The sequence below is a fragment of the Acartia tonsa genome, chromosome 10 (assembly GCF_053477335.1).
Source record: "Acartia tonsa isolate MP-2025a chromosome 10, ASM5347733v1, whole genome shotgun sequence".
NCBI classification, from domain to species: Eukaryota; Metazoa; Arthropoda; class Copepoda; order Calanoida; family Acartiidae; genus Acartia; species Acartia tonsa.
The window spans coordinates 40464605-40536693 of record NC_137269.1 but is presented as its reverse complement, the minus strand read 5'-3'; the positions used below and the strand labels follow the sequence as shown (position 1 = coordinate 40536693).

Sequence of the window (72089 nt, the reverse complement as noted above, 5' to 3'; positions counted from 1 at the left end):
GACTGACAGAACAAAAAAGCTTTGCTATTGCTGGAAGTGTGTAAACGATATAAAAATGGGATCTTCTGCCGTTCACGGTAAAATATTGCTGGTAACGCAATTTTCCAAAAATCTATAAATTTTAAAGGCTGCTAGCTGCCAAACGGCTGAACGTACAGATCATACCCACACACCATTTTAAGCGGCATTAGAAGGCCTACAAATAATCTAGAATAGCTAAGATCCAATGATGCACAGGGAAAGCTTCACTAAAGAAAAAACGCGTAAAATAGGTCTTTTTCGCGCATTTCTCTGCACTGCGAGATAAGTATGCATTATTGATTTATTGCTATTCCAGATTATTTGTAGGCCTTCTTATGCCGCTTAAAACAGGGTGCGGACATGGTCTGTACGTTCAGCCGTTTGGCAGCTATCAATCTTTAAAATTCATAGATTTTTGGAAAATTGCGTTGCCAGCAATATTTGACCGTGAACCGCAGTAGATCCTAAAAATGTAAAGATATATAGAGTGTAAAGATTGTAAAATGTTTTTATTAAAGTGTAAAATGTACACAAAAGTGTATAAAAATGTTTAAGTTTTAAAGGTGTATTGAGTGACAGTGTATACACGTGTATAAAGTGTATTAAATAAATAAAAAGTGTAAAAAGTAAGGGAAAAAATAGAAAAAGTGTATAAAGTGCTAAAAGTGTCCAAAAAGTCCAAAAGCCACAGACATTACTACAAAGGGTCCAATATTACTAAAAGGGTATAAAAGTATATAAATAGGTGTATAAAAGTGTATTCAGTGTATAAAAGTATATAGCTTGTACAAAAGAGTATAGCGTGTATACAAGTGTATAAAGTGTATAAAAGTTTCAGCATGCGTATGAAAGTATATAGAGGATATGTGTATACAAGTATAATTAAGTCATAAAAGTGTATAAAGTAAGTGTACAATGTTATAAAAGTGTATAGAGTGCAAAAAAGTATATAAATAAAGTTTACCTATGTCCTAGAGCCGCTACCATTACCACAAAGGGTCCAATATTACTACCAATATCTAAACATAAATAAAAATTAGTCTTTACAATTAATTAGTCATATATTATTGATAGCCGCTGAACCGAATTGGTTCTTTTTTTTACGTTGAAGCTTCTTATAGGGTACCTCTCCAGCCTCCCAAGAGATATTGCAAACAGAAAAAATGCTCCCCCACCCCCACCCCTTCTGTCAATTGCCCCTAGAGGCCTCTAGTGTAGCTGCCATATTACTGTATAAAAGTAATAGAATCTCTGTGTGTGTGTCTGTTTGTACCAATACATCTCTGCAACCTCTGAACCGATATGGTTCTCCTTTACAGTGTAGATTTTCATAGGTCCTGGGAAGGATCATAACTATTTAGGGGAGGGTACCACCACCCTCCCAGAAGAATATTTTAACTTTGTTTTGCACACAAACTGTTGTTAAACATCTTGTTATTGCAGCCCTACTCAAGGACATATTTGTTAGTAACAGTAACAAGCCCTTTTTACTCCACAGGGGGAGCATAGGCCGCTGATAATTTGTCAGTGTTTCTGTAACAATGTGGCTTTTTTATGGATGTGGGATAGGGTTGTCATCCCTAAGCCCTATGATTGCGGTGTAAAGCGTTCATTAGCCCATCAGACAACCAACCCTTTGATTGCACGACCTTTGTTTGAGAAGTCCTAACTGTGCATGGTAGTGAGTTGCGCCTGTTTTGGGCCAAGGCATTTCCCCTACTCTAACTATTTATGTCGCGCACCTGACATAGCAGCAAAAGGAACAATTTTTAACGTCTTTAGTTTTGACGCGGTGTCGGACCGAGATTCGAACCTTCCCGACGACGAGCGGATGTGCAACGTGTTGAGCCACGGTCGCGGGTTATTTGTTAGTACTTTTACCTAAATAAACAGATTTTGGATAATTTTGAAGGGCTCCTAGTATTGATAGGCCATTCTCTTCTTCCCATTTTCCTAAAACAAGGATGACAACATCCAAAAAGAGTGAAACTCTTAAACGGTAGGACAAACGAACATAAACACTTGAAGAGTGTCAGAACTGAAAAATCAGAATATATAGATTTATAAACATCGAAACAAAAATATTAGTAAATTTGTTGAAAACTGCTTAAATACAAGATATATACTGTTGAAGAACATGCTTTCATTTTTAGGACTTGATTATAGAGTAGCTTCGCAAAAGCTATCCGTTCCAGACGGACAAACCGACCCAAATTATAAGAAGAGGACATACATACACGGACACTTATATATTTGCTTCGCTAATAAAAATACAGAAAATTATGTATAATAAATCGAGAGAAAAAAATATAAATCGCAATCCTAAACAAGACATTATGATTTGAGCTATTTTGATTTTAAATTCAACAAAGGCAAATCTTAATTTATTTAGAGGTAATTGTACCGCCTTTTAATTACAAAATATGATAAATAGATTTACCTGATGAAAGTAAGTTAACAGATAAAACCTAAAATTAAAATTTTTAATTTTATCAAACTTAAATGTTTTTTTTATGTATCTATAATACAAAGTAGAATGATATCTGTTTGTCCGTCCGTCTGTCCCTTAAGATATCGGTAACCACTGAACCGATCGGATTTTACTCATCAGGGATTATACCTACTGGTCCTGCGGTGGTTTTAGGCTATTGTCTTGGGAGGTGGGACACAAAAACCAAAAAATCCCTCCCCCCAATTTTTTTCTCTCGAATTTTTACGAAATTTGCTAATTTTGCGAATTCGCTATTTATTCGCGAAAATTTGTGATACATTCGTATTATTTTCCGCTGGGTAGGTAATAGGAGATGTAAATATACCTCTAGGGGCAAAGCCCTAGAGGCTATGGGCGAAGTAAAATAAAGTAGTAAGGATTTTTTGTCTAAAGTTTAAGATCTTATCAATTACTGAACCGATTTGGTCTTGTGTATTAGAAAAGCTTCACATAAGTCATGTAATGGTTTTATTCATTTTATTTTTATAATTAAATCTTGGATGGTATCAAAATCAAGCCATTTTTCTAGCCCCTCTTTTTCCCTTCCATAAAAAAGCACCTAGAATCTAGAGGAATATCTCTAGTAATTTAGGGGGGGGGGGGGAGGCTGATTGTCTAAATCACCAATATTTTAAAAAGTATCTTAGATTACAGCCCTCCATTCCTCCCCCAAAAAGCTTGGAAATCCTCGTGAATTTGTCTGTTTTAACTTTGTTGTAGGTAAAGTTATGGGTATATGTTATTGTATATTGCATGTGATTCCATATGATCGTAAAATCAATATATAATTACTTAGATGTTACACCAGATTTTCATATACTCAAATAATGATACTCTCAGCTGGCTAAAATAACTCTACTCCACCCTACCCCTTTATCAAACCCCCTCTACTGGATGAACAAACTGACCAATAAATGATTCCATATTAGTAACGACATTTTTCCCCTGTCATAATATCCAGACGTATATCCTATATCAATTTTATAGACAAATCTAGATCTAGCGTTAAATGTGTAATTGTCCATTTTACTACCCTTAACATTGATCTATTGATCATACAAAACTTATATTTAGTTACCTCGTGTTTTCTTTTGGCACAGGTCACCCAATCAAGCACTTTATTCTCTTCAACTTGCACTTTGGACCTTACAGTTTCAGATTTACATTAGCTGATACTATTATCCAGAAAAATACATGGGGAGATATTTATAAAATGAGCAAGAAGTTACTTGTAATCTCATCTACAGACACAAAAATCTCTCAGAATGATGTGAAATTCAAATTTTCCATTTTCCTAAAGTGCTTTGTTGTACATTTTAATAGACACACATTCTTTAAAAACAAATTGTAAAATCCCATATATACACAATGTGTGTACTGTATGAAATCAGACCATCAATTTGCCTGTCATATATTTTCCAGTATGGCTTATAAACCGATTAATATCCGTTGGATTAGAACCGGTTTTTTGGTCATACGGAAAAATCTTATATAGCATCATATTAAAATAAAACTCTTATCATTAAAACCAGTTTTGTTGCCCGGGACTTTTGGCCCCTCAGGATTAACAAAACTGGTTTTAAGCTTATAATTTTTTTTATTTTTCTATCCGCAGAAAGCTGTCTATAATACGATACTATAACTATTAATTATTTACCTTGCACAGCCACCAAATTCTATCAAAGGAAACTCTTTCTCTTCTAAATAACGTCAAATTATTTGTTATATTGCACATCTACTCAATAAAAAGGGTGTGTTCGTGAGTCCAAAAGATATAGAATATGCATGGCGAAAAATTGACCTACGAGGTTTTTAACATGGAACTCATTTTTTAGTTAGTTCGTTCATCTAGCATGGGGGGGGGGTGGGCTGCAGTAGTAAAGTCGGTAGATGTTTTACTTTCTTAATTATGACAATCTGGTGTAACATTCAAGTAATAATATTTCAAAGTTTGACATTGAACGGACGATTCGACTATGCCTAAATAGATAAACTATCCGCTATTTACGGATGTAGGGACCTACGGACCGACCGAAACTGAATAAAATGTTTTAAAAACCACAAATACCTGTCACTATTTTAATTTTTGATGTTGTTCTATTAGAAGTTAAAACATGAAGAATACTGAAATCTAAAAGAAAAAAGAATGACAGCATACATAGAAGCAAAGGTCTGAAACGAAGTACAAACGCTTAAAAAGTGTCATAACTGAATAAGCAAAATGTAAATGTGAAAGTATGAACAAAATTTGGATGCTGTGAGTATTGGTTTAAAAAATATGACGTAACAAAAAAAATTAGCCAATGAGAGGCCGTTATTGACCAATGGCGGCATGCGTAGTGGACTCTCATTGGCTAATTTTTTTTGTTACGTCATATTTTTTAAACCAATACTCACAGCATCCAAAATTTGTTGCAAAACTGCGTAAATACAGGATAATATTTAGGGATATACTTCCATTCTTAGGACTTTATTATAGAGGTGCTTTGGTCAGTAGAATAGAGAAATTAAATTCTGGAAGTTTTTTATATGTTTGATCGTATATATAGCCATAACTCTGTGAAAAATGCTTACAAAACCTTTTTCGACCTTAGATACTAAAGCAGCTTAGATAAAATAATAATAAATATATCTATACTACACAGTAATAGGACGTCTGTCCATAAAAATCTCGAAAAGAGATGATACAATAATTCCAAAATTTTCACAGGAGTTTAATTTTAGTCCAGAGCAGGTTTTAGACTATTTGGGAAAGAGAATGAAGTCAAACTCCTAAAAGACATACCCCCTCCCCCCAAAAAATCTTTGTTAAAACAAAAACAAAAAAATATAGAAAAACTTACTTAAAAACAAAATGACAATTACAAAGAAAATTGCCTCTGACAGTTTATAGCGGGAATTTAAATTATACATTTTTTATTATTTTCTTCTTATTATATTATTGATTTCTGAAAAATGTTAAGAACATGATTTTATATATTTATATTCATATAATGCTAGTGGCTACGCCCCAAGGGAAACTTATGGAAAGAATTGAGACGAATGAGAAGCTTCACTGAAAGGAGAACCATATCGGTTCAGCGGTTAGAGATATCCTGCAAAAACGCACAAAAAACTTATTTCTTTTACTTTTTACTAGCGGCTACGCCCCCTAGAATCCTCTAGGGGCACTTAAGGTAGGAGGGGGGAAAAGTCGACCTCATCCATTTTAAATTTGAGGGTGAGGAGACCCTCCCTAAAAATAGTTTAAAACCTTCCCAGGGCCAAAAAGAAGCTTTACTGTAAAGGAGAACAATATCGGTTCAGTGGTTAGCAAGATCCTTCGGGACAGACAAAAAACGCATACTACTTTATATATTGGATTGGATATAAGGAGAAAAAGTTTTTTGTTCTTTCTGTATAATGTCAATAATTTTATTAATATTTAAAAAAATTATAGTTGTTTAATTTGACTATTGGAACATTGACTATATCTGAATTTTGCACATTAAAAACCAGTTAAAAGCTTTCTATTTCTTAGGCCCGTCATTATGTAAAGTTTGTGAATTAAGAAAAGCGCAATTTTTCATTCCTAAGACTTGCAAATATTTTACACAAAATTGCCAAATTTCAACTAGTTAATGGTTTAAGATCACTTAAAACTGAAAAACATGCTAGTTCTCAGATAATACACGTCAAACTATACAATATCTATACAAAACATTTAATATTTTAAAACAACTTTCTCTTTATAAAGAGTTTTTTGGTCAGCATTACAATGCTGCACAGTGCACTTTAAACTACCATTTTAAAAATCGGGTGATTAAATCGGTATATATTCTTACTTGGATCCTACACCAGATTTTCATGTTCTCTGATAAAGTGAAACTTGTAGCTGGCTAAAATAACGATCCCGTCCATCCGCCACTTTTGCGCCACCCCCTCCCTTCCTACTGTATGAATGAACTGACCAATAGATGAGTTCCAAGTTGGAAACCTAACAATTTTTAAAAATATCCACGTATTTTCTACACTCTTTGTGGTTTCCTTTATGTTGCATCTGGACAACTAACGACGGATTTTTTACTCTTGTTTGATATTAGGTTAGCAGAAATTAGATGTGCCCGACAGGTATAGGGCCCCGCGGTTTTTGGACCCCCCGTAGGGACTAGAAACAAGTCTTTTTATATAGGTTTGGGTGAAAGAATATAAAAAATCGTGTATGTTTAAAAATTTATATCCTATATGTAATTTTACTTAAAATACTAAAGATATGTAGTGAGATTTCTGAAAAACAAGGATGACAACATCCATACAAGCAAAGCTCAAATACAGGATACTGTTTCAGGACATACTTACATTTTTTGGACTTGATTATTAAATACTTCACTTATAATATTAAACCGTGTTGTCCTAGGAATCATGGACAACCAACTTATTGCACGATTGTTGTCTGGGGATCCACACTGTTTTTTGGCATTCCATAAAAAAAAAAAATTGGAGGAAGTGTTTCCCCCAACCTCTTTCAATTAAATTTTTTGAGGTGGGTGTGTGGGTATGCTTTATTTTCCTGAAGAGCAGAGCCTAATCGGTTCAGCAGTAACCGAGATCTTAAGCTTCAGACGGACAGACATCGTTCTACTTTGTAATACATAAAAAGCAAAACGTATTTAAATGGTTCAATTTGTTGCATATTTTCCTATAAATTCTATTTTGATATTGTTTTATTCACTGTGGTCATGACTTGCAAAATTTTGTTATGGTTGGAGTGGGAAGAAAAGTTTCACATGCGAACTTTAACATGGGCTAACTGATCTTCCAGTTTTGTGCCGTATATATTTTGTACAAATATTTTTTTTAAATGTAAAATAAAGAAAGAAAAAAGCAGGGGTAAATTTTATATAGGGATGTGGGGTAATATGTAAAAAATTTTGGAGGTGCCGTAATCTCCCCTTTACTTTACCCTTCTTTAGACGTCCTTATTTATCAAAGTAAAAGAGCCTAAAACCATTTCGGGATATATAGGAAGCTTCATTGTAAAGGAGAACTGTATCAGTTCAACATGATCCTTTGATATAGAAAATTTGATATTTTATATGATACTAGCGGTTTCGCCCCTAGCCTCTAGGGGCTGCTCATCAAGAGGTAATTAAAAAAAAATTTAGTACCTCTGGTGCTGCCACCACCCCATTTGAAATCAACTGCCAAAAAAGAAAAAAAAATTGGAGGGGGGAATTTTTTTTTTTTTGGGGGGGGGGGTTCGGGTGTCCCATGCCCCAAGAAAAAAAGCCTAAAACCAAAACAGGACCAGTAGGTATATTCCCTGAAGATTAGAATCGGTTCAGTGGTTACCGAGATCGTAAGGGACAGACGGACAGACATCGTTCTACTTTGTAATATATATTATATATACTAGCGGTTTTGCACCTACCTCTAGAGGTAATTAAAACAAAAACTATGTGCCTCTGGTGCACCAGCTGCAACCACCACAAAAAATTGAGGGGGATTTTTTTGTTTTTATGGGGGGGTTGGGGGTGTCCCACTGCCCAAGAAAATAGCTTAAAACTACAACAGGACCAGTATATATATTTCCTGAAGAGTAGAATCTAATCGGTTCAATTGTTACCAAGATCTTAAGAGACTGACAGACATCAAGCTACTTTGTATTATAGATAAACACAAGTTATTTATTGATAGAAGACAATTGTTTCAGTACTAAATACACCCCCAACCCCCCCCCCCAAAAAAAAAAATCCCCCCCCCCCATTTTTTCTATATTTTTCGTAGGAGATATCCTTGGTCCTTCTTATTTTTTTATTTTTTTTTTACGAATTTTACCTTAACTTTTTTTTATCATCTCTTGGGGCAAATCCCCTAGAGGCTAGGGGCGAAGCCGCTAGTAGTATATATAATAGGATAAAATAGCCTAAAAACCATCTCAAGGCATAAAATCATATCATATCATATAGAATCATGTTCAGCGGATAGCATGATCCTTCGCTACAGACAAAAAAGATTACGGATGATAATAGACAATATGTGGTATCCGCCGAGGATAAATGGCAGACACCGGAGTTCAATTAGATTACGGCAGTGTGACAGACGTGGACACCTCACTATAGAGAAGCTACGCTTCTCTGGCATTCAATAGATAATAATCAACATCTATTTCAGTTGTCACTTTATTGAAGGTTTAAAGGATACTAAAGCTATATACAACAAACAATAACTACATAGATAGGAATAAATAATCATAACATAAAAGCATTATAATACATATACAGTGGTCAGTTTGGGCAATAATGATCCCCCATCCCTGAAAAGGGTGGGGGAGAATTAAGAATACAGTTAACCATAATAAACATGACAGATTCAATCATTAATTTTAAGCATAGGGAGGGGGTCGTCAGACCCCTTCCCCAGGACTCGGGGGAGGGCCATTGACCCTCCACCGAACCCCAGATCAGGGGTGCCATAGGCATGGCTCACGGTTGCCGAATACCACAACTCTCCCCTCGGAAGGCTGGGAGAGGGTTTCCCTACCAGACTTCCGACAGTGGTTGAGGCCTTCGGTCCGCTCCTTAGGGCTAAAATATATACAAACGATAATGATTCAATGGAATCCTAGTGGTGAGTGTTTTCTCAGGGTTGATGGGCTCCCAATGTGGGATAGAAGGCAGAGGCTGGCTTGGGTTGGACACGTTGGTCAGCGCCAGCAGGTGTCAGGTTGGCTGGTGGCACAGGTATTGCTGGAACGGTCAGCAGTGGGGCCTGCTGGTTGTTGTTGGCAGCGGCTGGGGCGCTGGCTGCCAGGTTGATCGTCTGGGCAGCGGCCTGTCCTCCTGAGGGGCCGCGGGGTCTGCCAGAGTGCGGTCCTGGCCTACCTGGGCGGTCATGCCCGCTATCAGCCGATTGCATAGACACCATCTCCTCGGCTGCTTCCCTGCCAATGGGAATGGCATCCCAGTCTACTGAAAAGTCCCGGGACTTGGCATGGGTGAGCCTGGCTCTAGCCATAGCTTTCCTATACAAAGTTGGATGGTACAGGAACACTTGTGACATCGCATTCAGGGCTGCTCGGACGCCTCCTTGTGCTGCTGCCAGAGAAATGATGGTTAGGTCCCCCAGCAGTTTGAGGATCAACAACAGCAAGCACAGTATGGCTGCGCCATCTCCCCACTCGTGGATAGCTTGCCTAAATCCAGCCCAGACATCCAGGGCGGCCTCTCCTTCCTCCGCCAGTCGGTCAATGTTGTAGGACACTATCCCATGGTCTCCTGTGGCCGAACAGCTGCCTTGCTGAACGCAGGAGCCATAGGATAGGCCGGTCAGCATGGCGCTCTTGTATGCTGGGAACGCCAGCAGTTGTTGCCAGTCGTTCAACTCAGCCTGCGAATACAAGCCCCCTGAACTGAAGTCATCTAAGGGCTCTGTCAACAATTGCTTAGGCGTATCCAGCGGGGGTGGCCTCTTCTTAGGAGCGGGGGTTAGCTCTATCCAGCCTTCCTCCGCGTGCACAGTCAGGGGGTAGGTGGAGGAGCAGGGAATCTTGGTGGCGTGTTCACTATATACTCGTGTCACAGCGTCTACAAATCCTGTGGGTTCTACTGGCACTTTGTCCCAACACTCCTTGTGTTCACGGACAACGTACTTATGGCGTTGGCAGGTCAGCTGCAGCAGGATGTCTCCCCTCAGTACTGAGAACGTGCTCCCCTGGACACGCACCGGGTGGGCCGGGTCTAGTTGCTGGAGCTTCCAGCAGTTGGCCGCTACTTCTTCTGCTGCTGTGCTTTTCATGCGCGTTTCCAGGGTAAACCCAATATAACCTGCATGTATTTGGGCTTGTAGGGGGACGTCAACATCCCTGGCCGACACTCTGGGCAGCGCAGCCGCGGCTGGGTCAGCTGCCACGAACAACGCTGGATGGTTGGTGGCATGGGCCTCGAAGTCGCAGTTCACAATCGAGGTGGGGTTGGTCATGTTGATGAAAAACTGGGCCTGATGGTCAACCAGGTATGCATCCATCACTAGGCTGGGCTGGAGGCTGAGGATCAGCCTCAAGGGGCAATCTCTCCCCAGGTGATCCCACACGTAGGTTGCTTCCCCAGTGATGCAGGACAGCTCAGAATGGGGACACTCCAGGGTCAGGTGGTCAGATTGGGACTCCACCCGTCCATCCTCTACCACGTAGGTCTCTTCCTTGACCAGCAGCCGTCGCTCCTGGAGCACTAATTCATTGCGGTACAGCTGGCCCTCGAAGTGGACGTCCTCCCCTTCACAACCCACCCCCTCGGGGCTGTTGACGAGGGCGCCCACCATGTCGATGGTGAAGAACAGGGGATGGTTCAGCTGGAACGTCAGTGGCTGGGTCTTGCCTGGCAGCGTGTAGACTCGGTTCCTGGCCAGGTCTCGGCACGCTTCTGGGTCTATCTTGGTTGGCCTCATGAGGGTGGGGACCGAGGTCACCTTGAGGTGACCCCATACCCCACACCTGAATGTCCACTGGGACACGGTGAGCTGGCAACTGTACCCGGTTGTTTCCCTCACCTTGACTTGCTGCAGGACGTGCACTTCATGGCCCAGGGGCACCTCCTGGTGTAGGGGTTCCGTGTTACACATCTTTTCTTTATTGTAGGATGTGACATGGGTGGGGTTGGCACAGTCCCATCCCACCAGGACGTAGCTGGTTGTAGGCCACACGGCTGCCAGCAGGAGGCCCCACAGGACCATCCACCAATGGGAGAGGCTTCCAGGCAACCATCTACCTCGCACCCGCGGCTGGGGATCTTCAGCTCTGGTCACGGCTGCTTCTTGTGGCTGGACACGGCTGGGCTGCTCCTGGCTAGATACAAGTTTCCATTGAGCGTTATCTTTGTGCGGCCGGGGCACCCCGATACCCTCCCCAATGACAGACTGGCAGGCGACTGGCACTTGCCTGGGTGTCGGCTCCCCTAGCCCCAAGTGCTCCCTTCCCTTGTCCAAGGCATGCCCAGTGGCATGGGGCTGAAGTGCATGTGGCACAGGCTCGCCCTTACTCACTTCCCTCCCCTGCCCTAGGAACTCAGGTGCATGTGGCACAGGCAAGTCCTTATTTTCCCAAATTTCAGTCTCCCCAGCCTCTGGTGCAGGGGGCACAGGCAAGGCTGGGGTTTTACAATGGCTTGGATACAACACATTTAACAAATTCAACTTATCCTGGTGTTGAGCAGCTGGGTTCCTGCGGCTGGCAGGGGGCTCTGGATGGCATGTAGCTGGGCTCTCCCTGCAGGCTGGTGGCGCTGGCTGACTGGGGGTGACGGGTGTCACCCCTTCCTCTGGGGTTGCTGGCTCGTTCCAGGACTCAGGTCTCTCGGTGGCGGCGACGGTTGTCGCCCCAGACATCAGGTTGGAGGCTGGCTCGTTCCAGGATCCAGGTATCTCGGTGGCGGCGACGGTTGTCGCCCCAGGCACCAGGTGGGAGGCTGGCTCGTTCCAGGATCCAGGTATCTCGGTGGCGGCGACGGTTGTCGCCCCAGGCACCAGGTGGGAGGCGCTGGATAGCACCCCCCCGTCATCCCAGGTGGCGACGCCGGGTGGCGTCCCATACATCGATGCTGAGGCGCTGGCTAGCGCCTCTTGCCTCTCTCATTCAGCGGCCGCCAGGGCCTCCCCGTACACCGTCTCAGGGACGCTGGGTAGCGCCCCTCCACTCTTGCTGGGTAGGCTCAGTCGGGCAGGTTCCATCATGTTGAGGCTAAAAGGCTGGGGCCTCAGAATCTCTGGCTCGGCTATGTTGTTGGATTGTATCAGCTCTGGCCCCAGGTGGTTGAGACTGAAGCCTAGGCCAACCCGGTTGGGTTCAGCCGCGCCGCCCAGTACGTTGATCCTGGCTGGGACAGTCCCAAACTGCGGCATCCCATCGGCTCGGTCCGCAGCTTTGGGGGCGGCTGCTTGCTGCTGTGGTGCTGGGGGCGCGCTCCCTTCCATGTGGGCCACTCTGCTGGGCTTCCCTGGAGGGGCACCCTTATCGGCGGTGCGCCTGCGGCTGGCTACCTGGGCCCAGTCAGCTCTACAATCGGCCGCCGTGTGACCGTCATAGTGGCAACGCTCACACTTGGCAGAACGGTCACGGCGTGGCTGGGTGCGTCTCTCCTCTAGGCTAACTTCCACAGGCGTTGGGCAGTCTCGAGCTCGGTGGCCTCTCCCCTGGCAGCGGAAGCAGCGGCCTGGAACCTTGTCATCTGGAGCGACCTTCCCCATCTGGTGGAGACCCGGAGCCAAGGCGCCAATCTCCATTGGCTCCGACTCATCATACTGGGGCAACTGGATGCTGGCAGATCCAGTCAGCCCGTCGGTAGAGTCCACTAGGCACACACCTTCCTTCAGTTGCTTAGTGATCATGGTGACGGTAAACATGGCCTTACGAGTGTACTCAGGTACACTCGTAATTTCATGTCCCATCATGATGCGTTTTACATTGGCGTTACGAATTCCACGATTTAATTCGTCCACCAACAACTCAAGATCCTCATGGCTGTAGGCGTCCCGATACAGGGCACATTTAGTGGATATGTACGCCTGTATCGGTTCTGTCGAGTGTTGCTTGTAATCCCTAAACGCTTGTTTAAGCGTTTGGGATTCAAAAGCAGGACGAAATAGCATTTCACACTCGGCCTTGACCTGCTCGTAGGTCAAGGCTTGGCCTGCCTCGCCAAACAGATGGGACGCCATTTCCGCCGCTTGCCCTACCAGTGACAGTAGGAGGGCGTTGCGGCGGTTGAGGGAATCATGAGGTGGCACGCGGTAAGCCGCCCATGACATCTCAAGTCTGCGGATATGTGACGACCAGGATTGCTTGGGCGGCCCTCTATACTCCGGCAGATTGCTCAGCATCAGCTTGCGGTACTCGGCTGGGGCCGGCTGAGGGTCATCCTGGAGCCATCCTGGGGCTTGTTCACCTCCTGGAGCTTGCGGCTGGTCCATCGGGTCAACGGTTCAACGGCGGGACACAAAGTTATACAGTACTAAAAATGAATGGTTTGTCACTTGAGGCTTCCTAGCCTAACAGCCAACACTGTTTGTATCACTAGGTTGGTAGTTTAGTTACAAATGTATAACTTAGCTGTACTTTGTCACTAGTTGGGTTCTGAGGTTGTAGAATAGGTAGATGTTGAGGGTCTGAACTGCTGTCAGGAACTGATTGGGTTTTCCTTTATCACACTAGAGCTAGAAGGAGGGAAGCTTGTAATTCTTTATTTGCTAAAAATACCCCTGTTGGATGCTATGGAGTAGCTCCGCTCCGGTGTGTGTGTGTGTGTGCGTGAAATCTCCTGTCCTTGCAACGCGCGTACGCACCGTCAATTCCGCGCACACGGGGAAAACGCGCACTTTCCCTCAACTCGCTCTCTCATTGGTCCGCTTTGTCCGTTGAATTTATGATATTTCCGCACTCTGTTGCGCTACCCGTGAATGGCGCTCTGGGTGCCCGGTCGCTAGCCCCACACTACAGACGGACTTAGTCTAGTGTGGGTAGGAAGGGGGAAGCGCGTGAGGGGACGGGGGTAACTCCGTCCGTTCCCCCTGTAAGGGAGGGGGGGTAACTGTGTGCTGGTGTAATAGTGCCTTTTCTTCTTAATCCTAGGCTTATCTATTATATCACCCTGATTGTATTTGCCTTCAAGGGAGGGGGGCTCCTCCCTTTCCTCTGGAATAAGGGGTGTATTGTTGTTGTGCTGGAGGTTTGAGGTGATTAAATTGTGTATCAGGGTCTTTATTATATTACATCTAGCTTCTATTTTTGTCCTTATCACAATTACATAACAGATTTGTTTACTAACCCTGTTCTATTTTTAGCTGTTATCACAATACACAATAATCCAAGCCTGTTCTATTTTTAGTTTTATCACAACACAACAATTTGTTTGCCAAGCTTTGCTCATAAATCTATTGTTTAGCCATCACACCAGGGTGGTAATCCCTGCAAATGTGATATAATATCTGTTTTTCTAGATGGGCGGCTGCGTTGTAGCCTCTCAGGATACTTGGAGTTGACGTAGTTTTCTCTGTTTTGGTGCACTACACTCGTATGTTGGCTCGCAGCTCGCAGCTATGTGGCATGTTTCAGCCTATCGGCGGCAGGGAATGTCCCGTCCTGCTAGCGCCGCTGATCCAAATCCGGCTGATGGCGGCAGGGAATGTCCCGTCCTGCTAGCGCCACTGGTTCGGATCCTGCTATCTCTTGCAGTAAAGTTGGCCTATTTTCAGCCGTTTACACTTATTTGGCTTGTTTCAGCCGGTCCGCAGGCCTGTTTCAGCCCTTTGAGCGCTCAATTCTCCGTTAGATGTCGGCGCTTCTCGCGGTTCTTCGTCAGGTTTCGCTGTCTCGCTTCCACAACTGCCGGATGCAGAGTTAGACTTTGCTGTCCAGGGTGGGTAATTCAGGTTGCTTGTGTCAGTTTTGCCAGTTTCACTGCTGGGAGTACCTTGGCCTCAGATGCGCGTCTGCTCTACACTTGTGGTTTGCCGTAATCTCACACAGCTGTCACCAAAAGTTGTGGTATCCGCCGAGGATAAATGGCAGACACCGGAGTTCAATTAGATTACGGCAGTGTGACAGACGTGGACACCTCACTATAGAGAAGCTACGCTTCTCTGGCATTCAATAGATAATAATCAACATCTATTTCAGTTGTCACTTTATTGAAGGTTTAAAGGATACTAAAGCTATATACAACAAACAATAACTACATGGATAGGAATAAATAATCATAACATAAAAGCATTATAATACATATACAGTGGTCAGTTTGGGCAATAATGATCCCCCATCCCTGAAAAGGGTGGGGGAGAATTAAGAATACAGTTAACCATAATAAACATGACAGATTCAATCATTAATTTTAAGCATAGGGAGGGGGTCGTCAGACCCCTTCCCCAGGACTCGGGGGAGGGCCATTGACCCTCCACCGAACCCCAGATCAGGGGTGCCATAGGCATGGCTCACGGTTGCCGAATACCACAAATACAATCAGTTTTTTTTATATTAGCCTACGGGGCCGGTCTGTCATTTTGATTTGTTGTTTGTAGCCCTAACAGATCTATAGTATAGATGTATATACAGACAACTACCTCCCTTCATTTTTCAAAGACCTATTTCGTCTGCTTCTAAATTATTTTCTGCTACTTGCCTGTGATAATATAAGCGACACCTTTGGTTGATTTTCAATGACCTAATAGAAAGGTTGCACAAGGTGGTTGCGATGGGGAGATACAGTTATCTAACACCTTTCTCCCTTTTTCTAGTGTTTTACTCTAATGTAGCCCCGATTCTCTTAAGTTAGGATTCAGATGCACACAGACTGGAAGTGATTTGTAAGCTTCGCGAACAGCTCAATGTATATTCTATGTTACATTTCGAGCGGACCTGCAATTCTCTTGTAGAGTAGATTCACGAAAAAGATCACGAACAACACAGATAAAGAGGGGACAATGGGCTGTTTATTACACTTGTCCCCAAAGTTTTATTGTTCGTTAGCTGAACAACTTTGAGGATAAATTATGATTTGTCGATTGATTAAGTTGAGTGTTCAAACGATTCAACCACTAATTTTCATCTATAGAAGGGGCAACTTTGTGTATCAATGGAGATGTAAATAAATTTTTCGGTTATTGTCTTATCCCTTTAGATCCCTGCGAACTTGTGAACCGTGAATGTACGCAAGTCTAAAAAGTACAAGGGCAAATAAACATTAAGATATTGCGTAGAAAAATACTTGGATCTGAGTAATATCTTTTTGTTTTATACACATTTTAGTGAATCAACCCTTAAAGGGAGTGAGAACGTAAAAATTTCTCATCTGATTATCAAATCTTAACATTTACTAAGCACATTTCACTACACTGATCAACCAAAAATGTCCTATTCACAAAAATATCCAGAAATAATGCCTTGATTTTATGGTATTTTGAGAGGGAAAATGGAAAAACCAGGGAAAATCTGAACGTTTTTGTTTCTTATAATGTTTGTAGGGATATTTAACTTGTCATATATAGTTGAAACAATTTACTTACTGTTAAGGATTTATTTTATGCTATAAAATTGCCAATTCGTTTTTTTATAACGTAGTAATTAAGTAATAAAGACATATTTTAAATTCGTATTATTGACAAAAAAAATACCTCACTGTCTACAAAGGGTTGAATCTCATAGGTTATATAAAATAATAATATCCTTTTTTAATGTGTTGAACAATAAATAACCCACTTTGGAGAATTAGTTTACACTTTTATCAGACTGTTTCAGAGATGGGCCATTAAGTTAATTGGATACTAATAAAAAACCTGTTTCTGGCTTTGTTATTGTATTTGGTTTTCAATAAAAAAATATTGCTTATTTTATCAATTTCTAAGTAACTATACATTGGATTAAAGCAAGGATTATGTTAAAAGTCAGCTTAACTGTTAGGAAAAATCTAGAACTATGTGAAAAAGTTTAATTTTAGCTATAATGGGAGAAAAAAGCAATTTAATGCACATTTTATATAATACGGAAAATTTCTTCCTTTCCCCGTACCTTATAAAAATCGTTGGAAAAAGCCGTTTTTTAAGCAAACAAGAGCGCGTTTTGCTCTATCTGTGAGATATTATGAATGAGATAATGTTAAGATTTGATATTAAGATGAGAAAAATTTACGTTCACAGTCCCTTTAATTCAATTATGTAGAACTCCAAAAGAAGTCTGAAATATAATACAATTGGGTCCTACCCCAAACGTCGGAGTGGAAAAAGGCAGGAGTCCCAAGCGTCGGAATGGACATTACTTAAGTAAAACCTAGGAGTGTCCGCTATTTTATACCCGTCTACAAAATAATGACTATGGCCGCAGCGCACGGCCCCCTGGCCTATAACCTAACCTAACAATAACGGGACCGAAGGGGGAGGTATAAAAAATTTTGGGACTCCTGTGTTTGTCCACTCCGACGTTTGTCCCAAAAATCCTGCGTTTGTCTTCTCCGACGTTTGGGACTCCTGCTTTTGGCGTGGAACCCAATTTCGGATTATGATTTAGACTATCATCGAAATCGATATATTATTGCTTGGATGTTGCACCAGATTTTCATGCAATATGATAAAGCGATGCTCGCAGCTGGCTAAAATAACAATAACTCCAATCCACCCTACTTACCCATCCTAATGAATAAACGAACTTACGAATAAACTAGGTCCATATTAGCAAGCTAAATTGACAACAAATATTCCCTGTCAAATATCCACGAATATCTTATATCCATTTATATTTCAAATACACAATCAAAGGTAAATATTTATTCTTTATTGCTACAAAAAAAAAACTACTTGATGTAATAATAGTTAATAAACATGGTTAATCTATATACAATAACATTTTTTAATAATTACATAACAAATAATTTTTATATTTACATACATAGTATAGGTTAAAAATAATTCTAATTGAAAATATTAATAAAATTAACAAAAAGGCGTAAATTGTTAAATAAGCACATCTTTTTCAAAATTCATTCCCAAAATTTTAAATTTTAAGTTTTATTATAAAACAAAATAAAATTTTTAATAAAATAAATTTTTTTTGTCAGTAGGTAGGTATGGCTTCGAAACCAATCATTATCCGCTGGATTAGAACTGGTTCTAAGACATTCTGAAAAATTGTGTCTAGCATAGTATTACAGATAATTTTCCACGAATATTAAAATAAAATTAATACTAGTTTTGTAAAATTGGTTTTTATCTTTCAATTCTAATATCCGCGGAAAGCTACCTTTAATACGATGCGATAAATAACTTGTATAACCCTTTTAATTTTGCATACATATATAAGGAAGACTAATAAATTTTCAATTACAAATTTACAAAAAAAATACTTTACAATTTATTGTAAATAAAACCTAGCAGAACGAAAACATTAAAAGTTTTAAGACTCAAATAAAAGACTTTTTAACAAAAACTGTAGAAGTAAAATTACATAAATGAGTAGTAAATTTTATAAAATTTTCTTTTTTTTTGTCTTGAAAGATAATAATGGTAATCTAAAAGAGATTCTTAAATTTGTTGGTAATTTTATAAAATTGTCAAGGAAAAAAAATAATGCAAAAAATACATGTAACTATTCAAAGTAAACTAAACTAAAATAAAATGCCTAGGTTTTAGGTATGGTAGTTTATCAAAATAAAAATTGCGTCAGTGTTTTGATAAAAATAAAAATATAACTTTGAAAATTTTTGACTGTCTAAAAAACATCAATTTAAAACTTGTTGTACATCTGAAACATGAAATATAAAAATTTTCTTTTTTTGGCTTCTGTATTGAGATAGATGAATTTATTATTTTCATTTGTTAATTTTTCTTTACTGTTTCAACTATTGATTCGACACTGTATATTTGTTCTTTGTATAGTAAGACTTGGATTATGATGAATTATTATAACTTATGGTATTGTAGGTTTTACTCTTTTGTACCTAAAACATTGAACAAGATTAGTCTTGAAAATAACTTGTGCATTTCAAATGATAAATATTTTTTTATTTTCTACACAGCAAAAAAATGTTAAATTAGCTTAGCTTATAGCCTTTAGGGGATTTGCCCCAAGAGGTATAATTACATCTTTTATTACCTGGAGATCCCCAACTCCACCACTATTTTAAATAATTAAAAAAAAATGGCGTGGGGAGTTTTTGTTTTTGGGGGGGTTGGGGGTGTCCCCCCCCCCCAAGATAATAGCCTAAAACCACCACAGGACCAGTAGGTATATTCCCTGAAGAGTAGGACCAAAAAATAACAATTTCAATGCCATAAACATTTTCCTTTTTTCTCCCGTCATCTACTCACATATCATTGGTTTGTAACCCAAAACCCAGTTATTTAGAATTTGTTGCTTTCATACAAAGTGCATGTTGAACACTGATACCAACCCCCCCCGTATCTTTCAAATCAGAGAAAATAAAGGGATTATTTTTCTTTTTCTTTTATGTCAATACCCAGTTAACGATATATCCTAACCTGACCCAAAGTATTAAACAGACATAACCACATCCTCTTATTTTCTTATATTTTTAAAACAAGGGGGTGGGTGGGTGTATTAATGCCTAACACAGCAATTTGTGTGTAAGCGCCTGGAAACTCATTACCTGAACGGTTAATAATATATCATTTGCTGGCTTGTATTACTTTGCATCATACCAGTTCGGCGCTCCCCATTGGTAACCTAAAGTAATATTATTATCATTTATTCTGTTTATCATATTCATACATTCCCAATGATGATAAAAGAAATTACCACTACTTTAGATTAAAATCATTGGTAGAAATGTTTTGACACTACTTTTTTTAAACAAACCAATCGAAATAAAAAAGACCAGCGTTTTGGGCCAACGAATTAGATCACGTGTTTATAAAACTTTGGGAACTGGTGTAATTTACAGTTCATGGACCATTTGATTTAAAAAGAATAAGAAATTAGAAATTTATCACCGAATACAGATTGAGAATGTGATTAATTCTACGATTTGTATTTACGTTTACGTGGGCAATTCTGTTAACCATACTATTTTTATGCTATTTTGATAATATGCAGTTATGAAGATTTGATAATAAGATACATAAGGAGTTCATAAATAAACGCTATTTTTAAAAACCGATTTGAATCCAGTGAAAATATTTACCTGACACTCTGGCCACATTGCTGGTTGTAGCACTGACTTGTCCGTCCGCATGCTGACCAGCGGCAGCCGCTACCAGCGTCTGTACGCTGCTGCTGGCCGCTGCAGAGGCAGCCGTTAGCACGGCCTGGTTCTGACTGGCGGATACGGTAGGCACAGAGATGGTTTGTCCACCAACAATCTACAACGATACAGAATAAATTCATTTTTTAAATTGGTTTTTAACAGCTACCGTATTATAACTTGCGAAGCCCTAGCATCTAGGTAAGGAAGGTCAGTAAAATAGCTTAAATCCATTCCGAGACTAGAATTTTAAAAAAATAATAAAGTATAGAACTGAATTAGTTCAGTGGTTACCGATAACTAAACCTTACGAACAAACATGAAAACCTTACTTCGTTATATAACAGAATATACTGAAGTAACAGGCATAGGCGTCCAAGGGGGGGGGGGGGGTAATGGGCCATTTGGCACCCCCAAAATTTTTTGAACAATACCCCCCCCCCCAAAAAAAATTACCCCTACCTTGGGGGTGCCGTAGGCACCCCCAACGATTTTTTGGGGGGGGGTAATTACCCCCCCCCCCAAAATAAATATTCTTAAAAAAAAATTTTTTGGGGGGGTATTTACCCCCCCCCAAATTGAATGTTCTTAAAAAAAATTTTTACTGAAAATTTTTTTTTTGGGGGGGGAGGGAGTAATCCCCGCCCCCCCCCCAAAAAAAAAGTCATAGTGTGACTCGAGCCTTGAGGTGTAATATATTTTATGTTCCTCGTTTGGTCTCCTAATAGTTAATGAAAAGTATATCCTAATGTTTCAATTAAATCAGATCTTGAAGACCATGATAACAAAAAATTTAATAGTTTGATCATGTTTTATTTGCTTGGGCCTTTATAAGGGCTAAAACCATCCCGGGGATCTATGATGTAATTGTAAAGCACTGAAGATTCCATAAAATAGATACCTAACTAAATTAAATATTTCATTAAATAATGAAAAAGAATTTCTATAGGCGATTTCTTTTGGGAGGATGTCAGGGTGTCTCAAAACTAGTTATAAAACTTACCAGGACTTATAAGACGCTTCACTTTAAAGTATAATCATATTGGTTCATTGGTTAGTGAGTTAATTATTGTATTTTTATGTTCTAAAGAATGAGATACTACTATATATTTGAATAGTAGTGGCGCCCTTAGCATCTAAGAACTCGTGTTTTCTAAAGGGTAAAAAGGGAGGAGAAAAATAGCCTAAAACCACTCAAAGGATTGACCTATAATAGTGTGGAACCATCATGGGATCTATGTGAAGCTTTCCTAAAAAGGAGAACTCAGTATTAAAAGTAATGAAATCTGAAGCTATAGTCAAATAAACCTTACTTACTACTTTATGTTATAGGATAGTACTTATTAACTTAATAGATTAGGTAGGTGCTTTTTTTACATAATTAAATTACCCCCCCAAAAAATTTTACCCCCGGGGTAAATTAGTTTGGGGGGGGTAATTACCCCCCCAACAGATTTGGGGGGAGTATTTACCCCCCCAACAGACTTTAGGGGGGGTAATTACCCCCCCCCCAATCAAATTTTACCCCCGGGGTAAACATTTTTTTTGGGGGGGAAAAAAAAATTTCGGCGCGCTTCGCGCGCCATTTTACCCCCCCAAACACGAATTACCCCCCCCCCTAAAATTTTTTACCCCCCCCCCAAAAAAAAAGCTTGGACGCCCCTGGTAACAGGATGTCTGTCTGGATAAATAAATATCCTTATACCTGGTATGTTGGAAGAGCTCCAGGAGTATGAATAGAGTAGGTAGTGAATCCTCCGGGCATATTTGCCACAGGAATCTGGCCTCGGAACGAGGAGGTTAAAATGCCAGTAAGCGCAGCCTAAACAATGAATAACATTATATTTTCTAGTGATGGCAATCCGTCGAATTTTTGGGCCGGATTCGGATTCCGGATTCTTAAAAGAATCCGTCAAAAAAAGTGGCGGATTCCTTGCGGATTCCGGATTCTTATTATTGGCGGATTCCGGATTCGGATTACGGATTCTAGCAGGATTTTTAAAGGCTTTTAAATTTTTTTTTTTAAATTTAAGTGCTACATATGTCCTAAAAATTAATGTTCTTGGTGTTCTCTATATTTCACTTCCGAGAATCGAACCAGATTTTTAAAAATTTTATATGTAATGATGATAATCTTTGCCTTCAAAAAGCGAGAGTTGAAAGAAAAAACTCAAGACGCTAATTTTAGCATACCAATTAAGAATCCGGAATCCGCTATTAAAAAACGGATTCCGGATCCGGATTCCAAACTTGGCCCAAAAAATGGGCGGATTCCGGATCCCGGATTGCCAACCCTAATATTTTCGTCCATTATCTTTAGTCCATCTATCGTCCATTCATCAATATAACTCTGGACCAATTTGTACATATATTTATCAATCTATATCTACTTGTCAATCAGCGCAGTGTCCCTCAAAGTGCCTAGTCGAGCACAGAAACTGCCCCCCCCCTCTATTATTTTGAAACAAATCAATAATAAAGAGAAGGGGTGGTGTAATTTCTTATGTTTTTTTTTACTTTAATAGGTTAGGGTTAGCTATATTAAGTACAGGGTTGCCATGTCGGTTAAGGACCCCCCCCCCCCCCCTAAAGGATTACACATAAAAAAGTAACACGTCTTTATTTGAATATTTTAAAAGAATGGGGGTTTTGTGCTCGCTAAGAACTTTGAGTGAAAGAACAAAATTTTTTTTTACCTGATCATATTCTTGTTGGTTGACAAACATTTTAGCCTTGTCCTTGTCATGCTGAGTGACTCTGTTGTGGGCAGCAGCTGTAGTAGCCACGTTCATAGTCCGCACCTGGTGGGCCTGCTGCTGGTTCATACCTCTCACCTTAATATGCATATACTTGTTACTTTTATGTTTATTTATTGATCGATTATAGTTTCTTTGTGATTGGATCTTAGTTATCGTGGAGTAGGTTGAGATACTTTTGCATAGCCACTAGGGCCAGCTCAAGCTCAAGTATTTTTCTGTAACCAATAATGTGGGCAGATTGTTCCTGCCTACACTGTGTTACTATTGGCCAAGTTAGGAAATTGGTCATCTAGGCTTACTTACTATATTTATTGTTATAAAGAATACTAGCTGCGCCCCTAGCATCTAGAGGCTCTATATTCGAAAAATATCTCAGGACCTATAAAAAGCTTCAAAGTAAAGGAGAAACATGATATAGGTTAAGCAGTTAGCGAGATCTTTCGCAACAGACAAAAAAGCTTTCTACTTTATATAAGATTGTTATTACCTGGTGGTTTGACAGATCTCTTGGATACCCTTCGTTTTCATGAGAACTAGCCTAAAGTAAATTTTTTATTAAAATTTTGTTTTAAAATTGTGTAGGTATATCCAACAAAAGTTTTTACCCAATGAGGGTAAATTACATGGCCTGGGGGAAGGTTAATCCCCCCCTTAATTATTTTAAAATTGTGTAGGTATATCCAACAAAAGTTTTTACCCAATGAGGGTAAATTACATGGCCTGGGGGAAGGTTAATCCCCCCCTTAATTATTTTAAAATTGTGTAGGTATATCCAACAAAAGTTTTTACCCAATGAGGGTAAATTACATGGCCTGGTGGAAGGTTAATCCCCCCCTTAATTATTTTTAAGAAGGAAAGGGAGATGAAAAGCTAGGTACATTTTTCGTGTAAAATGTAAAACTTTTTTTTTACAATTGAGGGCTTTAATATTTCCCCTCCCACAAAAACGCCCTTGAGAATATAATTTAAAAATACCTTATGTTGTAGCAAGACCTCTTCAGTATTAGAGACAAAATTACACTCTCCGCAGGCGAACTGGATCTCTCCCTTGGCCATAATAAACTTGGGATCAGATTCCCCGTGCTGGAGCTTCACGTGGCTCTGGATATTCTCTAAGCTGTCAACCTAAAGTAGTAATAGCAACTTTTAATCAAAGGATAATGCCAATAACTAAGAATATAGTTATCGTAGAACAGGAAAAAATACTGCGGATACTAATTTTGTAATAATTTTCTTGGTAATATTACCCCGATGATCTATATATAATATCTATTCATTATATACCTACTATATAGCCTAAGTAACTTCTATCTTATCTACTTACTTTTGTTTTCCCTATTGTATCTTACTTTTTATACATGTTTCATAAATAATATTAATATAAATCCCAATGACGATAACAAAAAAACACTAGGTGCTAGTCCTGAGTCAACAAATAAAAATTCAATCAAAGTACTCAAAGTTTTGAAGGCAACTTGGTTATACAACTTTATATACCAGTGCAATGTCCCCTTCCTCTCTGAAATAAACTTAATCACTAAAAACTTTATTTACCTTGTAGTTGCACTTTTGACATGAGTAGGTTCTTGCAACATTCAAGTTTATCTGGTTTTGTTGATTCTGTTGTCCTTGAATGCCAGCAGCCTGATTAGCAACAGCCTATACAAAAAATAGTTGATTTGTTGTAGGTAGATCTAATTCTCTGAAGTTAGGATTCAGCTGCACATAGAGTTTGATTGCTAAAATCCTTTAGTCGATGCCATAATTGGTAAAACCCACCCTACCCCTACTATCCAATTCCATTCTGTGCTACATTACAATTTGACCTGTAATATTTTCGTGGAAGCTGCTCAATTATTATACCATCATGACCTTATTTTTCCATATCGTCCTAATGAATGTCATTCTAACAAAAATGAGGAAAAGCATGATTTAGGTTGCTAGATTTGGGGGAATAAATATCGAAAATGTTAAACTTAGCAAGGGATGGGACAATGAACTCTAATGCTCCCGAAATAAGTTTATAAGCGCGTTTTACCATTCCATAACTTAAATTTTTTAGAGGGTGAACATTTTGAGGGAAGCTAGAGACCAACTATTTACCTGGGCAGCTGCTTGATGTACAGCAGCCTGCAGGGCAGCTTGGTTAGCCGCGGCTTGAAGAGACTGAGCCACAGCTTGTGATGAGATGTTGTGAGTTCCCTCCAAGTGTTGTTGTAATTCCTAAAATAATCAGACGGTGTAAATAATCTAAACTAAGATTTAAGTGAATTTCTCCACTCAAACACTAAATTTCTTAAATGTATAGTGTATATACCTAGGTAATTACCATGTTAATTAAATAATATTTAAAACAAAAAAATTAAAATTGAGAAGTAGGTTTCGGGTAAAATCCGTAAAGGTTGTGTTTTAAGTTAAAAACAGTAGTAGAACGATAAAAATTTATGTTAACTGTAACTATAGGTCTTTTCAATACGAAATACACATATTTAGTGAATATTATCGTTCTACCGCTATTTTTAAGCCTTAAAACACACACCTTTGCGGATTTTACCCGAAACCTACTTCTCCCTTTTGGTAATAATTGAAGTTATTGAATTATCAAAGATTACCTAAATTCACGATAGGAGCTTTTCGTTCGGACGGACTTACCCTAATTGTGTATAACTTCGTCTTTGAAAATCTACTAGGTACATAGAAAAGATTACTATACCTGCGCAGAGAGACATTTAAAGCTGCAATGTTCACAGCCCAGCGTTACCGTTGCTATTTGAACATTTTGTCCTTGTTGGGCCAAATTTACTGACCTTCGGCCTCCGTGAACCTTAATTAAATTTAAATATAATAGTCTACTATTGTTGTTCTAATGTATGGGAATGAGATACACTTATGGAAAGGTATAACATTGTTTTAAACCTCACCTCCTCTTTTTTTTATACAATAGAGGGGCTTCATTCCAAGTGGGGATGGGGAAATCTTCTCTTTATATATTAGTAATTGGATGTCTGTCTGTCTGTAGAAAAGAATCTAGATAAGCGATAAAATAATGTGTATCTCCTTTACAGTGAAGCATCTTATATGGTCAGAAGAGGTCTAAACTCTAACTATATTGGTAGAATGTACATTCACCCCCTAAGAGAAAACGTCCCTAGAGAACAATGACCAACATAAACTTCTGTTTATCTTTTTTTTTAAATCTAAAATTAAAAGTGGAGAGTTAACCTCAGCTCCAATCCTTCAAGTGCTCCAAGAGGCCTCTAGGGGCGCAGCCGCTAATAATAAAATATATAATACTAAAGGTATATTACTTACCTTATTCATATGTTTATGTAGTTCTACGGGGTCCATACACTGATATTGACAATTCGGGCACTGTTGGTTTCCTAAATTAAACATTAGATAAGCTAATCATATTAAACCAGTTTAAAAGGGATTTTCCTAGATTTCTCGCTAACCAATTATTAATAGCATTTTGTGCCTCAAAATGACTGTTTATTGTATTTTGTTACTAAGTGTCCTACATACTTTGATTTATACGATCTTTACATTAATCTTTAATTACCCATAATTTTAATTAACAAGAGAAAAAGTACCTACCTGTATTTTACTTAAGCATGAAAAAAACATTCTTTTTAGAAAATAAGTTAAGATTAAAAGGTTTTTTAAACGAAAATCTACACATCCAGACACAGAATAATTAAATCATCTTATGCACAGAATAAATATCTAAATATCTAGATATCTAGACATCCAGAGATAGATATAGTACAACTACCTGGCATTCCCCTCCTGTGTACAGAATCAATATGATTCTGAAGTTGTTGGACATGTTCAGTGTTAAATCCGCAGTGCTGACATTGAAACCTGTGAAAAATAATCCTTATATAAAAGAACAGGAGGTGTTTATGTCTGTCTGTCTATGTGTATACCGAAATTCCCCACTAATTGCTGAACCAATATGGTTCTCTTTTACAGTGTATCCTGCTTCGTATATAATATGTAGGTCCTTGAAAATAACAATTTTAGGGGAGGGTACCAACACTATCCCAAGAGAAATTATCCCTAAAAATCCCCCCTCCCTATTTTTTTTCTTCACTTTTTCATTTTAAGACAAAAATTGAAAGTTGGGGGTCGATCGACTTCCATCCATCGACAATTTCTATTTATCTATCTATCTCATAGAATAAGGAGGAATAGAAATGAAAACCTCAAATATTTTATGGAATATTGAAGAAAAGTTGCGCTTGCGCAATAAAAACATAATATGAAACTTGAATAGTACACATGTCAAGTTGGGACAAAACTGAAATAATATCTTTTAAATGAAAATATATCGAAAAGTATTAGATTTTTCCTCTAACTTTATGTCTCTACTGCATAGAAATTAAATTTATGTTTATCTAATATTGTTTACATTTCACCACTGTCAATGTACTTTATGACGCAACTTGCGTAATCACTCGATTACGAAATGTAAACGTAACTTGCGTATAACTCAACAATTAATAAAATAATTTATGATAGTAATAATTGAAATTAAAATATTTAAAAATATATAATTGGATATAAACATCTTTTACTCTCAGACCTTGAAAGAATTAAAAATCAGCTGCTAAGGATTTTTTGTAAACAAATTCATGCGCAACCCTAATACAAATGCCGTGATCATTATTTCTTAACCAAATATTTTTAAAGTCATTTTTTTTTACTAAATTCATGTTGAAATGAATTTTTGTTTAAAGTTTTGCTCATACTATATGGTGTCATTGCATTGTGAATAGGACAAATATGGTTGGACGATTGGCTGTATGGCTTTTAGTATACTATTAAAAAAGGCATTTATTTTTCATATCATTTCTCGATAATATCTGAAATCATGTGATTTTACTACAAGCCTTGTAGCCATTTAGGGCTTTCAAAAGTTCCAATTTTATTTCAGGCTAGCCAGGCAGAATCTTCTACCTGGATTCTATTCTATACTTTATCTTCTTTGATCTATCTGTGTTGACTTACTGAGGAGTAACTCTGTTGTGATCTTGTTTGTGTTTCTTGAGCATGGTAACATCTGGGAAAACTTTGTTACACTCGTCACACTGGAACCCGTTACCCTCGTTACCATTGTGGAACATCAATTTGTGTTCCTAAGAATATAAATCAGTTGAATTTTTATACTGTCTGTGATATAAAAGCTTTAAAAGTTTAAAAGAACCCAATCCTATTTTTATGAAGTAACTAAATTTTTTGAGTCAACAAATAAGATAACGTAGATATAAAAACTTTAATAACAGTGTAATTTACAGCCCAATGTCCCCTACCTTCCTGTATTTATTGGTGTTAAGGTTAAGCAGTGATTAATCTATCAAACTTTTAGTTTATAATGATGTTTGTTAATAAGTTACATAGGCATTTACATAGTTAAGTGGATAGGTATATTATTACTTGGTTCTTACACAACATTTTCATGTTCTATCATAAAGGGTACTTTGTAGCGGGCTAAAATAACGATCTACCCCATCCCCCTACTTTACCCCAACACCTTCCTTCCTAATGCATAAACGACCCGACCAATAAAAGTGAAAGAAAATTGTAACGTAAATTGACAACAATTATTCTCCTGCCACAATATCCACGTATATTTTACATCCATTTTACCTTCAGTTTGTTAGGTCTTGCTGAGGAGTAGTTACACTGGTTGCAGGGGTATCTGACCCCTACATGAGCAGTCAGCTTGTGTTGTGACAGTTTGACCGCTGTGTGGGCCCGGAAGTTGCAGTGGTCACACATAAACTTGCGCTCCTCGTGTCGGGTTTTTCTGAAGAAAAAAATAATGTAACAAGATAAGTTTTCATGAAAACTAGTGTCTTTTTGAGAGAAATACACAGCTATTGGTAGATTTTTTTTTGATACTTTAGGCAAAAAATCATTGAAAAATGGCTAAGATAAGCAATATACTAAATAGACAGGCAAACATACATTCATCCTATCACTTTAGCAGATAGGACGGCTAAAAATTAAAAACATCCCATCCCATTCCTTACATATTCAGGCCGATTAATTGATATACATCCCAAATGATGATACACAAAACACCCCCTTTTGTATAGTACAATTAGTGGTTGAAACGTTTGGACACTCAACTTACTGAAATTCAATTTAAAGTCCCCAATGTTGTTACCTTACGAATAAGAACTCGTTATTACAAACTTTGGGGACTAGTGTAATAAAAAGTCCAATGATCCCTCTCTCCCTGATATTCAACACAACAGTAAAACTAAAAACTGTACCTGTGTCTCTTTAAAGCTTCTGGCCTAGCGGCCACGTAGTCACACAACTCACAATTATAGCTGACTCCCTAGAATACATTTACATTTTTTAGAGGTTGTTGTATGAAATATTTGAACTTGAATTAGTGAACCCAGTATTTTTTTTCTTTTTCTACGATATCATATGTAATATGTACCTTTAAAGCATAAAAATGAAAGAATTATTTTTTTACTTATTTTACTCGAACGGGATTTTTGCTTGCAATCATTTTCTAAATTGGAAAACTTAAAAATCCCAAACTAGACATTATTTTAATGTTCACTACTTTAAGAATATCAACTTGTTCAACTCACCAATCCCATTAAAAGGTAAAAACATACAGAAATAGTTCTATATTTACTGTTGTTTCCTTAATTAAATTAATAAAACGCTATTCTAATAATGATTAACTATAGTAGAAGCCTACCTCATGAACTGTTAGTTTGTGCTGTTTCAGATCATTGAAATTTCTTCCGTCGTACCCACACATGTCACAAGCCAAGCGACCCTAAATAAGAAAGATAGTTAGAAAAAATAAGAAGATACATAATATAGACAGTAATTGAAAAAAATATACCTACCTAAAGATCTTGTAATAAATGCCTAAATTGGCTGTTTTAAGGATTATATACAATTTGTGTCACGCGCCGGACATAGCAGCAGTACATACCATTTTTAACGTCTCTAGATTTTAGGTACCTTTTGTATTGAAATAATTTGATCTTGACCCTGAGATTTGGGATTCTCCTCGTGAAATTTTATCAGCTCCAAACTTCGCCTCGACACCTAAAAATTATTAATATTTCTATTTATTCACATATATCATGAGCTCTAATTTAAAGCCGAATAAGGCACTATAGTTTATTTGAAATTTAATAAAGAAGGCAATATCTATAAGTAGCGACACACAAAAAAACAGTTGAACAAAAACTTTTAAACGATTAAGTATAATGGAGAAGGTTTTAATAAAGTGAATTATTTTTCAAAACTGGATAAGCCTATTATTTTTTGTGTAGTCTAGCTCTTTACCACCGCGTGTAAGAGCAAAAATATATAGACAAACGAATAAAGTGAATGTTCAGTGTTCACTGTTCATTCAAAAAGAGAAAGGACAAGAACAGTAATAATAGCAAAACAGAAACCTTTACATGACAAAATATAAATGTCTTTTGTAACATGACCAACAGGCAGACTGACTGATCAAATAAGCTGTAAACTGGATGCTTTTTAGTAGGGTTAAACTTAATATGCTGTCAAAACTAAAGACAAAATAAATGATTTATGAAAACTTACACTTTTACAATCTTGACACTGTAGGGCATCAGCAAGCTCCAAAATTCTACGCAACTCCTCCTTGTTTTCTGCCTTTGGAGGCATCTGAAAAATTATATTCCATTATTTTTGGGGTCTTTTTATGATCTCCATGTAGCCTTTGATGATCTAATCTGGCTTTCCTCCCCAATCTGTCTTATTTATACGAGCATCACTCTGTCGAGTTTTTTCTTTCTACTTCTAGAAATTAACTTCATAAACTATGATACCTTCTCTATTTTGTTTTGTATTTTTTTTAAATAGCTTTATATTAGTCGATCTATAGGTATAGGAATTTAATAATCAATCTGACTGTAGGGGATAACTTTGCTAGGGTATATACACTATTAGTTTGTGCATAAGCATAAAGCTTTCTGTTCATATCTATCCATCTATGTACCTCACTACACATATCCAACTATCTATCTATCTAACCTGTGCTCCGGTATTAATACAAGTGTCACAATACACTTTGAGCTCTGCTAGTGGGTGCACTGTTTTTGTGCATTTGAAGCACTTTGTCTATCTATCTATCTTCCTAGCCTGTGCTCCGGTATTAATACAAGTGTCACAGTACACTTTGAGCTCTCCTAATGGATGTACTGTTTTTGTGCATTTGAAGCACTTTGTCTATCTATCTATCTTCCTAACCTGTGCTCCGGTATTAATACAAGTGTCACAGTACACTTTGAGCTCTGCTAGTGGATGCACTGTTTGTTTGTGCCTCTTGAGACTGCTCTGGTGTGAGGTTTTGAAAGGACAGAAGGTGCACTGGTACATGGTGTGGTCATGCATAGCCAACACATGCTGTTTCAACTCAGCTGAATTTCTAGAAAAAACAATACAAATGATAGTTAAAAGATTAATATTATATAGTGCGTTCTTATCTATGAATATTTTTGTAGCAAATCTATTTTATAAATTACGTTGTCCGTATTTCTTAAGAATTAAGACGAAGGATAGGAAATTATACACTTTTCCACAACACTAAATATCGTTCTAAATTTTTAGGTGAATATTTCCGTGACCCTAATGCATTTCAATTTGGTTGTATTACTGTTTAATTACTTCGGATGAAATAATATATTTCTTTTGTACAAACAATCTTTAAAATATGAACAGAACTGGTAAAATGTAAATAGTTTCATACCTTGCTTCGTGGTAACAAATCTCACATTGTAAATTTGACACTTTCTTTAAATCTTTCTTCTTTTTCCTATAAAATTATGTATTAGACTATTATAAATGTAATAGGATGTCTGTTGTGTGTTTATAGCTTTAAATCTTGCTAGATATCATATTTATATATGTGTAAATCTATCTATGTGTCTGTCTGACTGTCTATCTACCTATCTATTTAGTACATACTATAATAGCTCCTTCCAAACTATCTCTTCTTCTCATTTATATCTATCCAACGTCCGTATGTCTGCCAATCTGTCTGTCTATAAATCTATCTGTATTTCTGTGTACCTGTTATTATTCGGTACATGCATAAGGACTCCTATCCAACTATCATATTCGTCTCTTTTATAAATATTCGCCTGTCCGTCTGTCTAGCAATCTAACTGCCAATTGGTCTGTATATTTTGTACAGTCATATGAGCTTCTTTCAAACCATCATATTCATCTCTTTCTGTCTCTCTGACAGTTTATCTAACTGTCTATCTATCTATCTGTCTATTTCGTACAGGCATATTTTTGTCTCCTTTATATCTATCCGCCTGTCTGTCTTTCTGTGTACCTGTTACTATTTGGTACAGGCATGAGAGCTCCTCCCCAACTATCATATTCATATGTCCGTCTGTCTGTTTATAAATCTATCTGTCTATATGTGTACCTGTTACTATTTGGTACAGGCATGAGAGCTCCTCCCCAACTATCATATTCATCAGTATCAGAATCTATATCATTCTCCGTCTAAAAAAGAGAATAAAATATGAAAAGCTTAACAAGGCAATTTTGTGGCTTTTCCCAAAATTTAACAAGGCATCAAAGTTATATTGAATTGTAATTTATTGATTATTTTTTCTTACAAGTTCAACTTCAAGGTTAAAAAAAAAATATAAAGCAATTTATCGATTTACTCTTCTGTAGGAACTTCAGCGTCATTAAGATTGATTAAAAATGAAAACAAAATATCTCTACCTTTACAATTTTCTGCCTCCTGAGAACCTCCATGCTCTCCCTGGCGACCATCTCACAGGACAGGCACTCGAACTTAACATCCTCCCGCATAATCTGTCTGAGCTGGCGCGCAGTTGTGATTGGGATGGCGTGCTCGTCACATGTAAACCGTAAACCACTGTGCACAGTTTCCTAAAATATAAGATTTATGTTACCCAGTAGACCAAAAAAGTTCACAATTGAATTAAAATTATGTTTTAGATATATGTAAAAATCGAGAAAAACATTTTGTACAAAATATTTACAGTGCAAAATTGTAAATTGTAGGTATGTTAGAGGAACAGGGGGGTTTTACCCCCCCCCCCCCCCCCTCCAATACAAAAATTTGAAAATATCAGTGCTAGCTGCTTTTGTAATGTAATATTAAGAACTTACATATCTTATCATACTAAAATTTACGTGGCCCACCGTGATATTGCAGTTAGATTTTATGCTAAAAAAGCCATCGAATTTTGACAGTCAAACGGACATACAATAATTTTAGCAGTGTTGTGGATCCGGATCCGCAAGCCCAAGGATCCGCATTATTTTGAGTCCAAGGATCCGGATCCTGGGGTATAAATTTATGGAAAAATCTACCTAAATTTATATGAAATAGTCACTTACAAATTTTGAAAATCAGACATTCTCGTGATGAGAGCCAATCTTTAAGGTTTAGGTTCAGACTTGAAAACTAAAAGTATTTTTGACTTCGAGATTAAAGAATAAATATTTTTTGAAAAATTTGGTGATTTTATTTTTATTGTCAAGGATCCGGATCCGCATACAATCAATGCGGATCAGCAAAACTGAATTTTAGGGTTCCGCGAGAATCTTTTTACCTTATGATGTTTGAGCCTGGAGTTGTTAATGGCAGAATAATCGCATTTGTCACATGGAAATCTTATCTTATCATGCACGGATCTTACATGCTGCTTTATATGACTGGATACCTAGATAGATGGATAGATAGTTGGATAAATATAAATATACAGATAGATAGTATATATAACTGCTACTCAAATTTATAGGATTAATACATAGTTGGATAGAATTTTATAAAAACAGTTAATAGATAGGGATAGTAAAATTTACAGATATGAATAATGAATATTTGTTAAAAAAGAAAAGTGATAAATATTATTTTGTTTCTTTGTATGTATGGGTAAAAATATAAATTCATTTTAGGTTGTGATTTTAAAAAAGTAGATTTTAGTAGTCAACTTTTCGTAGACCTTTAACTAAGATTTATCGTACCTATCGTATTATACCTAGACAGTTTTCCGCTAACATTAAAATAAAAAATTATAAGATTAAAACCAGTTTTGCTAGCCCCGAGTAGCCAAAGGGTCGGTAAAACAAACTTTATATTAATTCATAGAGAAAAAAATAAAAGAGAGGAATCGAAGCAACTAGAAGACGAAAATAGGCAGTGGGCCTAGAGGCCTACTCAGCGCTGTTGCCGCGCTAAAATTTATTGCTATTCCACTACTTTTCAAATGGGAGGATTAAAAATTATTAAAAAAATATTTTTTACTTTTTACTATTTCCATATTTAGGGCAAGAATATTAGATTAGATATTTTCATAATGAACATTCAGCTGATTCTGACCGCCCACGGCTGTTTGCTAAATATCGCTTTTCTTTTTATTCACATTATTATCTATGATTGACTTACAAAAAGCCCTGGGCGGCTTTTGATTTTCGTCTGCTTCTAAATTTAGGGATGGGGAAGTAGTATTTTACCATGCAAAAGGGGTGAGTATTCATCCTCTTATCCTTTTTCCTTATGTATTAATTTCATTTTAATATTCGTGGAAAATTATCTGTAATACAATGCAATACATGATTTTCGGTATGGCTGAGAACCGGTTCTAACGGATACTAATCGGTTTCGAAGCCATACTGGAAAAAAACTTACCTTAGCCACATAATCGCATTTCGGACAGGGATAAAGAATCTTCTTGTGTAGAGAATTCTTGTGAACCTTAAATATAAAAAGAAAATGAATATCTCCTTACCTTAGCTACGTAGTCACATTTAGGACAGGGGTATAGAAACTTCTTATGCAAAGATCGCTTGTGGACCTAAAAAGGAGTTTAAGGTTTAAAAAGGGAAGTTGGATTTTTTTTAGAGGAAAAGAACAAATATATGTCGATAATGCATATTCTCTTTTCATAATTCTTTAGTTAAATCTACTGTGATAACTTTAATTATGCATTGTGATAACTCTAATAATGCATTTTTTTCTTCAAATTCTTTAAATAAAACTTTAAATCTACAATTTAATTAGATGTATCCTACAATGATGAAATTCAATATCACAGCGGTTAACGAGATCTTATACTTCATACAAACGCCCATTACTTTTAAATAAGTATTTTATATCATAATTATTTCTATTCAGGCTTTATTGCCTCTTATAAAATATCTAGCTTTTGAGAATGTTTCAATTAATACAAGATACTAGAATTACAAGAATGTTACCCTGATCAAGTCCCCCATTAACCATTAACTTTATGTCTTGAAATAATGGTAAAAGCTTTCAAGTGGCCGTTTGAGCACCAATACCCCCCCCCCCCCTATTTTTGAAAACAATTCAAAATAAGAAATATGGGGAGGGGGGTGAGTTTACTCCTAAAACCTAAGGACGTTGGGCTTACATTACGAAGTCTGTGCCAAATCCTAGAAAATATCCTAACCCAGTACTGATTATAACCTGACCTAAGGCAATAAAATAACTTATTTCTATCAATTTATTTCAAAATAAGTTAGGGGAAGGGGGGTTATCAATGGTTTGTGTGATAGTGCCGAGTAAAATATCAATCCTTCTCCTCACCTTAAGGCTTTCTTTAGTGGTAGATTCATGGTCACATTCGTTACACTTATACTTGACTCCTTCGTGTACACTCTCTCTGTGCTTCTTCAGGTGACTCACGGTTGTAGCTTTGTAATCACATTTGTCACAGGGAAATCTAAATATAGGTTATTGGCTACGAGTTATGTATATTATCAGGGGTAAAGGTTTAAGTTCGAAAGTACAACGGGAAGATGACAATTAAATCAATTAAAAACCCTTAGCCTAAAATTCACAAGATACTGAAGGCAATATTTCCAACAAAAGACTTTTTTAAAGCAAATTATTTATCATCTAATGTCCTATCGATGGCTATATGGCAACAATCTCATTTTATGCAACTTATTAAAACAGCGTTTATATTTTACTTAAATCTTTATCCCTGATTTTATAAGAAAAGAAAACTTGTGGGTAGATAGCTTAACGAAAGGAAAACTGTTTGGCTTCCAACTTTTTAGTCTAATAAAAAAATAAAGTGAGACAATTTATAGTTTTGAATTGATTAATCAACTTTTTTATTACTAGATTAATATGACAAAAATCTTCAGTATTCTAAAGAGTTTAGGTATTATTTAAAACGGGGAAGAAATAATTGCACACGCAAATTAAATTAGAGTGTTTTTTTTAAAGAAAAAACAATGAGAAGTGATCAAGTGATTAAATAAAAATAATAAGACAGACATGACAAACGAACAATCAGTAAAAAAAGGCATATAAATGTCTTACCTTAGTCCCAAATGAACAATATTATGGTGATATTTCAAATTAGCCCGGGTATTACTCACATGCGAACACTCAGCACACGGGTACCTGGCATTTTTACAACCGGCTTAGGACCAGCACAACCATTGTACTTTTGGCATTTAGGAAATTTTCTACTTCTCATTAAGTTGTAATTGTGACAAAGAAAAATTAAAATGAAAAACAATTAAAAACTAATTAATGGACCTCTAGGAGTCAAAATGCCAACTGGCTTTGTCAAAAGTACAACAATTATGCATCATTTAAGCAGATCATGATTTTAAATTAATACATAAATGATACTTTTACATATAAACTTAATTTCTATAACATTTTAGATGGTTGGCAAATGTTTGTTTTAAAAATTTTGGCACCTTTTTGCCGGTTGTAAATGTGCCGGTTTCCCTCCAGAATTAAAGGGATTTGGCATCAGAATTTTATAAAAACGAATTTGGATTACGAAGGATATTTTTTTTGTAACATTGAAGGTTGATTAAAGCCAATCGGCCGCCACATAGTCTAGGCTCGCACATCTTTGGAACTGGCAAAACCCAACCTAAGAAAATCTGGAGTCCAAATAATGTGCGGTAAGCAGACTACATGCAAAATTGCGAGTAAAATCAGATTATTTTTATACCTTGATGTGCCAGTTCCGAAGATGTGCGAAACTAAACTATGTGGTCAGCCATTTGGCCGTATTAGCAGCCTTCATTTGACCTCCAAAATGCTCCTTAATTTTATCTAAATTTAAGCATATAGAGCGATCTTTATAGAGCTTAATTATAGAAGTAAATTTTAATTTTTATTGCATAAAATGTCAATAAAACTGACTAAAAATATTCTGATGCCAAATCCCTTCATCCCTGGATTTCCTTCCCTTTTAATTTCCTTACACATTTCCCTAGCACCATATATGTACACATAACAGGGAGAGGACAACGGAGTTTAAATAAATCGACACCACTTTCTTCCCCCCAAATATTCAAAGCCAAATTTCCAACTAAGAAAGATTGATTTATCTTCCATTGTCATATCCCTGAAAATGAGGCTTATTAATAGCTATAGTTTTTAATTGTTTACTTGATTATTTTAAAAATACAAAAGCTTAACTATCAATAAACATCATAAAATATTTTTTGGTAGCGTACAAAAACTTTTGTACCTAGTACACAAACAAACATAAAAAAAACTTTAGGTACCTAACACAACAATATTTAACTAGGAAGGTAAATTTATAGTTGACAAGGACAAGTGTAATTATATCGTAGCGCAGCTGGAAATCTATTTACCTGAGTCCCATGTGAACAGTGTTGTGATGGTATTTCAGGTTTGAAGGAGTGTTGCTCACATGTTCACATTCTCCACACCTGATATTAAAATCGATCATTTTTAAAATAAAAGTAACAGGATGTTTATGTGCCTATCTGTTGTACCGAAGGATCGTGCTAACCGACATGGTTCTAATTTCCAATGTAGCTTTTGTAAAAATAAAGTTCAAAGGCCGGTGGAGATCGACATACACCCCCCCCCCCCCCCCCCCGTCATCCTAAGACTCCTTATAGGGCCTTAAGGGGTGAAATCCCTAAGAAATGTAACAGAAACCAATAAAAGGCTTGCTTGAGTTGAGTAGACATAAATTATTTATCTCTAGAACAGTAAGAAAATCACCATATGGCAGGTGTTCTTCTTTTAATATTTTCTCATAAAGAGAACGGCAAACGAAACAATAGAAATAAATTACCTGTATTTGATTCCGCTGTGCAAGGCGTTATAATGTCTTCGTAGAGAGCCCATAGCTGTAGCCTTATAGTCACAGTGCTCACAGGGATATTTAATCCCTTCGTGCACAGATTGACGATGTGCCCTGAACAAAAAGAAAAAATGACAATTAGTGTTTCCATCGTTTCGTAAGTATTAGAGACAATTTATCACGTATATTGAAATAAAAATCATAAAACTAATACCAGTTATGTAGACTGGGCATACGGGGATAACAAAACTGGTTTTTAATCTTGTAACTTTTCATTTTAATATTTACGAAGAGCTGTCTATAAATACGATGCGATAAATAAAGCGATGGATGATAAAAATAAAGTATGCAGGGGTGTCTGTATATTCTGCACAAGATTTACCCCCCCCCCCCCTAGTTTTTTCTCACCAAGTAGGGGGAAAATGGAAAAATATTTAAAGAACTCTATATTTTATTTATTTTATCCCTCCTACCACACATTTTTAAAAGTTTTTTCATCAAGGAGGGGGGGGGGGGGTGGTGGTAAAAATGTTTTCAGTTTTCTTAATTTTTACATTTTTTTCCCTCCAACCACTTCTTTTTTATCCCCCCCCCCCCCCTGAGCAGGGGATCCCATGTAGAATATACACCCCTGAAAGTATGTAAAAATATTTTTATGGACCATCAATAATTGAGAACTAAATAGGTAATTTAGTTAATAGTTTTGTCTTATTAGACTAAATACTAATATTGCTCAAATACTCTTCGTTAAATTATATTTTAGTTTAATAAAGTATTTTAAAGCGAGAAAGATTATAATTTTGATTCAGTAGTAGGTACCTATGCTTTTTAGTGATAGCTGTAAAATCAAAATTTAAATTAATATTATGAACAGTCGCAACAAACCTTAAATGTGATTTCATCTTGGCTTTATACGGGCAAAGATCACACTGAAATCCTTCCGGGTTTGGATACGTTCGTGGCTTCTTATTCGGAACTCCATTCTTAACAAAATATATATTATTTATAATATGACTATGTTCCTATTTGGTAAGTTTTAATCGCCAAACATTTAGATAATGACTATAACATTGGTATTTTTTGTGTTTAATTTTCAGGGAAGGGAGGGGACATTGGAGTGTAAATTATAATATAAATAACACTTTCTGACATTCGCCGACTTAAAAACTAAAGGAGTCTAGTCTAATTTATGTTTGGTTTATACATTTTGTAGTAGTATTTAAACTTTACCACCAATAATTTTAATTTACACAAGGGGTAATTTGTTTAATATAATCGGGAGGTACAAAAACTTGTTGTTTATTATTACCAAAAGTAAATATTAAGGGTTATTTTGTTAGACTAAAAGGATTAAGGATTTAGACGTTCTATAAAAAGCAATATGATTCTGTGTCAATGTCAAACACTAAATTAAATCTGAAGTTTTAAACATAAGATAAAATTATACCTGAACGTTCATAGAATGATTTGGGTCTACTACAAATCCTTCCAATATAATGTCTCCTTGGATATTCCTAAAAATATAAACAAAATATTTATAAGATATTTTTAACATATTAAAGGGGTGTATATTCTACATGGGATCCCCTGCTCAGGCGGGGGGGGGGGGGGGGGGGAATAAAAGATAAGTGGTTGGAGAGAAAAAAAATGTAAAAATTAAGAAAACTGAAAACATTTTTTCCATTTCACCCCCCCCCCCCCCCTCCTTGGTGAAAAAAAAACTAAAAAAATGTGTGGTAGGAGGGATAAAATAAATAAAATATTAAGTTCTTTGAATAGGTATTTTTTCCATTTCCCCCCTACTTGGTGAGAAAAAACTAGGGGGGGGGGGGGGGGGGGGGGTGAAAATATAAAAAAATTGTAGCCGTGGAAAAAAAAATAGATCTTGTGCAGAATATACACCCCTGACATATTACCTACCTAACACAATTTTAATTTTTTATCCAAGAAATAGTGAGTATTAATTGCTAAGAATCTATCATTAGCTTTTTTGAACTAAAAATATTCGAGATCTTAATTGACACACATACAAGCATCACACTTTTATAAAGAATGTACGCACCTGGCGTGTCCTTGCATATTATTATTTGCAGTATTATTCATCTGAGCTCCTTGTTGATGGGCAAAATTATTGTGATTGTTGCCAGAATAATCTAAATATAAAATTTATTAGAATCTTGGTTTAATATTTAAGAAAGAATAGGTATTTTAGTTTGGCCAAGGCATCCCCCCATACTCTAATTATATTAATGTCGTTCATCTAACAAAGCAGTAGAAGGAACCATTTAACGTTTTTAGTTATAACGCGGCGTTGAGCTTAGATTCGGACTCGTCACATCCCGGTTGTGGCCCTGTGGATAAGACAGCTTAATGTAAAAAACAGGGTTTTCATAGTATTTACCTGGTTCTGTAAGAATAGTTTCTACGAGACACTTTTCCACTGTAAAATCATTATTCTCCCTCCGTTCTTGGCCATTTCTATAATAGTATTATGTATAAAAACAAGGATGACAACATCTATGGAACCTAGACAAATCGGAGAGTATAAAAAAATTTATCTAATAACAAAGAGACGCCAATTTTGATATTGAAGAAACCAAATATCCTAAAGAAATCAGAACAAAAATTCGATATTAACGTGTCGTAAAATGGTTTTAAAATAATGATGTTTAATACGATCCACTTACAATTTGAAATGTAAATACAGATTCTGCGTGTATACATTATTCCTAATCGTTCTGAGAATCACAATTAGTTTTCAAAACGCTTTATTTACCTTTGACCAAGAAGTGTAACAGTGTTTTGAGTACCCGCAGAGGAGTGACCTAGACCTAAACAAAAAACTGTTTTTAAAAGTTGAACTAAAGGAGCTGGGCCTGGTAGGGGCAAAAAAACGATGTCAAAAGTCAGACTTTCTGAAATTTTAGGGGGGGGGGGGGGTGAAACAGTAAAATTTCCACCTTCTATATCTGAATTACACCAACCTCTACGCTCTCTTAGCCACCCCCCTTGATTTTAGTTTTAAGGGGATCATTATTTTCTCTTCAACAAATATAAAATCTATTTATTTATTGCAAACCTGAGTTAATCATTTTGACAGCTTTCAAATTCACTTTCTCTCCTCCTCATTGCGCCATTATAACATCTACAACAATTTCATGGCTTATGCATAGTTTCTTTAAAAGACCCAAATATTAGGTATTAATAAATTGGAATTATGCAGGGACTAAGGATAAGACACTGAACGATAGATTGCATTGATTTTTATCTCCAATGATAATAAACAAAATTACCACTTCTGTAGATTAAAATTCTTGAATAATGTGAATAAACAAACTTTGTTGGATATATATTTGCATTGACAGATTGACATAAAGATTTATGAATTGTTTGTGTACTAATATATGTCCAATGTTAACAACAAATAAATTCAACAAACTTGAGGGGTAGTTTGTTAATCTAAATTGGGATTCACATTGATTTATCGTCCCTTTTCTTATCCTTCAATCCCTGGAAATTTAGCAAAGTTGATTGATAGTTAGTGCTGTAAAATTGGCTGTAGATTGATATATTTTTAACGACAATTGTCTTCTCCCTCCACATCTGTCCTCTCACATATCCTTTAAGTTAACCTCAAATGTCTTTACTTTTAACAATGTCAGGCGCATGACAAACTGTATTTTGCACTATTTATGATTTAGGGTTTTCTTGTATAGGCTAACCTGTTTAGTTTAAAATTTACACACAAGTCAAAAGGCCTTTTTATTTCAAATAAATATTGACCATTTTTCACACAGCAATTTTGACACATAACATTGTATAAGAAAATTATTATATATTTCATTGTTATTAAAAATTTAATTAATTTAAAATGATTAATTATTATGACAAAGATTTCACCAAAGGCAAAATATATGGCACAGACAAACAGTTAATAAATAAGCACACAAAAAATTGTACATACACACAGTCAGGCGGCTTAGAATCACACAGGCACACACAGACAAAGGCATAAACCTACACAGAATAACATACACACACTGATAGGCAGGCAGGCAGCGGCCCCTACTACACAGACACATTTCAGGGCAGTCGAACGCACGCTCGCACACACACACACTAAGGCGCAGGCACACTGAAAAGCTGGCTATCACACACACACAAAACCAGGCTAAATCAAAGCACAGTCACCACACACACACGCAAAGGCAGGCAGCCAAATTCAAGCACTTACACACACACACTCAATGCTTCCAGTCTGTACAACGCACAAACCCTCGGAAAAGCAGGCTTTACACACACACACACACACACACCCTCCTAACAGAGTCTATACTCACACACAAACCCTAGGAAAGGCAGACTTCACACACGTACAAACGCCCTCCAACACACATACACACACAGAGAAAGGCAAACAGACCCGACCAACCAGATATTAACACACACGCACACATCGAGGTTAACGCACACCCACACACACAAAGTAAAGCTAGCCCGCACATACATACACCTCCACATAAAGGGTGATTTTTTATGGGGGAGGGGGTAGATTAATGAAGGTTCGGAGGTAGGATTGATGCCTCCCGCAGGTAGATGATCAGACTTCCGCACAGCCCCAAATGCAACACCCCCTCCATTCCATTACTTTGGCTCAGTCTAGCTTTCTCTTCCGTCCACCCACGCCTTCTATTACTTTCCCTTTTTTCTGTAAACAACATGGTTATCGACTTTAACAATTTCATAAAAAATTACAACTTAAGTTATAAATGCTTTTTGAAATAAAAACAGAATAAGAACGAAAAATTGATATAATCAAATAATATTTAATTAAATAAAAAACGTAAAATCAGAAATATGGCAACCATGTTATATCTGGCCTAAAATAGAGCGCAATGCCGAGAGATGATATGAAGTATAATTTGCAAAGACGACATTCCATAAGTTTTTCATATAAGGAAAAGGTTTGAAACATAATCATCTAAATTAATATGGCTAATCCCAATGATAATTCAAAAACACATTTTTTTTTTTAGTTTTAAATTTATTTTTAACTAAAACATAACAAGATCACAACTCAAGACTGAATTGAAAATTATGCACAATTTTTCAAGATCACAATTTCAGAATACAATTTTTGGTAAATATCAACCCTAGTAAACAGGCTATTTTAGGACTTTAAATATTGGAGGACAGTTCCTAAAATTACTTTGAATAGAGAATAAAACTTAATATTACATAGGTTTTGTTTGTAAGTGCGAATAAAACTATTTCTAGGCGTTTTTGATCATAAAATGCAGTTTAAATCAGAAGTATATAAAAAATAAAATAACTGGTTAAAGCCCTAACAAAGTATAAATACTTCACAGCTATTATAAACTATTATAAGACAAAATGACCATGTGATTAAAATATGAGATACGGTCATATCACAGAAGTCTTCAAAAGTTTATTGATAAAAAGGGTTAATTATAGGAAGATTTGGAGTATATCACCAATATGACGATAAAACAAAAAAGAGAAAATAATGAAAATTCACACTTTCAACACAAGTGTCCATAATCAAACAAAGTGCAGACTTGCTTCAATTTTAACTTGCATTTTTAGTCTGTTTAAACCGTAAGAAATGAAAAAATTCAGGTAACAAGATTTTGTGTACTGCTTCATAGAATTGTAGAGTAATCAAAGTTTGAAATGTCAGCAGCTCTGTAGTTTAATCTAATGGCTGGGTGCACCAGGAACTGCACAGCTATTAAAAAATTAAAGCTCGTCATGTGTTTCTGTGTCTTCCACATCTTCTCCGTCATCAATTTCTTCCTCCTCTTCTCCTACAACAAAAGTTTAACATTATAACCATGGAAAAACTGCAAAGAACGATTGAAGATTATTTTCAAAGTTTTTAAGCCGAAAAAAATAAAAAAAAAATTTCACCAGTGCATTCTTACAGTATTTTATAATAGAACTACCGCCACAGCATGAAATTTATTTTAAAGTGACGTGTGTAAAATGAGAGACAGAGAGTCGGTTTCCCTTGAAATGCCAAGTCAAGCATAGAACCCCCCCCCCCCCCAATTCATTTTTAAATAAATTGAAATTAAGGGAGTTAGATTTCAGTGTTTTTTTTTTTATCAAGTCAGATTAAGTTAAGTTTATAGACCCCACTAATTTAAAATACCCAATTTAGTCAATTTATTGGTCGGGCCGTTTATCCAGTAAGAGGGGAGGTGATGGGAAAAGGGAGGGGGATTGGCGAGATAGTTATTTTAGCCCGCTAGAGAGTTAACTTCATTATAGAACATGAAAATCTGGTGTACGATCCAAGTAATAATATATCCATTGATGCTTACCTTCATCAGCCTCCTCAGTCTCTGGCAGTTCCTCCTCCTCTTCAACCTCTTCCTCAGCGCTCACACCCAGAGTCTCACGCATCATACTCTCAATATGCTCAGCAAAGTTGACGGTGTCCTTCAACATGTAACCAGACCTAAAAAAGAAATATGTCTGAAATGGAATAAGAATATAATACGTGGATTCAATGACAGGAGGAAAATTGGTCAATTTAGGTTGATAACGTGGACACAGGGGCGTCCAAGCTTTTAATTTCGGGGGGGGGGGGGGGGGTAATAAAATTTTTTAAGTGGGGGGAATTTGTATTTGGTTAATCACCCCTTTATCCCCCCCCCCCTTAAACGTCCTTGCGTGGACAATGACATTACTTACTGGTCAGTTCGTTCAACCAGCAAGAGGTGAGGGGTTGTGTCAAAAAGGATGGATCGGGGGATCGTTATTTTAGCCAGCTACACGTTTCACTTTGTTAGAGTACATAATAATCTAGTGTAATTTCCAATTAATACCTAATAAATTCAATATTAGATATAAAAATTCTATAACACAACCTTTTTTGGAGTATTATTCAAAGATCTTAGAAGAGCAGTTTTAACGAAAATACCATTTGTCATTTAGTCTTCAAATAGATAGGACACAACAAAAGTAAATAATAGTAAAAATAATGTAAACAAGAACAATCAATATTACCTGAGGGTAGCTGTGTTGTAGAGCATCAAGGCCATATCCTTTGCAGTATTATCAGCTGGGTTATCCTCAATCCTACGCAGCAGCTCCTTAATCAGAGGATGTCTGGGATTCACCTCCATGGTCTTCTTCTGGTTGAGGTAATAGTCTCTCTGCATGTCCTGGGTCTTGCTGTGGGTCTGAGACTGGATAATTCTCTGCATGTTGGCGGTCCATCCAAACTTGGATGTAATCAAAGCACAGGGAGAGTTGGTCAATCTTTCTGAAATTTCGGCCTTAAGAATGTGATCCTTCAGAGCTTCCTCTCCCATCCATTTGAGCAGGGGCTCGAACCTTTCAGAAAGTTCAGCTTTGCGAGACTTGGCGGCCTCGGTGTCGCCATCAATGCTAAATCCCTCCTTGGCAACGTTCTGGAATTTCTTGCCGTCAAACTCAGGCAGAGCAGAGATGGCATATTCGTCAACAGCTTCTGTGAGATACAAAATTTCGTATCCCTTCTTCAGGAGACGCTCAACGAATGGAGAGGCTTCGACCTCATCCTTGCTGCCACCGGCCATGTAGAAGATGTGTTCCTGTTTGTCCTTCATGCGGCTGACATAGTCAGATAGGCTGGTCAACTTGCCGTCAGCAGAGGAGATAAATCTGGAAAGACAGTTTTGGTTACAATTCAGTTTAAAAAGAATAAAAAAGTGATAATTTAAGAAAAATGTCAGAAAATATTAAGTAATGCAAAAAATTATTTCCATAAAATTAGCAATAATCATTAACTATCCATTATAACATAATTTGTTTCACTGTCTGTTTGAAGTGCCTTTACATAAGTAAATTAACCAAAAAACTGTAAATAGGCATAGTTAATTTTAAAAAATACATTTTCATAACCTTACAGGGAAGGCATTCGAAGGGAGACTTTCTTTTATAGTGAACCTAATCTTAAATAGGGAAATGCTTACCTGAGAAGCTTAGCCAATCTAGTTCTATTGGCGGTATCCTCAATAACACCCAACTTGATGTTGGTGGAGTATTCCTTCCAGAAGTCGGCATACTTGTCCTCTTCAATCTTCTTAATCATGTCCAGAGTTTTTCTTACCAGCTTCTTCTTGATGACCTTAATAAACAATTTTGTAAGAAAAATAAATCTATAAAATGGGCCTGATCCAGGGGTGTATATTCTGCACAAGATCTATTTTTTTTTCCCCCCTAGATTTTTCTTAAAAAGTAGGGGGGGAAATAGAATAATATTTAAAGAACTCTATATTTTATTTATTTTATTCCTCCTACCACACATTTTTTTAGTTTTTTTAACCAAGGAGAGGGGCGAAATGGAAAAAATGTTTTCAGTTTTCTTAATTTTTACATTTTTTTCCCCTCCAACCACTTATTTTTTATTCCCCCCCCCCCCCCCTGAGCCGGGGATCCCATGCAGAATATACACCCCTGGCCTGATCTGAACTGTATATAAGCAAACTAATTAAATTTTTAAAAATCGATTTTCTGTTGAGGGTAAATTTGGGGTTTTAGTGTTTTAGATGCATTCAAAGGCAAAGAGACATACAAGTTTAGAATCCTGGTCCCGTATTCCTGATAATAACATTTACCTAACTAAATATCTGTCTTGAAGTTTCACAAGTCATAGCAGGGGGGATAGAGATAAAAATGGATGAACTTTCATGCCCATAATAAACTGTCCAAATGATTACCTTGAGCAGTTTGTGCTGTTGTAGAGTTTCTCTGGAAACATTGAGAGGAAGGTCATCAGAGTCAACAACACCACGGACAAAGGATAGGTAGTTGGGCATCATATCCTAGAAAATATAAATATGCCATAACAATCTTAATTATAAGCTATTGAATTTAGATAAAATATATAGATGAATGAAAGAAAAATGATTTTCAAATTCAAGATAAGGATTAATATTAGATAATAACTATTATGCATATACATACACGAAGCTTTTTATTTAATCACAAGGTATAATTATAAAACGATTCAATAGAGAAACCATTATAACATTTTTAAGTTATGAGAAAAATCCATGGTCAAAAATTAAAAAGAGTGGAACGAGACGGGCAGGTGTTCTTAAATATCGAACCATTAGGATTATTACAATATTTTACTTAAAATAAGTCAGTGTAAGTAAATTCTTCTTTTTTACCTGGAAATCATCAGTGATAAACACGCGTCTGACATACAGCTTGATGCTGTCCTTCTTGGAACCATACTTGTTGAATTCTTCGCTCTGTTGGGAGCCGGGGACAAATAGCAGAGACTTGAAGGTTACTTCACCTGGAGAAAAAATAAATATTTATTATTTAATCCTTGTATTAAAGTGACAGGATGTTCGTCCTTCTGTGAGTCTACGTGTAGCATAGGATCTTGCTAACCGCTGAACTATTAGGTATATATTTCTCCTTTGCAGTGAAACTTAATTTAGGTTCAGTGAAAGATTAGAAATATTTTGAAGAGGGCATCTCCACCCTCAATAGAAATCACCACTAACCCCCCCCCCCCCCCACAATTTTCTTTTTGAATTCAAATGTCAAGGGTATATCATGGGAATTAGAAATTAAATGCAGTCTTATTAAAAAAAAACCTGTCAAAATATTCATGTAGATACTAGATATCACACCACGGTGAAAACTAAAACCAGTTTTATATAGAAGACAAAATTATCTTCATTGCTCTACCTCCGAATTCCTGTTATCCAACATACCTTCAGCAACAAAGTGAATCCTGGTGAGAGGTCCACTCTTGTCCTTAGTGATAGACTTGTAGAACTCGTCATACTCGCTGTCCTCAATCTCAGCAGGCTTGCGGGTCCAGATGGGCTTAGACTGGTTGCACAGCTCCCAGTCCCAAGTGGTTTTGTCAACCTGTAAAGTATTTTTATTAAATAAAATAAACCATTATAAAAAAAATGCATTAGAGAGAGACTAGGTGATTACCATGTCCTTATTTATCTTTTTTATTTGAGGGGGGGGGGGGGGGGGGAGGGGACCATATAACGTAGGTTTTCACAAATTATTTAATACTTTAGATACTGCATCCATAGTGTCGAGGATAGGTTCGGGTTAAGTCAGGCAATTAGGTATCCTAGAACCACCACAAGAAACTAAACTTTCCTGAAATGAAAAGTAAAACAAAATTAAACCTGAATTTTTGAGATCTTACGCTTCAGACAAAAAATCCATACTACTTTTTATAAGAAGATTAATCACCTTCCCACAACAAAACCAAGCGTATGGGAAATCCACAAATTAGAATAAGAATTTTTACCTTCTTGGTCTTTGGTTTCTTCTCCTCTTCCTCCTTTTCTTCCTCAACTGCACCTTCCTCATCTTCCTCCTTGGGCTCTTTCTCCTCAACTGGAGCCTTAACAAAAGATATAAAATTATTTTCATCAACTTTAATCTTGTATAAAGAGACTTGTAAAGTTAATTTCCCACATTCACTCGAAACCGATCAATATCTAGTGGATTAGAACCGGTTCTTAGCCATACGGAAAAAATATGTATAGCGGAAAGCTGTTTATAATACGATTATGCTAGAAAAAAATATTCTTCGATCCTTGGAGCAAAATATATGCGTGACTTAATCAATTCCCTTTACTGCACCTTGCTAATATGTTCTTATCATTAGATTGATTTAAAGTAAGACACCTACTATAAGGCCATAGTTGTTTTTAACGAGTAGGCTGAGCTCCGATTTGAATTGAATTAATCATATCATTAAACCTTTATATTTCAATAACTTCTAAACAGATTTATTAGTAGGGAAGCTTCAAAAAGGCCGATGGATGGTTATAGTCAATCTTTAATAGCCTTGGAATGGTTTTAGACTATTTTTCTGCGCCATTCTTACTATTCCAAGCCCAACGCTACTTCAATACATTACCTCTTCCTCATCATCCTCAATAGGTTCCTCTACAGTCTCTGTCTTGGAGCCCCACAGGAAAATATTAAAGTTGATGAACTGGGAGTATTTCTTGATCAGTTCCCTGTTAAGTCAAGCAGGATTAAAATAAATGTGTTCAATTTAAGTGTAATAAAGTCCGGCATAGTTGGGCTCCCCGCAGGAGTTAGAAAGAGTTAAGAATTAGATGTTGAGAGATTTCTATGGTTTGATAAAAAATACCAAATAACAAGACTAGAATTGTGCATCTATTTTAGAAAATGATTTTAAAATCACACTAGGTAGGTAGGTAAGTCTTACCAACAGTAAAACACAATATAGAAATTAATAAATAATTTAAAGAGAAAATATAAAAAGTAGATATTATTTTAAAACTGCTTTCCTAATTGTATCTTGCTCCAAGAAGTCATAAGCCTCTTCCTTCAAGACCAGAGAGATGGTTGTTCCTCTCTTCAGGGTATCACCTAGTTAAAAATATTATATTCTTCAAAACTAGGACGTTTCTGAGTTAAGTAAAATTTGCACCCCTGGCAAAATATTTAGAGTTAGGCAAGTTATCATAATCTTGAAAATGGTAGTTTTTGCTCAATTAGTGTAAAAGTTTATATACCTTCCTCTTTTTGGAAACCATCATTCTATTATAAAATATCCAACAAAAAGTATTTACTACTTCAATCCATTTAAGCTACCATTGTACCCAATCCAGCCTTTTCTTGTATTTATATATATACCTACCTCTAGGATCTTCAACAACTGTATAGCTTGCACTATCAGACTCCCAGATGTATTGCTTATCATCGTTGTTCTTTGTTGTCACAATTACCTATAATAAAATGATTAAACTTATCTCATAATATTCAACGACAATCTTTTATGGTTGAGATTAAAGTTAGCGATCCGAATCTGAATCCAATTTTTGAACCCAGAATCCGAATCCGCAATTGCAATTTATATAACGGATTAGGTTTGGTAATCTTAATGACTTTTGTAGCACTTACAATTTATTTTATTTCAAATGTGGCAGACAAAAACAAAAAAAAGTATTTTATTGTTTCTTAACCACAAGTAAAATGGTGGGTACCATTCCAATTTTTTGTATTTTATTTTTACAGTACCTCATTTTAATGTCCTCTCTGTATGGCTAGAATTTTTTTTTATTTATAAAAAGCCCTTTTAAAATATTGCAAGAATCCGCAATCCGCAAAAAAACAAGAATCCGGAATCCACGGATTAATCAGTTTTAATTTTTGGCGGATTTTTGGAAGAATCCAAACCGAATATTCGGCAGATTGCCAACCCAAGTCAAGATAATAAAATATTAATTTTTAACCTTATCAAACAAATTGGATTAACTTGTATTACGGGGTTTACCTTATCAGCCACAAGGAAAGCAGAGTAGAAACCAACACCAAACTGACCAATAAGATCACTCATCTGATCTGCGTTGTTAGCATCCTAAACAAAAAAGTTAAATATTAAGAATTTCAGACAAAAAAGTGCAAAGGATTTTTATTCGTTAAATTAAGTTTCAAATTTCTTAAAATATTATAAGATACAAAAAAATGAAAAAATAAAGAAACCTGTAGTTTGTTCAAGAAGTCGGCAGTACCAGACTTGGCAATTGTACCCAGGTTATTAATAAGATCCTGCTTGGTCATACCAATACCAGTATCTGTTATACTCAATATATGGTTCTCTTTGTCAGCCTGCAAGTTAAAGGATTAACTTAAAATTTTTAAGGCTTTGTCAAAATAAACATTTTGGACTCAACTTGAAAATTTGCTCTACTTGAAATAAATAAATCGCATTAGCTTTGGCTAGAATCAGCCTATTAAGTTTCAGTAGAAAATTACTGTTTAACTTCAATTTTATTAATACATATATTATTATATATTATATAAGCCTAAAATCGGTTTCATTTATGTTGAAGAAAAATTTGAATCTGTCCAGTTATGTGAATTACTTTAAAACCGAATGAATATTTTTAAAAATCAAAGTAACATCCTTTCCTTAATCTTAACAGACAACTCTTCTGTTGCCGATAAAACAGATCTGTCAGTTAATGACAACAGACGGACTTTGTCAAGAGCATCAGAAGCGTTGGAAATAAGTTCTCTAAGGAAGATTTCTTTGTTTCTGTACAAAGAGTTGATAATAAGCTTCATCATTCGGTTCACTTCAGCCTAAAAACATAGACTTTGTTAATTAGCAAATCTAAAGAAAATATACCTATTCTTTTTTAATATTCATAAATACTTTGAACCAAAGCTTGCTGAAAAAAGTTTCCAATAAGATAATAACACAAATTTTTACATCAATTTTTCTTCAGTCGAGTTATCACTTGTTTCATTAAACTCAGTTCTTTAATACTAACATACTCATTAGGTCCAGCAAACACAGAGATCTTTCGTTCTTAGATTAGACAAAGTTTTATTCAGACTTGAACCTTATCCTAGTTAACTGTCTAGTGTCGACCAAATTAAAACTCACCTGGAAATGATGTTTTTCAGCCTTTTCTCTCAACTCTTTCATTTCTGCAACACTGAGTCCATCAAGTTTAATAGCCTGTTCCTCTCTGTCCACAACTTCGCTGTCTGTCCGACTTCCTTCCCGGCTTGAACCAAGGTCTGCTTCAACTGTGTTTACCTAGAATCGATAGATAATATTCATCTCACTTCGTATAATAAAATATACAAATTCATTATTAGTGTAGAAACAATTTAAAATTATCATTCAGTATTTTTTAGTATGTACTTAAAAATTAAATTGTTCATTGTATCTAAAAACTTATAGGTACAGTTTTTAATAACATCAGGGAAACACGGTTACATTTTGGGAAATCTTGTGTATGCGATTGCGGGGGGTGAAGAATAAGATCCCGCTTTATCCCACAAATTAAGTATTTAATAGCCAATCCAGACTTTAAAAGATAACTACACAATATAATAGTTTTTAATGAGAATTTACATTATCAAGAGGTAATTAAGTTTTAATATAAAGATTAAAAAACTAAGTACCTCTAATTCATCCTCCTCTGCTCTGGCAGCCGACAGGAACACCAGCAACACAATCCCCCCTATTAACCACTTCATCTTAATTATATTTTATCTAATCAGACACCTGAAAATTAAAATAAAAGCAAGATTAGATTTATAGCTATTTGAAATTAAGTAAGATTACAGTCCCTACGTAGTTAATAGTTAAAGTTATCTATCGCATCGTATTATAGACAGTTTTCCGCGGTTAGTATAATGGAAAAAAAATTACGTATGGTATTGATTCTAAGATTTTAAAATTTATATAACTATGTGTAAAATTAATATTGCAAAACGGTCCGATATACATGATTTTTCATTATGGCTCAGAACCAGCTCTAATTCAGCAAATATTAATCAAGAGCAATAAATGAACAAATTGTTTAGAGACTATTAGTTGTAGGTCTTTATAGAACTGTATTAAAAGACGCAGAATTCAGTCTTAATTATTTTCTTACAGTCTCAAGGAAGATTTAAACAATTTTGGGAGGGTAATTACATCCACCCAAGAGAAATACCCCCTAGCTTGAATATAAAAATTTATTAAGTTTATTACACATATTAAGAACATTGAACCATTAAATGATGGATAAAACTAGAAATAAATTAAACTTAAATAGCACATTAGTAACATGAAAACCACCTTCCACGACCAACTATGCTAATTAAATAACGTATACATGTATAATAAGCCTTTTCTTTTCTCTTTTTACAACTTCAATAGTTCTATTCTATCACCTGCAAAAAAGTAGTCAAGTAAAACATTATTCAACCAATAAGAACAAAGCACGAAATAATATTGACCAATCATATTTGAGATTAGTATTATTTGGACTAATCAGAGAAAAGCACGACACACACGTAGACCAATGAGAAGGCTCGTAGTGGATTTACCGACATGGTTCCCAATTATTCATAAGATTTTTTTTTCTAAAAAGATGTTTTTTATCTATATTTATTGCTGAAAACTTTTTAAAGAATTTATTTTAAAAGAATTCTGTGGATACAATAGAAAAAGCAGGGAGATTGTGGAATAAGTCAATGGTCTGTAAATTTAAGTATTTAATTAGAAAAATCAAATTGCTTATTTGGTGTGAGAAAATTTACTGATAGATCTACCTTTCCTCCCTGAAAAAATTCAAAACATAAGTAATATTGACGATTTTAGTCATTTTCTAACTTCTAAATATTATTTTATGTACTTTTTTCTTCATAACATTTTATTTTTAGTTACTAGGAATTTACAAATGTTAAAATTCGGCCACCTTGTTCGAAGCTGTTGTTCCGTCTGCTAATTTCTTATAAATAAATAAACAAGGACACTTTGACGTTTCTAGAAATAAAATTTCTACCAAGGACAAAAACGAGAAATATAAGCGAGGCTAATTTTCTATTTATTTAGGAATGTAAATGAAATCATCAAATTAATCATTTAACTTGGAGAATATGAAAATTTAATTTAAATTACAAGTCTTTTAATATATTAAAGCTAATTAATTCCCTGACAACCATAGAAATTAAGAGTAGCCTGTTAGCTCATAATCTAGCTTATAATTAACTACCAGACGGACATTCATAACTTTATAGTTAAAACACTGGCGTGCACAGCAATTCAAGTACCAAGGGGTGGGGGGGGTGCCAAACCATTGGGGTTGGAAAAAAGGGGAGGGCAAGCCATTACAATTTTTTAGTTGGTATACTATAAACTTTACATTCCTTTCCCAATGTCGCCTCACTACCTTCTATAAATGTCAAATTACAAAAATATTTTTGTAATATCGGATGGCTTGAATTTAAAGATTATTTAAGGTCAAATCAATATTGTTGAAACAATAAAATGTAAAATGTAAAATTTTTAAATAGGAAATCTTTATGAAATATGGTTACCTAGAGTAGTAACTGTAGAGTTTTTTTTAAAAGTTGGTTTCCATACATTCCTGACAAAGAAGTAGACCTGTGTTTTTGCCATACAGACGAATTTCAGAGCTTTTCTAATTATAAAGTAGCTGCGCTTCAGTAACTACTATGAAGGCAAAACTATATTTACATGTTTATTAAACATGAAACATGAACTATTTGTAAAAATAACAAAATAAAGAGAAAAATCAGGGTATCCTTTAGTTAAAATCTTTTTCATTGTTTTTTTTATAAAATGATAAATATTGGCCAACGAAATAGGTCAGTAACCCTGATTTTTTGAATAAATGAAAATAAAACTGACTAAATGTCTCGTCACAATAGTTTAACATAACAACATTGTATAATTATATACATATTTATATTTTGCATAGTTTTTATTAATATTTTAATTACTGTAAATTACTGGGGAGGATGGGAATAATGCTAATTTAATTAACAATTACAAGTAAGGTACCAAAGGCAGAAATTTACTCAAAATCAGGAGGAGGAGTATTAATTTATAATCAAGTAAAAGGTTTGTCTGTCTTAAGTGTAACAATTTCTAATAAACTTTTTTTTATGTTTCATTTAGTGTAAAGCATGAATACATATAAAATCAATTACATTAATATAAACTTGTTAAAATACTGGTACAAAATAACACAGAACGCTTAGACTTCAATTTTTGGCACAAATATTTAAATTGATAAGGTAAAACAAGATTTTTATTCTTCATTCAAGTAAAATAATAAGGTTATTATTTATACTGTAATATATTTATTAATTTAATATTGATGTAATTTATAAAGCTTGGCACATTTGGAATTAAGCGTACTTGTTTCATTTGATTGAAAATTACCGTGAAGAAAAATAAAGAACCTCTGTCTTTTGCCTTGTAATGTATAATTTAATACAAGTTGTCTTTTTCATACAAATGGATTATTTAATATCTTTATGGTAATTTGGTACATTAAATTTATATTCTATGTACATATGCATCTCCCCCTCCTCGTTGGGGGGCTCCTTCATCTCGAACATTCAGGCCAACAGGGGTCAAAGTTCTAGAAGAAAAAAATTGTATGCAGGTATTTAATATCTATTCAAGTCACTTAACAAATAGGTGTGATTATTAAGAATGTCAATTTCCACAGAAAAAAAGAGATAGAAAAAGAGAACAATTAGAATGTTAGTGATTCTTCCAACCAAACTTTATATAGGTAGTTGTTTAGCCATCTGCCAGCTTAAAATTTTTCATATTATGAAAGGTAGGATCAACGTTTCAACTAATAAAATTTAATTCAATATCTTACTTTAATTCGTGCATCCAATATCCTTCTCTTGATTTCAACTCATTTGTCTGACATTTATCTAAACAAAGTTTATTTTGTAACAATAAATATATTTAGAATTACCACATTGTTTCTCTTTCTATATTAAGTCTAAGATTACCATTTGAAATATTCGGGTTTCCTCGGGAATAGAAATGACCACTCCTTCTTTTAATCCTTTTAGGCTAATCTTTTCACCTTTTTTTTGTTTTGTTAAGTTTCAAATCTCTACGAAAATTTTAACATTATTTCTAGTTCAACTACAATAAATATAAATTAATTTTACCTATGATTTGAATTCTCCAACTATTAATGCCGCAAACTTCTCCAAAATGTTTTCCAAGTAAGGAACTCTGAGTGTCTATTTCACGTCTAAAAACAAGATTAATATTCGTAAAAGCTTGTTACGTTTTTTTAAATACTAGCGGCTTCGCCCCTAGCCTCTAGGGGCTTTGCCCCAAGAGGTTTAATCAAACCAATTTTTCGTATTTTAGATTTAAAAGAAAAATTAAAAAAGAAAATTTTTTTTTTTTTTGGGGGGGGGGTTAGTCGACCCCACTATTTAAATTTTAGTTTTAAAAAGAAATTTTTTTTTGTGGGGGGGTATTTTTCATTTTTTTGGGGGGGGTTGGGGGGTGTCCCACCCCACAAGAAAATAGTTATAAACCTTCCTGGGACCTATGAGAAGCTACCCTGTAAAGGTGAAACCGATCAGATCAGCGGTTAGGGAGATCCTTCGCTACAAACAGAAAAACAATCAGACAAACAGACAGACAGACAGACAGACATCGTTCTACTTTGTATTATAGATTGTTTCGTCTACAGACATACAAAAACGATGGGTTATGTATGATACTTTTGATAAAGAAAAATAGAAATCCGAAGCATAATAGAGGTTCGCCACATTTCATATAGACAAACACACATTAATTCTACTACTTTGCCAAATAGACATCCAATTACTGCATAGAAAGATTGAAATTATTTTCCAGTATGGCTTAGAATCATATTAATATACGCTGGATTAGAACCCGTTCTCAGCTATACAAGAAAAATCATGCATAGCATCGTATTACTGACAATATTCCTCGAATATTAAAAAAATCATAAAATTAATACTAGTTTTGTGTTTACCTGTGTCCATAATGCCTGTCCCGGAGAGAATTTTGTGTCTTCCCCACATATTGACTACTAAAAAATATAAATATTTTTCAGTAAGTATGGCTTCGAAACCGATTAATATACGCCGGATTAGAACCGGTTTTTCAACCTTACTAAAAATTATGTATAGCATCATATTACATCCAGTTTCCTACGAATATTAAAATGTACATTCATAAGATTAAACCTAGCTTTTTAGCCCTTGCCTCTAATCTCATGATTGTACATTTTTAAATAATATGCGAATAGCTGTTTAAAATACGAGGCTAGAAATAACTAGGTATTCTTTTACAATTTTCTTTCCTCTTGATATCATAGTTTAATAGTTAATAGTTTTTAGTTGATAGTTTAAAGTTCAATAACATAAGTTACATTTATTTAGTTCCAACACCCCCTTAAAAATTGACATTGGAAAGACCCTTTCCCCTTCCCCCTCATCCACCCCTCTTTACAATTAAATTAGTTATTTCATCTTATTATATGTTAATCTATCTATCTATCTAACCTGCATCTATTACAGGTAACCAGATAAATGATTTCAGTATCTCTACATGTCACCGGAGTCATAAACAGATAATGTTTCTTTGTCACAGAACTGTAGAAATAAGGACCCTAAACATAAAAATAATAATTAGTTCTATGAAAAGATCCCTCAATTAACTATTATTTTAAGTTTTTTTTAAAAACTCGAGAAAAACCCAGATGTACAAAATATGTACTGTACAAAACCTGACCCTGAACACACCCTTTTGTACCTCAATAAGCCAAGTACAAGTAACACAATCTTCGTTTTCACATTTTCTGTTTCCAGGTGGCAGTACGCCTACACTTAGCCGGTTGTCTGCAACAAAACAATAAATAAACTTTTGATTTTCATTTCTAGACCATTTCCATTCTAAAAACCAACATTGCTAAGAAATATTAATTACCAAAAATGTTAGAAAAAAACATAAACTTTATCAATGAGTTGTTTATCCAAAAACTTAAATTTGATTAAAATGATATTTGATTTATTTTCACGTAAGAAATCAGATGGTTTTTTTGTCCAACAAGGACATCAAAGCTTTTTTTCTGTTGGTTTCGGATAATAAATCTCCAAATTATTTTCAGTACAGAATACCTAGTCATATTTGTCCAGCGGTTGGCAATATATTTCAGTGCAAACAAACAGACAGACATTCTATATCTTTTTCACAAGTATTACCTTGGGCATATCTAGGGGCAGATGGAGAGTAAGCTCCTCTGCTATCACCACTATACATAGAGGTGGGTCGCTCACCCCCTCCTGGCTGCACTTGTGGGGCTTGTCTGTTGGTTGGGGTACCCACTGGTGTCCTAAATAGGTAGATGTGATGTGCCTTCAATTCCGCACAAATATTAAATAATCAAAAACGCACATTACAAAACCAATACCTACTTAACATCCAGCTAATTTGCATTAGACTAAAGAGGGTACCTTATTTACCGAAATATATTTCTAAATTAATCTATGAAGACAACTGTTTCACTATAGTGAATTTATCGCACAGCAACATGTTTAGACACTAAAAATCTATTAGCCACAATTGGCACAGCATTATCAAGCAAACATATTTTTAAAAAGTTGTTTCAAAACAGTGGGCGTTTTAGTTATAATGCAGTAAAAAAATCAAGTCGTGTAAGAAAAAGCAAAGGAGAAGCATAAGAATAAAAAGCTTAGGTAGGTACACTTAATATTTTTTAAAAGAAGTTTAATAAAAATAAAGAAAATCAGACCTGGTTTCAGATATAACATTAGCACTTGAAGCCTCTTCTGTGCGTCTGTTCACCAAAGGTGATCTTGCTGGCGTCAAACCTTGTTTAGATTTAATTTAAGTGATAATTTCGTAGTAATGTAAAGATATGTTAAATTATAAGCTAAACTTTCTTGGGACTTTTTAATTCTTTCATCCCCTGCTCTCATTCTTTCATAATATAAATTACCTAGGCACCAACATTTCCGAGATCACTAGCTTCAGACAAAAACCTTACTACTTTATATTGCAGGATAGGTACTATACCTGTCCATGTTCTGGCTGCCTGCCTAGCTGCTGAGCACTGGATGTAGTACAGCCCATAACAAATCAGAGTTATGATGGTTAGAGTAAATCCTGTACAGTATACAAACAACCTAAACATTAATTTATCATAATAATATTTTTTCAATATTGAACGGAAAATTTTGATTTGTCATAAATTGATTAAAATGCAAGATGTTTGACAATGACATGGATGTACTTTCTTTGAAACATTATTAATGCAACGGTTATATATTCATTCATAATTAAACATTTTAAAATCAAGAAAATAAGACTACTACCTACTTATTGGTTTTGCTTTAAATACCATATCAAAATTAGTAAATCATCAAGTCTTACATAAACATAGGGTCTTTCTGGTAACAATTAGAATTGTGAAGCTGCAGTTAAAGGATGGGTATATAATATATGCATTTGAAAATACAAATTTATGATAAGAACTAATCTTTACGGAGGACGGATAAGCCACAAAAGTACAAAAATGTATATTTACCTGGATTCAATAATGGGAGAAACTTTGAATTCATGTCCTGGCACAAAGAGCCAAATCTAGAAGAACGATAAAAAATAAAACAAATTTGAAATATTTGTGGATTGTGTTTAATACCGTACCTACCAATTAATTGAATTCGAAAAAAAATATCTGAGAAGTTCTATAAAACCGGGTGTGACTATTATATCTTAAGGTTTTGTGATTTCAGCTGTTTTGGGGGGTTTGTTAAAAATAATAATAAGAAGCCCCAAGTACTTAGGTATTTCTATTTATTTTACTTCTCGGTTACACCTTTTCCTGTTTTTAACAAAGTATTTGGATGTTTGTGAATATTCTCAAGTCTATAACAGCTTAGACTCTTTGAATTCTTTATTTAAGGGAAGCCTTTATCTAATGGTTTTAATCTTTCTTATTTTAATAGGTAAAAATCAGCAATAATATAATTTTATTTCAGTATAGATATTTTCTTTGTCTCGTAACAAAGAAGGTATTTAAAACCCTCTGCTGACGAACTGACCCACAGACCTTTAAAGTAGCTATAAGAACATCTTACCTCAGAAAATGTGATTAAAGGAATGGCGATGAGAATATTAATAGCAAGCTGCAAACCAAAATATTTGAGAACTCTGGCTATTATTCCTTCATGATTAATTCGAGATCTTTCCAATTCAGGAGGACCTAAAAAGTTTAAGTCATTTAAAACATTGTTTACTGTAGGTAGTTAATTGTTTTGAAATATAGGGCAATATTATTTTTTTTTTTGCTGGGAGATGAGAAACAATGAACTATGCCTAACTGCTTCAAAATCTTGCAAACATTTGATAACTTAACAACTATGGTAGGTAAGTTTAAATCTGCATTTGGATGTACAAAGTAACAATGCTGAAACTTTTCTACCCATAAATTGAAACAAACTAAAAGATTACCTGCTAGGAACGTTAGTTTTCCACCCTTGAGTCCTTGTCTATTATTCTGTCCGCAGGGTAAATATAAAGCATAATAAGCAAGCACAATACTCTCATATTTCTCTCCACACAAACTAAAACAATTTTTAAAGACATAGTAAAAGTTTAAGGTATGCTTGAAAAAAAATAAAATATTCATATTTTTTTATCATTTCTTGAATAAAAGTAGGTAAGATCTCATATTTGAAGATTTTGAATTTTAGAAACATAACTTACATGATAAATATCGATAATGGGTTATTATCCTATGATTTAGAAGTTTAGCAAGCTTATTGTTAGTTCTTGGGTTATGTGGGTTGAGGTTAACAAATAAACACATAAGACTTTTAAGTTCTTCGTCTACATAAACTAGAATAAAAGTAGAACACCTGGCATATGATATATAGGCCAGGATAAATATATTATTTAAGAAAGAATAATAATTTTTTTCCTTTCTATTCTCGTATCTTATCCCTATGAAAATGCCTTTAATCAAACAAAAAGTACCTAACTTTTTATTTATATATTTACCTGTAAATAAGCACTGCAATACAATAAAGGAACGCCAATATACATGTGCTTATTAATGGGGCAAGTTTAAACATCACAGAGTACACAAATATTCTCAGCAAAGCTGTAAAAAGTACAGACAGTACGTGGCACAACTGACGGACAGGTGGACCAGGCTCATTGTTGTACTTCACGCCTAAAATAAATTATTAACATGAAATACAAAACTTCAAATATTTTTTTTGCAAGTTCAAATTAAAGGGATCTTATAAAAGTTGGTAAAACATGCTTTTTCGGCAAAGGTGAATAAGAAATTATTGTACCTAATATCCTTTTAAAATTATTTTTTCAATTTTGAAAATTTTTATACCCCCCGACAGAACTATGAACTCGACAACCTTGCCTGCCTAGCCGCAGCGCTCGTTCCCCTTGCCTGCCTAGCCTAATACCTAACCTAACCTAAAATAGTTGTTCTGTCTGGGGGAGGGGAGGTTGGGAGGGCCAAAAATTTTTTTTTAAATTAAGAGGAGAATGCTGAAATTATAATTCATGATAGTTTTAACTTTTTGAGGTATCACAAAAAGCCTTACCATTGAATGAAAAAGCCATAGCTTGTATTAATAAATGTATTATAAAAATATACCTGTTAAAACCAGACTTATAAAGTTTAATGTTGGACTCAAAATCTCTAAAATGGCAAAGAACCATTGTGCCGTGCCAACACTTTCATAGACCTAAAAAAGTCATAAAACCAATTGAATTAATCTATAAAGAACGCAGATAAGCTACACCTTTTGGGTTAAGTTAAATCAACCTTTATAAATAAACAATGTACACACTAAATGATGTCATAAAAAAATGTTTTAGACAAGATAAGGATGACAGTATCCTCAAAAACTGCAGCTAGTAATATAAACTCACCTCAAAGTCATGGCCATAAATACCGGACCAGAAAATGGCCAACTGAGTAACTATTTGTGGACCACTGTGGAAAAATGCTGCAACCAGTTCGGCGTGAACTTTTAGAGACAGCAGGAAAAATTTTGTGCAGCTCATAAAGTCACCAGTACTGAATTAAAATATTGTTCATTTGTGTCTTAATAAAGGCCCTACCTAATAAGGTTAAACATTATACCTAGTCAATATTTAAAAATGTATAATGTATAGGTACAAACTTTGCATCATTAATAATAGTAATTTAGTTTTTTATTTTATTTTTGAAACCGTCGTTTGGTAAATCTTTTAGAGTTAGAATTTTTTTTTCTTTAAATCAACAATCCTGAATTTTCCGATGGTCACAGCAGTTAAAGTAGTTAGGTAGCCAAGAGCCACCCAAATTAAAGTCAGCAATCCCCAGATCCATTCTTTTTGCACTAAATAAAAGTACATAGATTACCTATAGGAATTAAAACTAGGATAGAGTTGGTAATCCGAGATGTTTGAGGGAATTAAAACAATTAGAATCCGAAAAATGGTCATGTTTTTGGATAAATCATTCAATTTTTGGGAAGTTTTATATTACTTTTTTTTTATGTATCAGAAGCCTGTATCATGTTCTCTTTCAATAATACATGGTTAAGGAAATAACTCTTTTTCACACTGCATTTACTTTTTAAACCTTTTTAAACTTGACACCCCCTTGGCTGTTAGTGCATCAAGGGGGTGTAAGTCAACCCTTTTCAAGGGATGTTCGTCCATCCGCACCCCTTAATTTTGTCAAAGAGGTCGATATATACAACACCTCCCTTATAACGCTGCTAAATACCTATTCATGCTAAATAAGAATCATTGATTTTTTACCTAAAAGTCTGATTCCAATTGTAACATCGATGAAAAATATAAATGTTTGTAAAATTAATTTTATCACTGAAAAAGCTGTCACTGATTTACCCATTTTTATGTAATTTTTAAGTAGCGCAGCTACGAATACTTTTAATTAATTTTGTCTTTGTGTCGTCTGTTGTTATTATCACAGTTTATATAGTAAATTAGATCCTTTTCAGATCTCGTCAGATATTTATAAGCTTTTATATTTCATTAAACTTGAAATAAGGTACATCTGAAAAGAAAACGATCATATTTATTTACTTATTTACAATTTAAAAGCAAATACTCTCCAATGGCCGGCCAGACAAGAATTATTCTAATTTGTAATTGAAATAATTTTTTAAAAAGATCAAACATTTTTTAACAATGTTTAAAAGTGTTACCTAAGCATATTTGTCCCTAAAACATTATCAGTTTTATTTGATTCTAATATGATGGAATTATACCTAACATCAAGTTTTGTTAACTATTTCGAATATTTGATTAACACATATATATCTTGAGTTTATATCTGATACAAATATAAACAAATAAATAGTTTTAGCACAAATATTAAATAGATTGAAACAAGGATGACACATTTAAAGTAGCGAAGCAAAAAACTGGACCAAGTGAATCATTATATCATAAATGGTCATTTGTTCAGCTAGGCAATTTTCACCAACAATCTTGGCTGTTTATTTTTTCTAACAGCCGAGAAATTCTTTTCTCACAAATAGTCGCACGGACATTTCAAATTATAGAGTAGCTTCGCTACTAAAAAAAATTGGCATAAATTCAAAACAATTCAATTGACTTTCTAAACTTACAAACACGCATTCATACGAAAATTAAATCAAACAATAATATAAATTTGAAAAATGTAAACAAAAATAACGACCTCTCATTGGTCAGAAAATATTGAGCAGCAGACAATACCTTAACTGTGATTGGTCAATATAAATAAAATAAAAGTTTTTCATTGGAGTATTTATTTTAAAAGCAGACAAGTTTTAAATGTCCACTATGATTGGCTATAGCTTTTAAAAGACGACATTTATAATTTAAACAGCTCAGTTATAATAAAGGAAATTTTTAGAAAAAAATTAAAAGCTTAACCCAGCGTAAACCCAGAGGGGCGGGGTGAAACTAATTTTCTATTAAACTAGCTTCTATCAGAGCTAGAGTAATGGATTTATAATTACTTGGATCTTACAACTGATTTTCATGTTCTATACTGAATAAATGTTTTTATGTTATGTTTATGTGAACTCTGTAGCGGACTAAAGTAACGATCTTCCTCATCAACCTCCTTTACCCTCATCCACTTTCCTCCTACTGGATGAACGGTCCGACCAATAAATGCGGGGAGAAATTGCAACCAAAATTGACGACAATTTGTTCTTCTGTTATATCATCCGCGAATATTCTACATCCATTGCTAGAGTGCCACAAAAAATAAAGGCATTCATTGCTTCTATCCATTATTTACAACCTTTTCAGGCCCATTTTATTATAAAACTTAAAAGGGCCGAGATCTAAGGACATTTTTTGCTTTATTTTAAAGTAAATAAAAATTACTGAAATAAATTTATCAATTAAAGTACAAAGATATGAAAATAACTTACGACCTATAAATTATATTTTTAATGCATCTGAGGGTTAGGAACGAAGTTAGCTTATGAAAAATGTATTTGAACATAAAAAATATGGTATTTTTTGTTTTGTGTGTCTGCAATTTACTTTTTTGACATAATTAATCATAAAACTTAGGATAGGTTAAGTTAAAAGAGTTAATTTTGTTTTTCTTAAATTAATAGTCTAAAATATATAGTTTGACTTTTTTATTCTTATGAACGTCCATCAATTTATCATTCTTTTATCAATCTATCTAATTCTTTATATCTATTTATGAAAAGTGTGAAGTATTTAGTTCAAAATATAATCATGAAGGTTTTTTTCTGTGGCTTCATGGTATGAGTAGGCGTACAGGTCATACAATAACGTGCACAGAGGGTTGCTATGTTGGATTTAGGGAAATGTTGGGTATATTTATTCACAAATTAGTCCAAGCTTTTTATTTTTTGAAGGGATTCTTCCAAACTTTTACTCAAGTTAAAATTTACCTAAAGATTGAATACTACCCCCTCAAATTTTTGTTTTGGAAGGGGAGGGGAAAAACGTACATAAGTGAATGAAATATTTTTTAAAAATGGATTTGTCTTAAGAATAAGTATGCCCCCCCCCCCTTGATGCTTTAATTTGAGTGTTCATATATAATCGCCGCCCTCTACTACTCTCCTTAACTTAATTTCAAAATACGCCCTGATCATATATTTCTAGATCTGTGTCTAATATGGAAACTATTGCTAAAAATAACATTTTTTTCTCGAGCAAATTTACAATTTGCACAGCATTGGGCCAAAATTGGCACTTTTCTCCTCCTCAATATGTAGTTTCGGAAGTGAACTTACACATTTTTGTGGCATACACAAAATTTTGCATGGGTCTTTAAAAGTGTCCAAATCCCTAACTAATATTAGTATGTGTCTTTTTAAATGTATTTGTCCCCCAATAATTGTTTTGTATTATTTCTCTTTCTGTGTGTTTTTGGAATAAAACCTCTAAGTTTTTATATGTCTTACATGAGTCGTTTTTTCTTTGAAAATATTTACCTTTCCTAATGAGTATCCATAAATTAATATTTTTAATTGAGAATAGAATGCTTTTCCCTCAACAAAAAAAAAACATTTTTTTTCTAGCATGCATAGGAAACACTGAATGTGTTGAAATAACATATTCTGGGTATAGTCCCTTTCGTGGCAACGCCCCTTAAGGGGCGATTCTTCGTATTTTCACAGTAGCTTTTCCCCTATTTCTAGCCCCTGCGGGGTGCTCTAATCCTGCGGGACAATCACCTAACCCATTATAACCTAACCTAACCTAAAATAACCTATTAAAAGCCAATTAAAAAAAAACGACGAATCGCCCCTTAAGGGACGTTGCCACGATAGGGACTATACCCCATATTCTAATATAAAAGTAACAGGATGTCTGTCTGCGTGTATCGAAGTATCTGGCTAACCACAGGACCGACATGGTCTCCTATACAATGTTGCTTCTGAAAGGCCCTGGGAAAGTTTCAAACCATTTTGGGGAAGGGTACCTTCATCCCAGGAATATCATCACCCTCCCAAGAGAAAAAAAAAGATGGGAGGGTCGAAAGTGTCCCTTGTTATAGAATATAGACAGTTGAATAATGAACAAAAAAAATCATGTTCTTTTTTAAATCAGCCTGTCAAATTTTCTTTTTTTTAATGGGGTTCATTGTTCATCTGCAGTTTTTGTTCTTGTTTTCTATGAAACTTTGATGCATTTTTAGGGCTTTAGCACTTTCTAAATCAATGAACATTATTAAACATATGTTAGATGAACTTTTTTTTCAAAGATAGATTAAATTCACTTTATAAATTGATAGATAAAAACAGCAAAGGTAACTATTTTTTCTTCTCATTTTAAGTTTGCATGTTTAATTGTCTGATTTCTGAAGAATTGAGAAGCCTGATTAAAAGGTTTGATTTCATTAATGGCATTAAAAATCAAATAATAAGGAGAGGGGGGGGGGGGGATGCAATGGGCGAAGACACAACATAAATAAATTAAACAATTTAAAATTTAAATTTATAAAGAAATTATATATAATATAATATAAAATAGGCATCTATATTAGTTTAATATTGCAACTTAAAAAATTATATTACACCATTTGAAAATATATTGTTATACAAATTTATAAAATAATTATTATAACCATAGGTGGGTTCTTTTGAAAGTACTTTAAACTCATGGATTTTAAGGGATAAGACAATGGGCGATAGATTGATATACATTCACAAAGTAGATAATCAAAATAATCCTTTCTGTAGAAGAAACTTATTAGTTGTTAATAAAACTTAGGATACCAGTGTTATTTTCAATCCAATGCCCCTTTCCGTTCCTATTAAAATCTATTATCTCGTTCTGCCATTGCTAACTTTAAACTAGAACAGAGAGTTTCGATAAGGATTGTATTGTACAAAGTAAATGAATAAACTTTTCCACCAATATTATTTAATATACTTTAGGGGGATTTGATTTATCATCCATTGTTCTTTCCCTTTCTATCAGGATTTTCTTGTTTTATCATAGGCAAGTTCTAAACCATCGACAATTGTAACATAGATTTTATTAAAAAGCATCCAAGTAGGTAATGTAGGAATTTTATTGTTTTATTTCGACTATGTTTTGATATTTTTTCAGGGTATTTTGAAGATTTTTTGAACAGTGCAACTTGATTAAATTCCAAAGTTATCGAATGTAATTGTCATGTTAAGTGATCTGCCATAATTTAAGATTTATTTTAGCGTTAATGCACTGATATATAGGCTTTTTTAATACCTTAAAAATAGGAAAAAAATCCTCTTGGACTATTTCAGGACATTATTATCATTGCTATTTTTTTTTTTATTACAGCGATCTTTTATTGCATATACTTTTGTTACTATATAACCTGGCATCCTATCTATTCTATATTTTATTTTTCTCTGTGAATGATATTTTGTGACCCTTAGCTGTGACCTCTTGCATTCTAGGGGAGGAGTCAAGTACAATGTTTTCACCAAACTGCAAATTAATGAAGACAATCCTTAGCCACAAGATCACAAATGCTGAGCTTCTAGAGCGCAGTGATATGTCAGACATTAAACTGACAATAAAACAGAGAAAATGGAGATGGTTGGGGCACACTCTAAGGAAAGGGCATGATGATATAACCAATGAAGCCTTGACTTGGAACCCCCACATAGGAAAGAGGAAACCAGGTAGACCAAAAACAACTTGGAGGAGGGAACTCTTAAGTGAACTGAAAGATAAGAAAATTCCATATTTCAGCAATGCCTCAAAAATTGCCCAAACAAAGGAAGATTGGAGAACCATTGTGCATGGCCTACGTTCTGCTGAGAACTAAAAGGCAATGATGATGATAAATCCTTAGCCATAGACATCGAGAGGAGGGGAGGGGGTTAAAGAGATGCTTGCGGCTCTCAAACTTTGATAACTCTCATTTTACCCACATCAAATTTTTTTGACATAATTTTTGGGGAAATCAATTTATTGTCCATTGCTCTATCCCTTAAGATCCCTGGGTTTATAGTTTTATCGAGCAACATAGTGAACTATTCTGCACGGATAAGCCTGAGTCCTTCACTAATATAACTAACAGTCCTTTACACTGAAACATCAGGTCCAACAACTTAGTATAACCAATTAGGGGAACAATGTCAAATTTTTGTTCAAACATCCGGGGTATTGTGTAAGGCAACACCAAAAGGATAACCAACCCTTTGATTGTATGACATTTGCCTTTAAGTCTTAACTGTTCACAGAAATATTCACTCTTAATATTACTTGCCTTACATAGCAGCCGTACATTTTTAGTATCTCTAGTATGACTCATTGTGGTACAAACTCGAACCCAACAATCCGCCGACATGTTACCAATTCTTGTTGATCAACTAGTAGATTTTTTGGTTTAATTGAGTGAGCTCAAAACTCATGAAAGTGTTTTTATAAGAATTGTGAGGGCAGTCAGAGAATCACAAAATCAAATCAAATAATGCTGTTCATACAATCCTATTATATAAAGTAGTAAGGCCTTTTTGTCTGAACATTAAGATCTCAATCACTACTGAACCGATTGGGTCAGGGGCGTCCAAGCTTTTTATTTTGGGGGGGTAAAAATTTTTTAGGGGGGGATAATTCGTGTTTGGGGGGGGTAAAATGGCGCGCGAAGCGCGCCGCAAATTTTTTTTACCCCCCCCAAAATTTTTACCCCGGGGGTAAAATTTGCTTGGGGGGGGGGGTAATTACCCCCCCTGAAATCTGTTGGCAGGGGTAAATTTAGTTATCCCCCCCAAAATTTACCCCCGGGGTAAAATTTTTGGGGGGGGTAATTTAAATTTTATTAATTATATATCATTAAAAATGCGCGCGAAGCGCGCAAAAATTTATGTATTAGAGATTTTTTATTTTGGGGGGGGGTATTTACCCCCCCAAAATTGTTTGGGGAGGGTAAATACCCCCTCCTAAATGGTTGGGGGTGCCTACGGCACCCCCAGGGTAGGGTTAAATTTTGAATGGGGGGAGTAAAATGAAAAAAATTTTTGGGGGGGGGGGGGTAATCGCCCCATTACCCCCCCCCCCCTTGGACGCCTCTGGATTGGGTTCTCTTTTTTATATTTATAATTTTTATATTTTTTTTGATATTGCTAAAAATAATTTACCAATTGTGCGAACACCATAAGCAAAAATGAAAGAATCGAAGAAAATATGATATTTTTGTTCGTTTAATACAAGGGGAGAGCCCCCCCCCCCCCTACACAAAACCTGACAGGTACAACACATAAATGATCATTATTTCAAGATGGACAGCTTCACATTTATCTATCTAGCTAATTATTTATATCTATCTATCTATCTTCAAATATATCTATCTATCCACAATATCTATATCTATCGAATCAACCCCCTCTGTTTATTATCCAATTTGCTTGATTAAGTTGACCAATTCGTAAATTGCATTATTAACAAGGATGAAATCTATAAGAAGTGAAGCAGAGAAGATCATAGATGAAATTACAGATAAAGTAATTAAAGAGCAGATTTTAAGTGGTCAAAAAAAAGCACAAAACCTTTCATATGTTTTTTCATATGTACTTACATTTATATTTTTTAAGGATGTATAAAAGACTGACGGACCAAGTAACGTTTATGATTGATGCTCATTTGTATAGGTAATCTTGACTCAAAACATCAGCCGTATATCTTGAATAGCAACTGAGAAATTCAAATTTCCACCATAAGATAAGACTCTAGGGGGCTAGGTGTAGCTTCGGGTACTATACCTCTTCTCCACGCACCTTGAAACATACTCCGCTTATGATTGCAGTGTAAAGCGTCCATTCACCAATCAGACAACCAACTCTCTGAGATGCACGACCTTTGTCTGAGGAGTCCAAACTGTGTATGGTAACGAGCTGCGCCTGTTTTGGTTGGGCCAAGGCATTCCCCCCCACTCTAACTATTTACGTCGCGCATCTGACATAGTAGCAGTGGGAACCATTTTTAACGTCGTTAGTTATGACGCGGTGTCGGACCGAGATTCGAACCTATCACCTTCCCGACGATGAGCGGATGCGCTACGTGTTGAACCACGGTCGCGGGTAAAAAAAAATAGTGGGTCGAACTGACGAACGAGCAAACAGTCAGACAAAATAAAGTATATTAAAAAACTTCGCTAATAATTAATATTATAAACCTATAAGAAAATATAAACTTGTATAATTCTAATTTATGAAAGAGATTAGTTGAAACAAAAATAAACGTTGAACCGATAATCCTATATAACTCTAGAGACCAAGGAATAAGACAATGAGCGTTAAATTGATGTACTCCTCTTACTATAATCAACAAAATTACCCTTCTGTAGATAAAAATGAAAAAGTATTGACAATTACCTATTGAGGGAGGATATATATATTGGACTGTAAATCATAAAACTGGTTCCCAAAATTTGCTAAACATGTTCTCTTATTCATTTGTCCAAAATTTTTAGGTACTTTTATTAAATTTTTAAAAGCAAAGCGTTTCTATAATTAGGGTTGGTCCGTCCGTCCGACTGTCCGTCCGTACGTCACAGACAGGTAACTCTTAACGTTAATTTAAATAGGTTAGAATTGTACTATCGATTCCAAACTTTGCATGGTGATTCCTGTAGTAGTTAGGTACGATTTAGAAAGCGTATCAACTCTATAACCATTAGTAGAATGCCCGTATGTCCATTTTAAACATGTTGATTTTTAACTTTTAAACAACAAATAATTATGTACTGAAATTATCCGATTGATCTGATTTTTCGAATACTGATTCCTAGGACAACAAAGTAAATGTTATAAGCGAAGCACCTCTATAATCAAGTCCTCAAAATGTAAGTATGTCTTTAAACAATATCCTGTATTTACGTAGTTTTTCAACACATTTTATTTCTATTTTATTTATTTATATTCTGATTATTCAGTTCTGTGATACTCTTCAAGTATTAATGTTCGTTTGTCTTACCATTTCAGAGATTTGCTGTTATGGATGTTGTCATCTTTGTTATTGTTTCAAATCAGCATTATTTAAACTTTTCCATCATTATAATTTAAACCAAGAAAAGGGATATTTTTGTTTGTCATATTATCATAATCATCGACGTACAACAATAATTATCATCAATTGTCTTATCCCTTAAGATAATTTTTTAAATAGCATCAAACCTGTAATGATCTAATGCCAACCTAACCTGATTTTTGTGGAACGATCAGTTCAGGCATTTACCAGATTTTTCTAAACAAACAGGCTATTAAAATATTTTCGCAGTAATATAAAAACACACTCCATATTCTAATTCAAACGTCCCCTCAAACCTATTTTCATACCTAAGGATTTAAAAAGAATTAGATCTAAAACCTATAAACAAAAGATTAAGTTATTATGGGATCTTTTTGTCTAGTCTTTGAATGAGTTAACATTTTAAGGGCCCCTAGCAAATAGATATAATAAGATATATTTTGAATTAAAGTATTAAAATGAATTTTAAAAATTTATATAATACATTAAAAGTGAAAGATATATGGAAAAGAAGGATAACAACATTAAGAAAATTGATGATTACAGAAGAAAATTAAGAAATAAATAAAAAAAAAGCTTATAAAAACCTGAACTGAACAAAGCTTAAAAGAAACGGTTTGACTTGAAATCACTATACTGACGACGTATGGATGGAAGGACGGACATACCAAAAACTTTAAAATGAAAGACTGGAAGAGAAAAAAATATGGCACATTTGATAAACAAAAAGATGAATTATATAAAAAGAAATTCAAAGTAAAATATGTTTACTTTTTGTGTGCAATTATGTTAGGGCTCTGTAAGTGGCTTGTTACAACAAAACCAATAAATACCGATTGGATCTGTAACAAATAGTGTGGCACAAAAATAACAATAGATTTACTTTTACTTCTTTTTAACACCAGATAATAAAGTGAATCTTGTAGCGGGCTAAAATAACGATCTCTCATCTTTATTCCATCCCCTCCTTTTGGATAAACTAACTGAACAATAATAAATGACAGGGAAAAATCAACCTAACATAATACGTATATTCTATATCCATTAAAAAAGCTCATGTTACAAAATCTAAAGTTGTTTTTAAGATTCTTCTTTTGAAAGTTTAGTATATGAATATGAAGTTTTATTTCTATAAACTAAATTTTTCATTTTAATACACATGAAAGAAATCTGAACATAAACGAAAGTACGTCATTGTCCAATAAGATTTTGAAATCCTCTTAATCTATAGGTCAATAATTTTAATATATAATTTATATTTGTTTCAGTATTTAGGTTTTTTTTATCATTTTATAAGGTTGTAGGCTACACCCCCTAAGATAAATAGTCTCACAAAATAATATCATAATTTCATTCTCGAAGGAAATTTCGTCAATGAGGTTTTAGCCCTCATCCATCCATTAGAGCGAATCTCATAAAGTCTAGAGACAACGCTTCTGTGTTTAGATACATAAATTTAAAATTATTCTGGTGTTGTGAGTGCCACATCCTATGACAACTGTTGTGTCGGATCATATAAAACAATAGAGATAATCTACACTCTTTAAAACAGCCAATAGGATTACAGTGTAAGATTAATCCGGCCATGTT

The 72089-nt window shown here is 35.1% G+C and overlaps 4 protein-coding genes across 10 annotated transcripts in view; all 4 read right to left on the bottom strand.

Annotated features, from left to right (window-relative positions):
- Positions 1 to 5467, bottom strand: part of LOC145329218 (uncharacterized) — a 10577-nt gene extending 5110 nt beyond the window's left edge. Inside the window, exons 1-7 of the mRNA XM_080173268.1 lie at positions 5356 to 5467; positions 4581 to 4643; positions 4170 to 4212; positions 3591 to 3657; positions 2462 to 2489; positions 1903 to 1974; positions 986 to 1040 (exon numbers count right to left, since the gene is read on the bottom strand). Of these exons, the coding sequence (XP_080029394.1) occupies positions 986 to 1040; positions 1903 to 1974; positions 2462 to 2489; positions 3591 to 3657; positions 4170 to 4212; positions 4581 to 4643; positions 5356 to 5425 (398 nt within the window). The 5' untranslated portion in view covers positions 5426 to 5467. The remainder of the gene's footprint in view (positions 1 to 985; positions 1041 to 1902; positions 1975 to 2461; positions 2490 to 3590; positions 3658 to 4169; positions 4213 to 4580; positions 4644 to 5355) is intronic.
- A 12312-nt stretch (positions 5468 to 17779) lies between these two features.
- Positions 17780 to 41321, bottom strand: LOC145330061 (uncharacterized). 7 transcript variants are annotated; one of them, XM_080174601.1, is made up of 34 exons: positions 41193 to 41321; positions 40890 to 40944; positions 40515 to 40591; positions 40176 to 40266; positions 39561 to 39627; positions 38999 to 39096; positions 38105 to 38227; positions 37653 to 37730; positions 36349 to 36432; positions 35605 to 35740; positions 34787 to 34852; positions 33608 to 33718; positions 32748 to 32918; positions 32440 to 32519; positions 31750 to 31815; positions 31251 to 31428; positions 30582 to 30665; positions 29988 to 30074; positions 29716 to 29796; positions 29270 to 29337; positions 28638 to 28797; positions 27999 to 28126; positions 26758 to 26849; positions 26298 to 26368; positions 25699 to 25809; positions 25089 to 25208; positions 24540 to 24644; positions 23961 to 24110; positions 23473 to 23523; positions 22923 to 23060; positions 21932 to 22048; positions 20167 to 20344; positions 19633 to 19709; positions 17780 to 18963 (listed from the first exon to the last, which is right to left on the bottom strand). In XM_080174601.1, the coding sequence occupies exons 1-33, from the start codon at positions 41203 to 41205 to the stop codon at positions 19669 to 19671; spliced, it is 3276 nt and encodes a 1091-aa protein (XP_080030727.1). In that variant the 5' UTR covers positions 41206 to 41321; the 3' UTR covers positions 17780 to 18963; positions 19633 to 19668. The 7 variants fall into 7 exon arrangements, with proteins under 7 accessions (XP_080030727.1, XP_080030726.1, XP_080030728.1 ...); XM_080174600.1 differs by lacking the exon at positions 34787 to 34852 and adding an exon at positions 34687 to 34752; XM_080174602.1 differs by lacking the exon at positions 34787 to 34852 and adding an exon at positions 34687 to 34752 and having other exon boundaries at positions 26761 to 26849.
- A 1815-nt stretch (positions 41322 to 43136) lies between these two features.
- Gp93 (heat shock protein 90 Gp93) lies at positions 43137 to 52196 on the bottom strand. The gene is made up of 16 exons (XM_080174598.1): positions 52076 to 52196; positions 51549 to 51704; positions 51070 to 51241; positions 50639 to 50766; positions 50430 to 50513; positions 49794 to 49881; positions 49443 to 49522; positions 49041 to 49145; positions 48423 to 48518; positions 47860 to 48019; positions 47302 to 47432; positions 46846 to 46950; positions 46099 to 46253; positions 45149 to 45787; positions 44461 to 44597; positions 43137 to 43941 (listed from the first exon to the last, which is right to left on the bottom strand). The coding sequence occupies exons 1-16, from the start codon at positions 52148 to 52150 to the stop codon at positions 43874 to 43876; spliced, it is 2379 nt and encodes a 792-aa protein (XP_080030724.1). The 5' UTR covers positions 52151 to 52196; the 3' UTR covers positions 43137 to 43873.
- Positions 52197 to 54131: 1935 nt separating this feature from the next.
- On the bottom strand, positions 54132 to 62546 carry LOC145330059 (uncharacterized). Its single transcript, XM_080174597.1, has 17 exons — positions 62286 to 62546; positions 61772 to 61858; positions 61407 to 61561; positions 61129 to 61219; positions 60507 to 60681; positions 59958 to 60070; positions 59585 to 59709; positions 59032 to 59087; positions 58521 to 58630; positions 58237 to 58315; positions 57686 to 57816; positions 57237 to 57322; positions 56987 to 57093; positions 56455 to 56511; positions 55607 to 55692; positions 55303 to 55360; positions 54132 to 55053 (listed from the first exon to the last, which is right to left on the bottom strand). The coding sequence occupies exons 1-17, from the start codon at positions 62377 to 62379 to the stop codon at positions 54969 to 54971; spliced, it is 1695 nt and encodes a 564-aa protein (XP_080030723.1). The 5' UTR covers positions 62380 to 62546; the 3' UTR covers positions 54132 to 54968.
- Between the last annotated feature and the right edge of the window lie 9543 nt (positions 62547 to 72089).

What these genes read in the sequence shown, in the direction of transcription:
- LOC145330061 (XM_080174601.1), bottom strand. An exon ending in CACAGCGGAATCAAATACAG is followed by an intron (nt 37,731 to 38,104) that starts GTAATTTATTTC and finishes TTTTAATATCAG; the next exon opens with GTGTGGAGAATGTGAACATG. An exon ending in TTAAATGTCTCTCTGCGCAG is followed by an intron (nt 25,209 to 25,698) that starts GTATAGTAATCT and finishes TGATTATTTTAG; the next exon opens with GAATTACAACAACACTTGGA.
- Gp93 (XM_080174598.1), bottom strand. Translation starts at nt 52,150, where the DNA reads ATGAAGTGGTTAATAGGGGGGATTGTGTTGCTGGTGTTCCTGTCGGCT. An exon ending in CTTTCCTTGTGGCTGATAAG is followed by an intron (nt 49,882 to 50,429) that starts GTAAACCCCGTA and finishes ATTTTATTATAG; the next exon opens with GTAATTGTGACAACAAAGAA. An exon ending in TCTTGGAGCAAGATACAATT is followed by an intron (nt 49,146 to 49,442) that starts AGGAAAGCAGTT and finishes GCTTGACTTAAC; the next exon opens with AGGGAACTGATCAAGAAATA.
- LOC145330059 (XM_080174597.1), bottom strand. Translation starts at nt 62,379, where the DNA reads ATGGGTAAATCAGTGACAGCTTTTTCAGTGATAAAATTAATTTTACAA. An exon ending in TGCCCCTAGATATGCCCAAG is followed by an intron (nt 57,323 to 57,685) that starts GTAATACTTGTG and finishes GTTTTGTTGCAG; the next exon opens with ACAACCGGCTAAGTGTAGGC. An exon ending in TATTGGATGCACGAATTAAA is followed by an intron (nt 55,054 to 55,302) that starts GTAAGATATTGA and finishes TTTTTCTTCTAG; the next exon opens with AACTTTGACCCCTGTTGGCC.